The sequence below is a fragment of the Ruditapes philippinarum genome, unplaced genomic scaffold (genome assembly GCF_026571515.1).
Source record: "Ruditapes philippinarum isolate M1 unplaced genomic scaffold, ASM2657151v2 ctg1522_1_1_1_1, whole genome shotgun sequence".
In the NCBI taxonomy this organism is placed as follows: Eukaryota; Metazoa; Mollusca; class Bivalvia; order Venerida; family Veneridae; genus Ruditapes; species Ruditapes philippinarum.
This window is the reverse complement of record NW_026851755.1, coordinates 7188-79276: the sequence shown is the minus strand read 5'-3', so window position 1 is coordinate 79276 and position 72089 is coordinate 7188. Positions and strand designations below refer to the sequence as shown.

At 31.9% G+C, this 72089-nt stretch overlaps 2 protein-coding genes across 2 annotated transcripts; one reads left to right on the top strand and one right to left on the bottom strand.

Moving 5' to 3' along the window:
- Nucleotides 1-17933: 17933 nt before the first annotated feature.
- LOC132738826 (uncharacterized) lies at nucleotides 17934-59224 on the bottom strand. Its single transcript, XM_060726434.1, has 17 exons — nucleotides 59093-59224; nucleotides 54952-55107; nucleotides 54001-54742; nucleotides 49244-49396; nucleotides 47700-47891; nucleotides 44688-44906; nucleotides 39632-39838; nucleotides 38997-39206; nucleotides 37961-38095; nucleotides 37434-37562; nucleotides 33799-33942; nucleotides 31762-31905; nucleotides 29265-29402; nucleotides 26471-26608; nucleotides 20104-20262; nucleotides 19786-19819; nucleotides 17934-19438 (listed from the first exon to the last, which is right to left on the bottom strand). Exons 3-17 carry the CDS (start codon nucleotides 54050-54052, stop codon nucleotides 19246-19248), a joined length of 2247 nt encoding a protein of 748 aa, XP_060582417.1. The 5' UTR covers nucleotides 54053-54742; nucleotides 54952-55107; nucleotides 59093-59224; the 3' UTR covers nucleotides 17934-19245.
- LOC132738836 (uncharacterized) lies at nucleotides 55186-59496 on the top strand. The gene is made up of 2 exons (XM_060726442.1): nucleotides 55186-55412; nucleotides 58784-59496. The coding sequence occupies exons 1-2, from the start codon at nucleotides 55340-55342 to the stop codon at nucleotides 59494-59496; spliced, it is 786 nt and encodes a 261-aa protein (XP_060582425.1). The 5' UTR covers nucleotides 55186-55339.
- Nucleotides 59497-72089: the final 12593 nt, after the last annotated feature.

The following is a 72089-nucleotide window of genomic DNA, read 5'->3' as shown; positions in this document are numbered from 1 at the left end:
TATTGTTTAATATATCATGATTAATTATTCATAATTCTCTGTCAAATCGTAAACACAAACTGTCCGTAAATGCATAACATGTATTGATATGACTTAACTATTATGTTAATAACATGTAAACTATAACACATGCTCAAATTATGATCTTTTGTTTGGGTGACTTATATATCATATGGGCCGCGTGTTCATCTTTGTGTATTTTTGTGAATGTAGTTACGTGTAACACATGTCACTAGCATAAGGAATTTACTTACTTACTCACTAACTTACTTACATTGACTCTGTTTTCGTTGCTTTGAAATGAATATCCTCCGACAGTATTATGCCATAATATAAAATTTAGTCAAATTATATCATTAGTATGCCACTGGTAAGTAACCTTATCAACGCTGAACAATGAAACTACTTTGAATGTACTCATTTTATTGTAAAGATTACCAACCCAACTATATATGACAATATATGACCAGTTGTATCTCCTTTACGAGATAAAGTAAACGTTTGTCGGTCTTTGGTGAATAAGACAGGAATGTTTGCCCAATTTTCCGTCCGCATGACGGTTTGTTTTCAGTTTGACTTCCTGTAAAATGTACAGGAAAGAACTAAATATAAGAAGAGTTTTCATTGTTCATTTTTAAATTACAAAATAAAATCTGGGAATGCAATTGGTCATTTTAAAAAGAAATTGTAAAGGATAGTTCTTGTTATTCTAAGATAGTTCTAAACTATAATGTAAAGGAAAGTTATTGCCATTATGAAATAAAATGTAAAGGATAGTTTTAAAATTAAATGAACATAATTGCTCTTCAACTATCTAGTTAAATTGCTCACATATTTAAGTTCTGTTTTACTTGTACAATACTTCTTGCATTCAGATCTCATAACATTTTTTAATGAACAGTTTATTTTACGTAAGAACATACTGAGTTTATTTTACGCAAGATCTGAGTGTTAAATTTTGTCTAAAATAACAACTTGGTTTATGATGTTCAATAAGTGTCTGAAATATTATATGATTATTGATGTTTCAATTGATTTAATGTCTATAATGTTTATATATTTTTGCATATCAAACAAGTTTTGACAGAAAATAATTTCCTTACCGACTGCGTAGATGTTGGTGTTAAAAATTGAGCTTTTTTACTAAAACACGACAGGTTTGTTAAGAAACTCATACATCTTCAAGTGTTCCATTTTTCACGATTAATTACCCTACAAGAAAATTTCATGTCATTGTTATGTAAGCTTTGCTTACATTTCTATATGACTTTGAATGGAAAAACTAATAAATTACATATGCAAGTTAACCTGTTTTACTTCTATCAATTTTAAGATACTTCTTGTTTCTTACTGTCAGTTTTTCTTTTACTATTTGAACAATATCTGGTTTTTGTAATTGAGCTGAATGTCGACTGTTGTAAATAACATGGATGTCTTATTGTAACTTTCTATACTATAAGTTCCATGGATTAACCTCCGGCTGATAATTTACTGTCAATATTTTGTGTTGGCTTTTATATAAAACATCATTGAAACAAAACAATGGTCTTTTTTGTATTATTGTTGATTGTTTTGTCCTTTTGAAATGTATTATAAGTCGAATTATGTCATTTATAACTCAGCTTGTTTTACGAGTAACGAATAAGGAAATAATTATCACTAATTCATAATTTCCTTACTTAGGTCAAGGACTTAATTCTGTCTTCATTTTTATTTTATTGATACACCAAAGTATAATTCTGTTAAACTCTACATTCTTTATTATTCAGAAAAAATGATGATTACAAGATTGTTTTTTTATACGCAACCCAATCATATTTTACGTTTGGCCTTTCATTTCTTTATAATTTTATGAATAAGCAGCTGATTCATTTAATATATAAAAAAGAGGAAAACTTTTACATGAATCTTATATGTGTGTATGTGTCATCAAATATTTATTTATTATCAAGACAGCTGTTACAACAAAACATATAAGGAAAAATTCTGATTAGTGTTGTTAGGATGAATAACAGCAACACTAGATGTCAATTAATAATATAGTTCCTGGTGAAAAAATGTGCTCCAAACTTTTTCTCTGTAATGATTAATGATTAAAAGGTACTGGAACTATGTTCAAAATATTTTATTTTACAGTAGATTTAATACTTAACAATATAAATTACTTTGCTGTTGAAGGAACGTTTACTAGTATATTCACTCTTAAAAGTTTGCAAACAATCTGTTTCATAGAATTGATTCAAACTTTTAATTTGTTTTTGTTTTCTTTTAGTTTCTTATCAGTTACAAATTATTTCTTATTATTCATTCATCTATTTTTTTTATTTGGGTTCCTTTTCTGTTATAAATTATTTATCATTTTATTGATTGACCTGTCCGTGCTCTGTCTTGTGCCCTGTCCTGTTTTTGTTTGGTGTCCGCCTGGGCTCATTGCCACTGGTTCTTTTTGCTGGGTCGTTTGGTGGTTGCGTTTATTGAACGCCGCCTTTCATTGTTGATGATGATCGTGTTTATCATATTTTTTTCAACAATGACTTTAAACAACAATGTGAAGTTAATTGTTAGTTATTTGCTCCTAAAAACCTTAACATGATTTAATAAACAAGTAGAATGTTATATATCAGTTATTATTAATTCTTTGCCTTTGAAAAGATTTCACTACTTTCCGAATCGTCTTTAAATATAATTGTTATTTAACAATTAAAGTATCACGATATTGTTGACCACACTAAACTTTTGTATACAAGGATTGATCAAAAAGTGCATGGCCCGATATACTTCCGGTAGTCAGAGAACCAAACTTATGGTCTTGCTATCAATATAATCGCCCTCTACATCATTGCACTGTGCACACATGTGCTTCAAACTTGTTTAACCCTTCAAAATAGAACTCTCTATATAGGTCCTCAAAAACACATTGATCGCCTCCACGACACCTTCATTGCTTCCAAAAAGTCTACCACGAAGCTTGGTTTTCAGTTTCGGAAACAGGTAGAAGTCAGAGGTGGCAAAGTCCGGAGAATATGGGGGATGGGGAAGAATTTTAAAGTCAGTTGCAGCAGCCATCGCAACTTGGGATGTGTGAGCTAACGCATTGTCGTGCAGGAGCAGAACGCCTTGAGTCAGTTCGCACCGCCCCCTTTTACGCGCGATTTCTTGACGCAGACGTCTCAATTCGTCTGCATAGTACGTTCGGTTTATTGTACGACCTTGCTCAAGATAGTCAATAATGATTATCTCCTGACTATCCCAAAAAATTGAAGCCATCATTTTCCCTCTGATGGCAGCTCTTGAATTTCTTCGGAGGGGGTGAACGAGGGTGCTTCAACTGCATGCTATGTTTGCTGGATTCTGGATCGAAGTGATGGGTCCAAGTTTCATCTTAAGTTACGATCCGGTAGATAAACTCAGGTTCATCCTCGTAGCGAGACAGTAGATGTCTTGAAATGACAAGCCTGGTCCGTCAGTCAACTTTCTAGGGACCCATCTAGCGGAAACCTTTGTCATGCAATAGACATCAGTCAGAATTGCCTGAACTGAATCAAAGCTTATACCCACTTCCCTAGCAATGCTTCGCAAATCTCACCTTCTGTCGCACATTACCAGATCGTGAACAGCTACAGCAATTTCATAGTTGGCGGCCTCTTTTGGCAGCCCTCGCCGCTCATCTTCTCCAATGCTCTGTCTGCCCCTCTTAAATTCAGCAGCCCTTTTTTCACAGTGCTATAGGAAATTGACTCCTTGCCAAGTGTATCGATGAAGTCTTCATTGATTTCCTTCCATCCCTTTTTTACAGAGGTATTTAATGACGGCTCTGATTTTAACTTTCTCTATTTGGTCTAAATGACACACCCCTCAACTGATAAAAGTGTGTTTCATTTTATTTAATCTGGGTAAAACCGCGTGTTTCTCGATCAGTAATCTTCAATAAGATATCGTATGTAAATGTCAGTGTAGTGGTTAGAAGTATATAGGGCAGATAACTTTTTGATCATACTTCGTTCTTTTAACAAATCAAAATGTTGGGTTTGTGTCAAGATGTTGTCAGATAGTACCATTCTTATTTATTAGGTAGACAGCAATGTTTTGATATATGATACTTATTCATCTCTTGCATAAGTAAAATTTGGCGTACCCCTAGAATCCATTCTTGGACCTCTGCTTTTTTTTATTTATGTAAATGACATTGCAAGTGTTTAAAAAATCTTTATATACCAAGAAAAAGTTATGACATTAAACCAAAGTCATTTGGACTATGCCTGCTCTGGTATTTCTCAGAATCTGAAAAACAGGCTCCTATCTACTCAGAATAAGATGATTAAGTTTTCACTTAAACTTGATTAAAGAAGTCAGATTAATTTAGTGAACTTTCAGCAGTAAGGCTGTTTACATATTTCAAGCAGAGTCGAGCAAATTATTCTCAATCATATTTTCAAAATATATACAGATTCTGCCTCTTTTTACATACATTTCATTTCAGCTAGTTCTGTACATAATCATATTAGCAGATTCTTGCTTGAGAATTCCTTATTATGAAGGGTTAGGTAAAAAAGTCTTTTCCTACAATGGCTGCTCCAAGTGGAATAAACTACCACAATATATAAAGAATTTCACCAATCTCTTCAAGGACTTTGCCAAAAATGTAAGATCTGTTAACCACAGTGTATAAAGAGTTTTTTTTGCATGTTGTGATATCGTATTTTGCATATACAAGTCTCTTTAATAAATTCAAATGCAAAACAAACTGCTTGTGCCTCGCTAGGACATATCATTATACATCCTGGACCACAATGGAAACAAATGAATTTTCACGTTTTTGTGTAATCCTGGGTATATGAACACATGTCCTGGTACATCTTTTCATTTTAATAACAACTTGGAGGTATTTTGATATCTTTCATATTATAAAGTCTTTCAAAATGATTATTACGTTACTGTGTTTCAGTTGTTCTTCTTATCACTAGTCTTAAATTATTTTTGAGCATAATTTGTTTCATAATCAGTGTTATAAGCTTTTCTGGTCCGTCCAGCACTTTTACGTGATAAAAACTGAGTTCCACACAAGCCGGTGATAGGGGTGCGTTGGGATTTTAAACATTTTCGTTATCCCGCATGCACAGAATCCAGATATTTATTTGTAAATATGTTTTTATTTTGTCGAAGTTTCAAAATAATAATTATGTAATAGTGTTTCTTGTTCCATGAAATGCCATGTATTTAAATACTTAAATAAATTAATGCAATGTAAAAGACCGCCAAGTAACAGGCTAAATTGAACAGGGTTGCAACACTTAAATTATGTTGTCTCTGACGTTCATTAAGGGTTCTATTTTTCTTTAAAACGTCAAAATAACAAATTAGATAATTAAAATGTGGTATTATTATCACGTATTTAAATTCATAAATGATAAATAATTGAGTTAATAATGACAACTCACATTTGTAATAAAGGAAAAACAGGAAATTCGAGTCTTTCATTTTTTCTTTTACCGATTTTGCCGTGATTTAAAAGAAAATAATTGAATATAATACCAAATGAATGAATTTATTGTATGCAAAAATGCCTAGAGGAAATCAATGTGCTAATAGATTATTGACCCCTACCCCAAAAACGAAAAACAAAGAAAACAAACCGCGACATTACCGCCCCCGCCAACTAATGAACTTTAAGGAGTAATTTAAGGAGAAAAATGTATACATTATCAAAACTCTGAAAAAGAAGACCCCTCGGGAGCAAAAGAATAAAGCAAATATATCGTTTTATTTAGAATCTTATCATGGGTGATAATAGAAATTATGTCGTCCACACCTGACTTCACCCTACTCATTAAGTTTTTGCTTAAGCGGTACTTAATCCTTCCTCAAAATCTACAGAATTATATTCAACGACCCCGAAAAACAAAGAAAGTATTGAAATACTGAGAACAAGAACGCATTACCATACAAAACTTAAAATCTGGTATAGCGTCTTGAAAGGGGGGATCTTCTTTCGACGGCCTACCAATAGCTGTGAATTCAATAAATGTGTTATGCCAAATGGGCTTGTATTAATGTCTTATGTGTTATCGTAACAATTGTAAGCATAATTATTCATATCAACCATTACCTATTTTGTTAAGAAATTTGTTCAATGATATAAAATACCAATTTGAATACAAATGTAGAAATAAAGACGAATCAGTGGCAGAATTTTTTTTTAAAAAATTGTAATTTGAATGAATATTACCTTTAATGTATGGGACGCAACTCAATTGAAATTATAGATTTAATTCATAAAGAGTTAACTCGCTTTTCAACCTTGTCATTTTTCGTTTTTCGGACAAGTAAATGATACCTTTGCGAATTGTATATTTTTCATATTATCTGTACTGCTTCTTATTTTGTAAGAAATCTAATATATATTTGTATTATTTTAAGGCTGATAGGAGGATGCTTCTCCACCCCTATTATGCCAATGATAAATGGGGTTACCCTTTAACTTGGGCAGCCGAAACTGAAAAAAAAAGTCTTATGTGTTATATCATTTTAAAAACTCTATTTGTCTGTTTGGAAAAGTTTATCTTTTTATTTTGTATATATTACAATTACAATGTCTTTATTGCTACTCTAGAATGATTTGAGTAAATTGCCATATGCACATAAAACGGATTTTCATAACAAATAACAATCTAAACAAGTTAAGCACTGATGCAAAGCATCAAAGGGTGTCCAAGCAAGAAATGCAGCAAGTGAAGATGAACTAGTAGACATATGATGACAATATATTCTTAAAGACTTTTCAATGGTTAATTGGTTTTTACCAGAATTGTATATCATTTATAAATCGGTGGGCATATAAACTTTGGTAGGCATGCTAGAGATTAGAATATTACTTTTTTTCCCTACAGGAACTTGAAATTTTATCAATATTAACGATAGTGTCCAAAATATACAGGTCAATGATATCCAAAATATACTCCCAATATGGTATTAGTTTATTTATACACTATAGGCTATATAGGGGGTATTTTTGGATATTATCATTAATATTTCGGATTTGATAGAATTTCAAGTTGATGTGGTATTTTCTTTGGAACATACAAAAAAGTAGTCGAAATCAGGGTCAATTTTAGAAAAAGAGACTTGAACAGCAAATAGGTTTTATGTTATGCTACTTCTAGACCTGTTAACTGTCGCACAATGTTAAAATTAAAGCGACATATAAAGTTAGGAACTTGGTCGATTGAAATATTCACGGTAAATATGTCAGCAATCAGGGCCGTAAAAAAAAAGAAACCGGAAAGAACCTACTGAAAAGACTTTAACATATGATATAACAATTAGTAAAAATGGCATACTTAATGTTTTCTATAGATTTATGACGAATGCAAGTAATTGTTTGAAAATGTTTCCATTTCATTTCCTTCAAAATTCTCCAGTTTGTTATTAATTACCATAGCGCGACACAAATGACCGTTAGGTCATCAGACCTCTCCACAGTGTTGAATTTGATTGCTGGCGGCATCTATTTTTGGGTATCAAATTGAGTTTAATGAATCTGATTTAAAGCGTAAAACATTAAAACCAGTCTAGAAACATTGTTATGCGCATGTCCCGATTCAAAATAAGACTTTACTTAAATGAAGAATTAACATCGTCTGTAGTAGATTGTTTATTGTTTTATGAACAGCAAATTTGAAACAAGTGACAGTAAACATTTATAATGGCTACAATACTGTGAAATTTGAAAAGAAGTATTGCTTTTAGGATGGTATATCTGGCCACATTTCTTTACTCATTTCGTTGTAAATAATTGGGTCATTATATAACTGTCCAGGTCATTGGCATAGTTATTTTTAGATATGCTCAGCCAGTGAAGGTCGCGTAAAGAATAATAACCAACTGTGTACTACAAAATGATAAATAAAAAAACCCGAAGAGCGTGATTCATTGACGAAAAAGATTATTTCATTTAAATATGTTTGCAGTGCGAAATTCTCCAGCTCGCTATTCATTGTACATATCGCGACATTTCATTTTTAATGATCAAACACTCTCATACCAATCAGAATGATCGGCTATTAGGACCGATTAAAAAGCCCGAGAAGTTGCAATTGCCCTTTTCATTCCATAAGGGGCATCGTGCTTCGGCGCGGACGCCAATCAGTAAATCAGTTATAGATAATAATGAAATTTCATATAGTTAGAAACTATTATAACATTACTAGGATTTTATGCACATATTTTTCATCATGTCATGCTTAAACAACTGACGTTTAGTGAATCTACTTGTTCAGATAATCCCGAACTTCTGAATTCAAGAAACTTCCAAATTCCGAACTTTTAGGCTAGTCCCAGAGGTGTTCGTTTTTGAGAAGTTACACTGCATAACCATGTTACAAGATCACTGAATTGTAGACCAAAATTTCATAGATATTTCTTATGCCATTTTGATTGTCCGGCAGTTACCTTTTATTGGTTTCATGTTTGATAATTTCCATAATTTTCGAATTGATGGGTTAACCTATTTACATTCTAGAGGGAAAAAAGATGAAGAATTAAATCTATTTGGTCGATGGAAATCTTAATATATAGAATTAGAGAGGGTTGGAACATTACAGATTATTGGATCTAGTTTATTAATCGAAAATCATTGAAGATTTCTTTAATCGATGTCAAGTACTTTAGAAATGCTTGAAGGTCTAAGTACAGGACCTCAATCTTTGTATATGAAACAATACTTGCTCAATCTTGTACGTTTTCTGCAAAGAACAAAAATTTAACATATGTTATTCGGCTTAAAGCAGCACGCCTCAAGATTAATGCTTCTCCTCATGAAAATTTTGAAAATGAGTTTAAATGTATATTAGTGTATGGTAGGTAAAAGGAATCATTTTACTCATTATAAATGACACTTTCAACTTACGTTTTCATACAAATAGAGGTCAAAATATGCAAAAAATACATTTATTGCGTTAATAACTTATAAGAAATATAGATAAATTAAATGAAAAATTCACCATAAATCGCTCAAAACATGTAAATTATTACTTTAATCTTGAATATTGTACTTTGCCTCTAGTACATTTTTCACAAGTTTGATTTATTGATACAGTAACGCTCCTCTGTATGCATGCTGCTTTAAATTATAAAATGTCATGTCAAATGAGGTTGTCAAACAGGTAGTTGGAATGATTTTAGTCAAGACAGCACATCCTACATAGTAAAACATTAAAATATCTTATTTATCAACTTGTAATACAGTATACAAATAGCTCAATATTCATTTGGTCTGGATTCACCCCGAGCATCAAATTTCGCAATGCTTGAAAAGGCAAAGGAATTGATGAATAGTTCAAACGTGTTGTTTTAAAGTGGTACATGAAGGTGTTTATTTGCCATGTCCCAAAACAAAAGTTGAGTTTTTTTCAGAGAGAAGATCGTAATACATCCAAGACATACCTAGGAAATTATGTAATGCTCATGCTCATGATCAGCACATTGCAGTGTGCAAGTTTTAGCCGTGAGACAAATACTCCTAAAAATTTAAATCTTAGTTAATAGTTTTTATTACAAATATGTTATTCTTTATTTTACATTTTCAATTTTCGGGTTTTTGAACGTTCTTTAGGGATTATGTTTTGTTTTCTAGCTTTTCTGTCTTAATCAATTGCATTATACGAATTTTTGTAGTTTATTACAACTTAAGGGAGATAATTGTCATGTTATAATGGTTATTTGCTGTCCTAGGTAACTCCTTTTAGAAGTCAAGTGTCTATTGAAAGCTAAAGGACTCTTTTAAATGTTATGATTATTTTCATATCATAATATTTAAACGCTGAATACCGTCCTGTCCTTTCTAGAATTATTATTTAGCTTTTGCAGCGCTTTCAAAGCATTAATTTTTATCTCTGTCTTAGAAGAATTTTTACCCATGCATATATTTCAAACAATTCTTCATGGCCGGAGCAATGAGCTGGATTTATTGTTATCGTATGCTATATGTTTTTTCTGATTATCAGGATTACTTAAAGTTTTATGCAGCCATTGAACAAATAGTGCCCAACAATCTTCATAAAAGTGTATATTTTGAAAAAAAATTAGTCATTTTGTATTCCCCTCCTCTCCTTATAAAAGAATATTAAGAAAAATATTGATTTAAGTCAAAGAAAAGTCAATAACTAGCTACACAAACATGCATGCATCTTATTTTCCAATGTTAATACACCTGGTGAAACATAGATATATTTACCGAGTTACTTGTCCAGTCTGTGATTATGTATATTTAATGACTTGGCATCGGTGATTATTTTTAGAAATACATAATTGTAAATAATGATGTCATTTCATTATTTTAATACACATTCGTTTTCTAATTTATTCGTTATTGAAATTAAAATTAATAAGAATAAAAGTGTAACAGCTTGATTAAAAAATTCAAAAATCACCAGCATATGACATATACTAGTATTTAAAACAGTTAAATTGAAAGGAGAATATCAGCTTTTTAAACAATAGATGTTTTTGGTTTGGACTTTTGAATACCAAATATAAACAACATAAAAAATCTTTATTTTCTTATGAAGATAAATGTTTTGGATAAAGATTCGGACATTTTTTAAAGAATTGATTAAATTTTAATTGTTCATAGTTTAAATGGCAATCATGACCTATTTTAGAATTTGTTGTTTATATTGTCAATCGATTCATTAATTCGTTCGTATTTGCTACACATATATTTTTTGCATGTTTATGTGAAAATAATATAGTTCAATTAATATGTAATTTGATCATTTAAAAGTTTAAATCAAACAATAATACATATAAATATTGTATTGTAACAAATGATTAATGATATAAGTTCTATGTATGTATAACGTGTATTTAGTTTAACTACTATAATAGTACGATTACTAAGCCTTACAGTTTTGTTTGATACACTGATTAGCTTTCAGAATTGGCCTAAGAAAGATTAACACAGTTTGTTTATGGTATTATATATCTTTTTCAGTTTTTTTGTACAATGATACACATGCATTTCAATTTGATGAGAATTTGGCATAGATTTACTTTTCCACAGTCTACTTAAATTCACAGTATAAAGAGCATTTTAATGTTGAAATTAATCCCTTTACTTTTTTCTGAATTCACCTGAGAAGATATTTTCATCACTATGACAGCTGGCCGAATTGGCTAATTTTCTTAACTGTACATTGATTTATTTTGATTTTTACTTACATAAAGAAGAACAAAAATAAATAAGCTGAGGTTTATTTATCAATATATTGTAATTCGTCAAACAGAATGTATCTTTCTGAAAATATTTTCAAACATTCATCATAACTTCAGAAAAAACATACTTGAAATTGACGTGCAAAGTCATTTATAACTCAAAGTCATTATTTCATTATTAAATTATTCAATAAATCGTTGTTGATTAGTTCTTTATTAAATAAATTCTGCCCATAAATACCAAAGTTACAGCAACTAAGTAAAATAGGAAAAATGACCTTGATGATTAATGTCACTTCATACGTTTACAATTAGTTTTGTTTTGTATTAAATCAAATCCTTAAAATGCTTAACATAATAAAAACAAAATTCGACAATTTGACTTTAACGGTCAATATCATTTAAAGATGAATTTTATTTGAAGCATATATAGTCCAAGTATGAATCAAATCCGTGACAATATACAAACAACACTATCAAATACATTTAGGTCAAACCTTAACTTTCAAATCCATAAAAATAAGTATCACTAAGTAACAACAATTTAAATCAATTTCAGTACCTTGATAGTGAATGGCATAAAATGGTTATGGACTATAATAGACTTGTTTAACATGTCTGTTTCGCTTTTAGGGTTTTTTCCATTTCAAGTATAATTCAATTCGTATAAAACAAATATTAACTATAATTCAAGCTCAAGGTTTCCGTGGTCGTATGCTTAAAGTCGTTGGCTTTAAACAACTTGCACTTCACCGCAGTTTGTTCGAATCACTCCAAGTTACATTTTATAAGATGACATTGACTATCAATGCCATATAATAGTCAGAGTCATACATTGTATCTGAAATATTCAAGATACTAAGAGGTTTTGTTATAATTGTTGTTTGTCAAAGGTTTGTCAAAGAAAGTTTATTATCCATAAATGGATCCAAAATGATAACAATTTAAGCAAACTGCACTACATTGACACTGGCGGTCAATGTTTCATCAATGGATAATGTAACTTGTAATTTTAATAGTTAGTACAAATGTTTAAACAAATTGTTTGTATAACAGAAAAATTATGTAGAGCTGAACGATTTTCGAAGAACTGAAATATAATATCTCGGTTCGCAACTTCTTTGAAGATAATTAGATAATAATAATGTCAGATGGGATTTTGTATATGTCTATCTCAGGGTTCAGTAATCGGACGCCAGGGATCAACGTATCTATAAAGGTAAGTAAAGGTTCAGCACTTAATTAGTTTTGTGTTTGTGGTATTTTTGTTCTTTTCATCTGATCGTTGCTTGTTCGAAGGTTCTCAAGAACATGAAGCACTTAGGATATGTCGTGCGCGTTTTGTTTTTACATCAAATTATAGAAAAACGAAATCCCTTATGGAAGCCCAAAACGACAAAATTGAAAATGTTAAGTTTCTGTTCGATTGAACCTGTTCATAGGATGGTGAAGTGCAAATTACTCATAACGCCTAGTCTATGATTTCAAGACTTCATACTCTATAATATCGCCTAATTTCTTTTTCGTTTAAACACATTTGTTTTTACTTCTGGGCTATATGGTTGGTAGAGTGTATTTGTCAGTACCTTCCATGAGCAAACTCAAACTGAACCTGCAACATCTATATTTTGCCATTTTGTGCATTCTTTAAGGCTTCAATTAACATGATCAGCTAAAACTTAGAATTATACCAAGTATTGCACTGTAAATAAAATGGCTGATACTGACGATGCTGTCAAAATGTCTTATTAAAGATTCTGGTTTTCAGATTGTATTCTGCACCATGACAATTGAAAATTTTGTTTAAACAATATTTAATTTGTTATCATAAAGTTTATACAAATAATTTTATGGATCGAGTAGGAAGCTTTGAAAAGCTTTTTCTGAACTCTCTCCTTTAAGCTGCGGTCTCACTTACTCCCGGCAGAGCCCAGGACCATACCGGTAAGTTACCGGGATGATCCGGGACGATCCGGGATGAAATTATTGTTGCGGTCACACTTACCCCGGCAGTACTACGGTAGTTCCCTACTGACCACCCAGGATGCGCTCCGGATCATCCAGGCAGAGCCTAGGTGAAACTACGGTTTATGCCGGTGCTTCCCCGGTCGTTCCCGGATGACGCCGGGAGAGCCCCGGTTGACCCAGGCAAAGCCCCGGTCGATGCAGGCAGAGCCCCGGCAGAGCCCAGGACGATCCAGACAGCGCCCCGGTAGAACCCCGGTGGATTGAAAACGCCCGAAAATGTTAACATTGATACACAGTTTTTATTTAATATAATATCTATTGTTCCAGAATAGTAATTCATGATGATTTTCTGAAAAATCCTTATCCGTTACTGGATAGAAGGGAAATGGGAAGGCTTTTAATATAAACAAGTGCAATCATCGCAAATTGTCGTTATTCTTTTGAAATGATCCTGGCTTTGCCGGGGCTCTACCGGGATCAACCGTAGCTCTACCTTTATCCTCCGGGGCTCTGCCGGTATATACCGGGGCTCTACCGTAGCTCTACCGTAGCTCTACCGGCTATATCATACACCGGATCATCCCCGGTTTGTGCCGGCAGAGCTAAGGTGCTTCCTCGGTATAACCCCTGTCGTTCCCGGCAGAGCTAAGGATGAAGCCGACAAAGCTATACCTTCCCGGATCATCCCGGACCACCCCGGTGATATTAAATATTTTATTCCATCCGGGGTCGAATGCCGGATGTTCCCGGATCATCCCGGATCATCCAGGACGTTGCCGGCAGAGTTACGGATGTACCCCGGTTGTTCCCGGTCGTACCCTACCGGGGCTCTGCCGGGATGTAAGTGAGACTGTAGCTTTAGTATGGTAAAATATGTCTTGTGCTGAGTTCTGTAAACGTCGTCTTGCATTGTTGATTTTTCTTCCCTTTTTATGTCTTTGTTAAATTGCATAAAATGCCAATAAAATGAAATGCATTATTTTCAAAATTAAAACCGTAAAGAGGCACATAGTAAGTTCATGCTTTGAAAGGGAAATGTAGTTATTTGGTTGTCATTTGCAAAACCAGCTGTTTTCTTATAAGGGTACATGATACCAGACATAACCTTTCAAACGAAGCTGAACGAGTTCATCCTTAAATTGTTTTAAATGAAATATTTTAAGAACAAATTTGATCATAGAAAAGTCTTATTGAAATGAATTGTTCTTTGCTTCATGTAACAAGCGCCCATGCTCATCAGATATTATTCAGTTTATGTTAGATTTGTGTTAATTTTTTTTTCTTAAACTAGCTTATAACAAAGCGCTAAAATTGAAAATGTTGCAAGACATACAATTAAAGTTACATTAAATAAATTTCATAAAAACAGAAAAAGCGACATTTCATTAATAAATTGGGTTTCATATCGACTCCAGATCTTATTTTTGGTGTCAAGACAAACAAAATGAGTTTCATAAGCATAAAAAATGGACAACCTCATTGTGGCGAAATCGGAAGTACAATATCTGTTTGCATGAGAAACTCCGCCTTGAGATCATCCGTACATCAATATTAAATCAACAAACATGACTATATGTAGCAGTCCTAATTAAACGGTATATTTCCGCATTGTAACGGATGTTTTCATACAAATTTAATCTGTTTTATGAGATGATTACTTTTTAGTGAACCTCAGGTCTTTTGAACCGTGTAGTTAAATGGTTAAAATGTGTTTGCACAAGAAAAATCTCATATTTGTTGTGTTTCGGATAGCAACTATAACACTGTGACGTAGGGCATACACAAGCTGATTATAGTCTTCATTTGCATGTTAAAATTTGTATACGAACTTAAGTGTTACCGTATGGTTTTCCCATTAAAATCCTTATTTATGAACAATATTCGATGAGATTTACAACAATACTGTTAAACAGGTTAATGAAAATGTAGAATGTTTGATTTTTAGGCCGACGGCAAAATATTTTTACATATTTATTTAATGTAACTTTAAGTATCAAAAGTTGTATTATCACTTAAAATTCAAATAGAACTTTTATAATGAAATATTTATACAAGGGTGTTTTGCATTATTTTAAAAGGTATCTCCCCGTTAAATTAGAGAAAACGGAGTCTCTAAAAAGCGCCCAAAACGACAAAACTAAAATGTTGAACGCTCGGTTTGATTGAGCCTATTGATGGAGGAAATTTTACATTCCAGTGTACGTCCGAACCCCCTAGCTTTGGCTTAAGCAGAATTCTACATTTTTAACATGAAAATAGTGACCTTTTGAATTCATGAATTCAGATACATCCGCAGATCCGGCGGTAGTCATGGAATCTTCAATGTTGGACTTTTATGTCATTCCATGAAAAGTGGCGGGATAATAAGGGCAGAACTAAACAGAATGGATCAAAGGTTAAAAAGCCTTCATGCCACAAATATGACGTTTAAAGATAAAGTTATTAAAGCATATAACATAACCTAAGCGTGATTCAACATTATTCAAGTAGAAATATTGGAAAGTACATTTCTACAATGTTTTTTTTAATTCTTTTACTAGGTGAATAATTACAAAAACGTTTCAAAATGATTGCTTATTTAATGTTGTTTGTAAATCTTTTAAAAAAATGCAGCTGATACATAAATGTTCATTGTAGCATAAGTGAATATACAGTAACTTCCCTTTATTCGTTTTCATAAGTCACTTGGCTACTGGTAATTTTAATGTTTGTAACTTAATTAGAAACACTCCGATCCAATATTAAAATGTGAGTATTTGTTATGCATATGTGTTGTGCCGTTTCAGGTGTAACTTGGTATGATTATTAATGCCTGGTTGATTACGTCTTCAATCCATTTATTCACCTTATTTTCACCAAACCTTCTTAACAAATGACTTATCATGACACTTCTATTTGAACCTCAATAATCTTACAAGACCAACATCATCATATTTCTGCAGTTAAGATACGTAGATGTTCACGAACGTTTACTGCCAACTCTGATATAAGGGGGAGCTCAACTGACAACAGCATGACTGCTTTTAAAACAGTATTTGTGTAAGATGAGTTAGGTGTTATAATAAAAAATAAAAAAAAAAAAAAAAAAAACCCAAACAAAAACAAAACAATCAAAGAATCAAGAGCATTTCAGATTAAATATTGCATTATTCAAAAAAATTAATGGTCACCTTGTATTAGGCAAAATTCTTTGGGCAATTACTTGCTACTATGTAATAAACATGCTGCTACCTATGTGCAGACATACTGCTACCTGTGTGACGAACATACTGCGGAATTTGAAACTTAAAAAATGCCACGTATGCAACTGATATTTATATGAATGACAAACTGTTATCTGTTTGACTGACATACTGCTTCATGCTAAACTGCCGATTGACAAATAAATATATATTGCTTAAAGGGAGACACAGGCAAAATTTTCATTTCGTCATTTTGATTTTTTTTCATGCATTATTCTATAAATGTCCTCAAAATAAAAACAGTAGGCAGTCACAGGAACAAAGCTATTTTTCATTATAAAGTATTAAATAATGGTTTTCATGCGGGTCAGGTAAGAGCGTTTGGATTTAACATTATTTGTCACAGTGAACTTTGGAAACGATAAAGAACATCTAAACTGTATGACTTTTACTTGTTTTGATCATACAATATCCACAATATCTGTTATTGCAACTTCCTTGTTTTAAAAACTTTTTGGTGATCCTGTCGGCTTCTAAATTTCGTTCAATATATATAGATATATTTCCGCTTCAAACCCAAAATACATAGAATTATTACAGGAATTCATGCCGAGATTTAAAAAAATGTCATTTCAGTGTGATTTGAATTCATAAGATCATTTTAATAGTTTTGCTATTAATGTGCCCGAGAATACATTTAACATTACAATATCACTAATTAATAATTAATTCCTGTTTGTTTCGCGTTCAAAATTATTTTTGGTACGTTACTTGCATCAAATGTGCGGTAAATGCCAAAGTATAATTTGTTGTTTTTTTTTCATGTAAATAAATAAAATGTACTGTCCACGCCCCCTAACACCGGTTTTAGCAGAACATTTGAACACGAAAATTGTGAAATTTTTATTTGCGAAACATCCGCAGATGTGTTCATACGACGGCCATGGAACATTCAGTGTGACAGTAGTGCCATTCCATCAAAAGCGTTACTTATGGATTTTATGGAAACTTTATATTTTGCTAACCAGAAAAGATGTAGTGCTGTATTCTTTTATTTGGCATCCCAAATATCTATGATTTAACTTTAAAATTTAAAGTTAACTTTGTTTAAAATGTGATTGAAAGTACTCATTTCCCTTTGTATTTGCTAATTCATTCTAATATTTACTTGGATAGAAAAATTGAAAATGTACTCATCATCATGTTCTTAGTCTCTCATAACTCTTTTAGAGTGGTTTTGTACATGTATTTCTTTGTTATATTTGTTAATGTATGTACAAAAGTGAGACTTAAATAAACAAATTGACTTGACTTGTACTCAATAAAACATTTTATAATTTAGTAAAAATGATAAATCGGTATAATTATCTTCTCTCGGTGATGCTAAGATGCCAGATCTGTTTGACAGGTTAGACTCACTGTATGAACATTGTAATGATGTTAATATACTAATTGATGAATTTGAGAAGGTTGTCAGTTTTTGTAGTGAATCTCTGTTGTATGGTAAACTTCACAAAAACCATAGACTACAAAAGAGGGCATGGTTTGGTGTTGAATGTAAAACTGCCCGTGAAGTGTTTAGGTTTTTACTGCGAAAATCAGATAATGTCCAAGTTTGCATTATTTAAACATTGATAATGACAATAAGCATTCATTTAAAATATATGTAGACAAAAATATATGCATATAAAACAATTAATAGCTGATATTGATTAAAGCATTTACAACTCCAAAGAATGTTGGTAGAAAATAAATAATTTTTAAGAAACCTGTAACAGACATTCATAATATAGTAGATAAGTATTGGTACCTGATTCACTCACTTTAAACAGTTGTTTTCTGTAGGTGATATCGATTGAGGTATTGGTGAAAATTTACATGATGCAATTTGTAATGTTTGTCAGATGAATATAATATTAGGATGACATTGAGAACTTTCTTTTCTCTTTAATAGCCAAAAATCTAAGGATGAAATAAACGAAATGGTTAAGAAATAAAGTCTAACAAGGCAACTAGTGGCGCACATCTTCACATATCATTTGTGGTATAGACACTTTACTTCCTTATATTTGCAAATTATTTAATAAGATATTTAGTTATGGAACATTCCCAGAAAAATGGTGTCAATATGTAGTTATACCTGTTCATAAAAAGGCAGTTTGTTTAACCCTAATAATTATAGAGCGACATCCTTTATTGATGTCGTATGGAAAGTACACATCAAAGCTGATTGTTTATACAACACAATTGTAATCTGCTAAATCTAAGTCTGAAGTTTCTTATATTTTTGATTGCACTACAAGATTTCGTTGAATTCCGTGACATGTCACTTCTTCTTCCACAAGAAGAAAACAATTTATTAGTACATAATTCTAATCAGCGTAAAAAAGAATATCTGAAATTATTGCAACAATCTTGTGAAAAAGGTCATTTTTATGGTCTAACCTATGCATTTCATCATTATAAGGCTAGAAGATACATAAACATACCTTAACTATATTTTTTAATTCAAATTGGATAAGTTTTCATTATTTCCCATAAAATTATTAATAAAAAATTCCAATTGGAAACATATCCAGTTTGAGTTAGTACAATTCGAAACTTTTGCCAGTTACTTTTAATGAAAAAAAAACTGATCGAGTTTTAAAAAATGCTTATAGTGAAGCTTTTTCAACAAGAAATGCATAAAAAATACATATTGAACAATAATTTTCACATAAAACATAATTTTCAACGCAACGCATATAATAGTTTAAAGGACAAAGCCCTATTAAAAGACATATCATTGTCATATCAAATTTAAAGCTTTTAACAATTAATTGGATTTCAGAGTGCAGTAAACACCTTGTCAAAACACGTTATGTAACACTTTTTATAGTTATGGTCATTCAAGTTGAATAGTTTCATATGCTGCTTCGACATCTTCTGTATCAGGAGTAAGATCAGTATATTGATGAGATTCATCGTCAGAGGCATTTATGTTAACTCTCGCTAGTTCAGTTGTTGCTTCTGTTGCTGCTTCAGCTGTTACAGTTTCTGTCTTATTTGTTTTGTTTGTAATGGCATCATCATTGCCCCTAAAAATAGAATTACCACTTTTCTCACGGACCATTAAACTCTCATGAAAGCAAACTATTAGAAAAAATATTGATAAAAATGATTATTAATGCAAAGTTTAGGTTTAAGGGAAAAAAAGAAGAGCAACATCAACGGCGACAAAATTTTAGCTATTTAATGTTACTATTCAAATTTAAGATCTTTCGTATTTTTTAATATTTACATTATATAAGACCACATTTTCCTATGATCTTGTAAGCTGTTAATACCAAGGACAAATCATTCTGGATATCAGAATAAAGCTAAACATGCATATCGTTTAATAACATATCAACATATCATATGATTTAAGGAACAATAGAATTACCTTCCACTGCAACTGACATTAGTCCCATCTTTTACTTTAACATGAAATAAATAAAATGAAAAAATGAATATTGTGAAAACCCCCAAAAAGTTCATATCTATATCGCCTTTAAATTCACTTGATAAAGTCCATTGATGTACATGTATTGGTCTTCAAAAGAATTAAGAAAATAGTCTTTTGTTTTATTCCGTAAGGGATCTTTGCTCATTTGTTTAAACATGAGTTTATCTAAATAAAGTTTTGCTAAGTTTTTTGTTACTTAAATATTAGAAGCTTTTTAGATGAATAAATACATTTATCAAAAACAAAACATCTCACCGTTATGCGTCGCCTTACGCTTTAACAAGATCGTTATTACTGTAGCATACACAACAATAATGGCACAAAGGATTCCGACACATATCAACGCTATTTTCAGCTTTCGTGTTTCATTACTTCCTGTATCCGGTTTTGCGTCACTTAAAATGTTGTCTGAAACTGTAATGTTTTTACATTTTTCAATTATTGAATAAAACGATAGTTTTAATAGATTGCTGCAGTGTAAGTACTCTGTCTTTATCTCTACTTCAAACGATAAGGACATTGATTTTGTTTTACAATCTTATAGGGTAAATCAATAATTCTTTAACATTTCGTATTTCATATGTAATTTGACATACCTTTATCGACAATTAATTTACAATATTATGATGTTATTTTACGTATGAATATAAAACTTTCATTACTTTAGTTTTAGTTGATTTTACAATAATTATTATTATAATGTTTCCTGCTGGCTAACAATTTTGGACATTTCTCAAGTGTTCTAATATGATAATTTAAAACAGCTTGCAAGAAATCAAAGCGACATATTTAAGTTTTTATGTGAGTTATTTAAATATAGGTTGAGATGTTTACACTGATTTCCTTTTATATTAATTACAGTTGAGCTTTTAGTAAAAAATAACATGGTTTATCTTTTTCAGCAATCAAACATTCTGAAAATTGTAGATTGTAACTTGTGCAATATAACCATTTTTTTCAGGTAGTAACTGGTTTTGAATTGAAACAGACTTACAAATAATTTTAAGATGCATACGCGATTCAACATTGATGTTTTTTAAGTTTGATGAAATGACTTATATGATGAATTTGAAATGATTGATTGTAATAAACACAAATAAAAAACGCACATTAATAAGAAAACAGTAAAATAGAGAAAAAAGGGATTTATATATCTTTATATTATATAACAGTTCAGTTATATCATGTAGAACAAAACGAACCCCTGAAAACGTCAAAGTTGCTACAATTGTTGAAGTACCTGATTTTACTGTTTAATGGAGTCTGTTCATTGACAAAATGCAAGTTATCAGCCATTCTTCCTAGCACCGACATTTGAAATTAGAATTGTGAAAGTGGTTATAGGTTTTGAAGTCTGCATATCACACACAAATGATATGTCAATCACAGGCATCGGTGCGTGGCTTGGATACTATATATGTACATGACCACGCCCACTTATTTTTTACCAATAAAATATGTTTTTCACTAATAAAATATTGTTTCGCTCGAAATGTTTTTAAGACATCTTATTGTCAATAAAACAACAAAGGAAAGTTGTGTTTTAAAAATTTCATCCATATATACTATAAATAAAGTAAAGTTAGAAAGGTTTGCCGGCGGACCTACCACCAGGCCTTATTTTACCTCGCAAATCTTTGTTCATTGTCAACCAATTTTCACCAAATAAAGTGCAATCTACTCAGAAATGATTTCATTTACAAAACATGTACAATATTAGACAAGTTGGTTCGACAAAAGATGGAATTTTTAAGCGGAAGTGCACTGTTTGTCTAGGTCGGACATCGCTTGACCGAGCCGTAAAGGAAACGATTTTGAACATAAATCGATTTTTTTTATAATAAAAAAACTAATGTCAGTGCATGCAAACAGTTGGTTGAAACAGAAAAGGCAGCTATAATACTATCGTTTAACTCCAAATTCAATCGAAAACGTTTGTAGGTAGGCACTTTCAGTTGTTATTTGCACTAACCGACTGATTACATGTATACAAATCCTGATCCGGATATTCAAAGTACGCATTTGACAATGATTTGTATACATGCAATGACGGAAAATTTAAGAAGTTATTGCAAATAACTACTGAAAGTGGTCATGTGCATGTATACTATCAAAGCCACGTACCGACTGCCTTTGATTTCAACGGACAAATATGAAAAGCAAGCTACATATCCTCAGGGTAATTGTTAAGGTTTTTAGGATTGGAATACTGGAACTGAAACTTACCACCCAGAAAAAGTCAAAAAGAAGGATACTAAAAGACACAATATAAGTATATTGTATAAAAGCAAGAAATTTACATGCAATTTTCTCATTCGTTTTTACACACAAAACACAGTACAAGTAAATAAACTCGCCCAACACTTCCTGTTTCTTTATTTTTCAACTCTGAATAACGAAATGATCTGTCAAATACATATGTTTTGTTTTGTTTTGTTTTGGGTTTTACGTCACATCGACACAGTATAGGTCATATCGCGACGCTCCAGCTTTACTGGTGGAGGAAGACCTCAGGTGCCCTTCCGTGCATTATTTCAGGCACGAACGGGCACCTGAGTAGAACCACCGACGTTCCGTAAGCTAGCTGGATAGCTAAATACATATGTAGTCCTGTTTAAGTAGATTTGTATCGTCATTCTTGTCTTTAAACAGTTTTTGGGGAGGCTATGCCTCCCCAATGTTAATATCATTCGTCAAATCTTACTGCCGCGGTAATCAGGTCAAAGAATAGTACCTTGATCTTTTTAAGCTGACTCATCAGTCATCACAGACATTTACAATATGAAAATATTTTCATTCTTTAACTTCATATCTGCAATTTGTAAAGATAATTATTCTCTGAAAAATTCTTGATTTTTGTTTGTTTATTTTTTCAAAATCACTACTCCGTGACGTCATACTGCGGCGGTAATCAGGTTTAGTCATACGTTGAACATAAATAGTTCTGGTATGAAAACCCTTCTACATAATAACTTTATCAATAATTTTCTTTTGTTGTTATAAACCATTAATAGTCCTTAATATTTTTTTAAAGACAAATAATGGTAAACTGTCGCTTACATCAGAAACATGGATCATGCTTGCGTGATAACTAAGGAAAACTAACTTATTAGTACACCCTAGGAGGCTGTACGCGGAAAACGCTCATAAACCGCTATATCATATAGCTGTTAGTAAATATTTTGCATACATTTAACTAAAAATTCACTGATGGTGATGAACATATAGTTTGAAAACATTATATTCTTGAACCATGTATCGCCGAAAAAAACTATTTAACTACAAAACCCGTAAGGACCCTCGGACAAAATTTCAGCACAAGATTACATTTTACATTAGCAAAATAAAAAAGCAATACTTATATTTTCATCTTACATAATTCATTAATCAAACTTTTAACATAAACGTATCTTTTAAAAATATGTCTGGCAATTGACAGATCCCTTCTCTGATCTTTTTATTTGTATAGGAATACATTTAAACATGTGCTCTTTTGTTTAGGAATATTTTGTAGTGAAAGTCTTAATATATCCATTAATCTCATTATTAGAATTAGACAGGTCAGGGATTTATACAACCAGTTGTTTAGTTAACTACACTCATTTTAATCCCAATAGAAACATTCAAATATTTGGTGTAAAAAACATGACCAAAGTACCTAGTAGTCGTTTACCCGGTGGTGATCCCATTAAACTGATTATAGATTCGAATTGATTAGAAAACACAAATAGAAACATGTGTTTAGGTACAACAAAAATCGGAAGTAAAGTGAACAGTTAAATGACAGAAATATGTAGTCAAATATGTTTTAACAAGGAAATAATTATTTCAGAGAAAGACGCAAAGATCAGTCTTCAATCAAATGAATGACCCCGTATTGTGTAATTAGAAAGTTTATTAAATTCTAGGGAAACGCATCATAATTTGATAGTCCATGTGTAATAAAATTCAAATTTTCTATACAGATTATGAGATACATAAAAAATATTAAAGAATAAGAAGCTTTAAAAAAACGCATATATATACCTATGACTTACAGTCGAGCATCGGGAATTCATCAACATAATTATCTTACGAAACTTTAATTTGAAAACGATATTTGCGCGCTGAAGTGATTAATGTTTATTTAAATAAATCAAATAAAAAGAACTTATATGTTTGTGTTCTAAAAATAATCGGCGGCATAAGAGGACGTCTTTTTCAAGCAGAATCTTCCTGGTAGCCCATTCTTCGTTCGTTGGTGGTAGAGGAGACGAAAATACTGTCAAGGCATCAACTTCCTGACTGACGACGACAAAAACGGCATTCATTAGCGCCAAACCTCCAGAGTAAGTCACGACAGGTCAACCAATCACCTCTTGTACTTGAGATGACTTGATCTTGACCTGCCGTGTGCCTTCTCCGCGACGTGCACGCCTCTGGAGGGATTTGGAGAAGTTTCAACAAAAACTTCCAAAACACGCTATTTATAACACCATTCATAGCACTGACGCTTCGATGTTCTCATCTATTTGCTGGAAATGGTCGACTCTTCGCAGATTTATGCATGCATCATGTTATCTCGGGCAATAAGTCGAAGTGTCAAATCCTGATAACTAATGACACCGTGTGCGGACTGTAGTAACAATGCACTGCTGCAATTTTGGTTGGCTGCTATGCTATTCTGTTCTTTGAAATATATCATGCTAGGCTGTGTTTATACCAAAGTGTTTGGTACAGTGTATATTTTGTTTCGATAAAGAGATTGAATTATTTGTTTTCTTCAAGTGTGATGTCTTATCTATGCAATGAAACGAACTTCTGCATGTTTATTGTTGTTCGTTTTCAACTTTAAGCGTAGCGTTTATGCACGTTACATGCCAGATTGCCTTTTGATTGAACATAATTTATTTTGAGCGGACAAAATTATTCCATAACATTTTAACCCATTACTGCATGAGCATTTTGTAAAAAATAGCTGTTTTCATTGAATAGTCTCCCGTTACAAGTTCAAATTGGTATAAAACTATAAAAAAACTGCTTCAATACTAATCAAACTTGGCACAAATTTTGCTGGACCATTGTCTTTGTAACAACGTGCTCAGTCTTAAATTTCTTGTTACCATGGCAACGAGGGGACATCTCAAAATTGCCAAAAATCACTATTTTGCGTTGATTTTTTTCCGTCAAAATTGATTTCAAAGTGCTGCAACTTCTCAATGGATTCAGATAGAGTCAAAGGCTTTTCAGCATTGGTTACACGTTACCTTTTGAGTGACCTGGGATCATTTTCAGCCTATCACAAGTCCAAAATTTTCTTGGCGATTGATGGGACTCCGCCCCCCTTCAATACCCCAAAACAGAAAGGGGGCACCACCCTTCTGGCATTCCCCGATATTCCATTTTGATGGGGGCGGCGCCGAAAAAGTGATAACTTTTGTATCAACATTTCTCAAACAAAAACATGTGTTTAGGGCCCAAACAGGACATTTTTTCACTATTTGAGGCCTAAAAGAGGGGGTTGGGTGGATCGAAAGTGCGTTGTTTCGCGTATATATGAGATTAAGGGTTAATAGAACACCAAATTTGCAATTTAGTTGACAATTCTTCTGACATCCTACACCATATTTTTCAGCTAGGCACTCTATGGTTACATTGAAACAGATATAAATTTAGTTCCCTAAATGCTTTTAGTTTCAATAATTTCTAAATCTGCAACATGAAACAATTGACAACGTGCATGTACTTGTATTTTCCATAGTGCTGAAATAAAAGTCACTTTATCAATATTGCATCAAAAACCTTATAGTAAAGACCGCCAAACTGCGCTGAGCAAAAATAGTCTTAATTTAAAAGAAACTGTTGTCTCATTTGTCAATTTTAGTGTTCAGACTTACAATCTTAATATCAAGGTCTCTTTTGGTCATATTGTATGAATATGATCTCACAATATGTATTATATATTTCAAATTCTACTCTAAAAAGATGTTATAATATTTAGTCTGATGGAGCATTGAGAATTCTTTCAAGATTTTAAATAAAAGTTGTCCTCTGTGATTACGTGTATTTTTAGAATTTGTTCTCATGTCTATGAATGTTACATACTGAGAAATATAAAATAAAACTTGAAGCAATTAAACAGATAATAAAAACAAACTGTGGTATAGATTTGTATTGACTTGATTACCAGTGTCTCAATAGTTTGGACAAATAAAAAAAAAGAATTGTGACGGAAACTGGTGGTTAAAATAGTGGATACGCAAACTGGTCTTAATTGTTGATCATGTTTCTATTGACATAAAGGTTCCGTTTTTTAAGGTTTGTCTTAAATATGGAATTGTTTTAAGTTTGTCTTAAATGTAGAATGGTCTTAATTCCGTGGTTGTCTTTAAAGGTTTCCTTCTTTATGTATAAACTTAAATAATATTTCATTAGAAATGTACCGATGACATCGAAATTTTAATCAAAACATTTGCAAATTTAAAATGTTAAAAATGAAAAACAAATAAAAGCAATGAAGATTCTAACGCCTTTTAAAAGTAATCAATGAATTACAATGATATATAAGGAAAGAAGTAAATAAATAAATAAAATATAATAAAAATCAGCATATAATATATTTTACACTATCTCATATACGTACTTTCTCCACAAGTATTTCCTTTATAGCCAGGCTTGTATCCGTTTGTACAATTACCAGTCACATGATCACACGTATTATTGTTACAATTAGAAGAACAATCCTCCTTACATTCTTCACCAAACGTCCCGTCACGACATTCTAGAAAATACAATATGTTACGCTGATTAACATTTCTCGGCATAATATCTTTTAGAATAAGAAGAAACGATCATCACCGCTGTAATTCATTTATTATAGAAGCTATAAGCTGCTTCTGATGTGCCTTAGGCGGACAATAAATTAAATTATAAAATTCCTTATATGGATACACAATGAGTAAGAAAAATAAAGTCATTTATTTTTTTTGTGTGAATTTCATTTGTCAAATTTGAAATGATGAAAATAAAGACATACTTACATATTTTGTAATATAAATAGAACAACTAATATCCAAAAGATAATAAGATAAAAGATAATAAGGATTATATATTAGGATTAGGAAATAAATCGATTTAAAGAAATACCACATTACAACATTGTATAATTTATGTGTGGAAACACGTAGGGCACAAAATGGGCGCAATTTAACGAAACTATTGCCATTTGTTACAAGCGTAACACTAAGTAACACCTACGTAACGCATGTGAATTCAGTAACATTTGTAACAAGTTTGTTGCTTGAATTTCTTATCTGTGAAATTTTCATTTCACTCAAAACTCTCGTAACATTTGTAACAATGCTGTAACAACTATGTAACAACCTTGTAACAACTATGTAACCATATTAATTCCGATTTTTGGTCATTTTCAAGACTTGTTCTGTAACATTTGTAACAACCTGTAACATTTGTAACAATTATCTGTGAAATTTTCATTTCACTCCAAATTCTTGTAACATTTGTAACAATGCTGTAACAATGCTGTAACAACCTTGTAACATCTATGTAACCTTATTAATTCCGTTTTCTGACCATTTTTAATTATTGTGCTGTAACACTTGTAACAACCTGTAACATTTGTAACAATTATCTGTGAAATTTTCATTTCATTCTCAACCTTCGTAACATTTGTAACAATGCTGTAACAACTATGTAACAACCTTGTTACAACTATGTAACCTTATTAATTCCGATTTTTGGTCATTTTCAAGGCTTGTTCTGTAACATTTGTAACAACCTGTAACATTTGTAACAATTATCTGTGAAATTTTCATTTCACTCCAAATTCTTGTAACATTTGTAACAATGCTGTAACAATGCTGTAACAACCTTGTAACATCTATGTAACCTTATTAATTCCGTTTTCTGACCATTTTTAATTATTGTGCTGTAACACTTGTAACAACCTGTAACATTTGTAACAATTATCTGTGAAATTTTCATTTCATTCTCAACCTTCGTAACATTTGTAACAATGCTGTAACAACTATGTAACAACCTTGTAACAACTATGTAACCTTATTAATTCCGATTTTTGGTCATTTAAGGCTTGTTCTGTAACATTTGTAACAACCTGTAACATTTGTAACAATTATCTGTGAAATTTTCATTTCACTCCAAATTCTTGTAACATTTGTAACAATGCTGTAATAATGCTGTAACAACCTTGTAACATCTATGTAACCTTATTAATTCCGTTTTCTGACCATTTCTAATTATTGTGCTGTAACACTTGTAACAACATGTAACATTTGTAACAATTATCTGTGAAATTTTCATTTCATTCTCAACCTTCGTAACATTTGTAACAATGCTGTAACAACTATGTAACAATGCTGTAACAACTTGGAGTGAAATGAAAATTTCACAGATAATTGTCACAAATGTTACAGGATGTTACAAATGTTACAGAACAAGCCTTGAAAATGACCAAAAAATCGGAATTAATAAGGTTACATAGATGTTACAAGGTCGCTACGTAGTTGTTACAGCATTGTTTCTAAACAAAAGTAGAAAAAAATCAGTATTTAGAAAATTTACAATGAAGAACTATGTTGAAAAAGCAAATAAATCATCTAATGGATGAACATCGTGTTGGAAATAAAAGTTTTTTTGATATACGTGTAAAAATATACAAACACAAATTATTTAGATAATTTTCATAAGAATTTAAACATATTTGCCAAATCAGCAGAAATGTTTGTCAACTTATTTTTGATAAAGAAGTGTATAGTACAAAATCATTCTGCTTTCAATGCACATCCTCTCATCTTGATTTCCTTTGTGTATTTTGAAATATAAAATACTGTGTAAATAATTACATCATGCAAATTTTGAATATAATTGGATGAATTGTTACAAAATAATTACAATTGAAATATTCTTTTTCAGATTCGCAAATAAATAACGTCTTTTATGTATTTAAATGATCAGTTTGTAGACATTACAAATTATGATATTTTAGAAGATACTGAATATTAAGTAAAGGTTCATTACTGGATTGTAAAGTAGAAATATATTATTAATTGCACGCTTTGTCTATGATTCTAGTTCAATTGTGTAGAAACCCATAAGCTTAAAGACCTACGTTTGAATCCATTCCTCGAACCAACCAGTACTGAGCAATGTATAGTGTCTTGCTCAAGGAAACACGGGCTTGCTTACGACGGGTTGTAAACATTGAGGTTAGCGATCATTAAATTATAGTCCGACGAGTTAAATACTCGGCCTTGCCTTAACAATTTTAACAATCCTTTTCCTGATTTGTCGAAATAGAAATTGAACATACTTCTCAAATCAATATACTAAAGATTGACATCTAAAACGAAATTTCTCAACTGATATCGTAAATAATTAAACCAAATGTAAAGACATACCACTTTCACACTTATCTCCTTGATAACCTCGCTTGCATCCATCACGACAAATGCCATTCACATGATCACAAGCATCATTTTTGCAAGTGGAAGCACAACTCTCTTTACATCCTGCACCAAACTTTCTAGAAGGACATGCTATAAGGTATAGAACAATTCAAAACAATTAAACGGTAACTCTTTCTATTTTCAGATAGGAAAGTGTTATAATCCTCTAATTGGTCTCACAATTTCATATGAAGGAGAAACAAAACAACAAGAACTACAAGAACAACAAGAGCACCGCTAGGCGGAGCATTATATGCCCGAAAGTGTTTTTTAGTTTAGGATGAAGCATTTGTAAGACAAGGGAATAAGCTGTTCATCCTATAAAAATTTTACAGCTGTAGGTTGATTAATACTTAAGTTATTTAGCAGAAACTGTTTACAGTTTTATGGACAATCATCCTAAGAAGTTTTAAATATTGTGTGCCGAATGGAACTTAAGTTATGCTCCGGAAACTGTTTTCAATTTTAAGATAATAGTGACCTTTGACCTTGTGACCCAAAAATCAATAGGGGTCTTCTATTCAATATGCAAAATCATCCTATGAAGTTTGAATATTGTCGGCCAAATGGAACTTAAGTTATGCTCTATAAAGTGTTTTCAGTATTAAGGTAATAGTGACCTTGACCTTTGACCTTGTGACCCTAAAATCAATAGGGTTCTTTTACCCAATATGGACAATCATCCTATGAAGTTTGAATATTGTGAGCCAATTGAACTTAAGTTATGCTCTGGAAACTGTTTTTAGTTTTAAGGTAATAGTGACCTTGACCTTTGACCTTGTGTCCCCAAAATCAATAGGGGTCCTTTACCCAATATGGACAATAATCCTATAAAGTTTTAATATTGTGGGTCAAATGGAACTTATGTTATGCTCCGAAAACTGTTTTCAGTTTGAAGGTAATAGCGACCTTGACCTTTGACCCCAAAATCAAGGGAGGTCTTCTACTCAATATGGACAATTATGCTATGAAAGTTGAAAATTGCGGGCCAAATGGAACTAAAGTAATGCTCCGGAAACCAAATTGCTAACGGACGGTCGGACGTACGAACGGACGGACGGACGGACAGACAGACAGACGCCATGGGGTATAACATGATATGCCCTTTCGGGCATATCAAATGAAGAAACTCAGAAAGTGGGATGGTGACTTCCATTTTTATCCCCTTTAATTTTATTTAAGTTTTAATATTTTATCATGCACAGTTTAAGAATAATTCATGCACTAGTTTTTTCCATTATTACCTATATACTTAAATGCAGTAAAAAATGTTAAAAATAGCAATCTTTAAAGAAAAATGAATGAAATAATGAATAATGTCTGTTTTGCAAAGACGTAAATTCAAGTTCAAATATAACTTGTCAAACAATAAAGTTGGCAGAGACATTTTCAAAATGATATAATTTACAGGTCAGTCTTCTGTCATGTTGTAATCTTTTATTGATTTCCTTTCAGGATATAATGAATATTTTTTCAACAATTATAGCATGCAATGTTTATGTCAATACAGTAAACAACTGATCACTCATTTAGATAAATTCTATGTTGATTTATATTTTTAATTTGCAATATATTAATACATATGCACATTGTATTATTAAATATTGATATGATAATATATTATTTATCTATGATGATGAGGTGAATATATAAGACTATGAACCTGGCTAGCCTGATATTCTCCGAGGCCGAAGGCTCTGATATTCACCGAAATCTTCATGTAATAACGTATATAACCATCGATATTCTTTATTTGTTGTTTTATTTTTCGATGAAGTTTGATGTCTTTTTTCATGCAAACTAAGTTTAAATAAGCGGACAGAAAGCGAATAGTTGTTTTGTTGTTTTCCTTTTTTCGGCATTTAATCATACTTTTAATCAGTATGTCTCCAGATACTTGCTAATGTCATAGAAAAATAAATGAAATTTATCAAAAAAGAAACAAAACATTTCTGAAAACAAAGAAAGAAATTTACACATTGCAAACTACACATTCATTCTACGAAAATTTACAATATGCTTAAACGGCCATCATACTACGCCAGTGAAGCAGTAAGAGTATCGTGATATATATCGCAAAATCAGCCATTTACTGCATATAGCATGTAAATTACTTCTTGAATTATCTATATATTTACTTTTCTTATAAAACATTTTTACATTCACGATAAAGTTTTACCATACTGGAGCATTAAAGGTGTTTTCCATTCATTCTTTATGTTTTATCAAGCACAATGGATAAAATGGCCGTAACAAGATAACATATTTGATACTTTATAAGCCTTTGAATGCTGTTATGTTAATTGTACAACGCTGACCTTACATTGTATGGTCATGTAAACAAGTAAAGTAAAATATTAAACAAAATGCTCACAAAAAAGATAAATCATTTTAAGTACTCTAATTTAAGTACGCTCATTCTATTAATCAATCAATCAATCAAATTTACCATTGACACAACGCAGTCCAGTCCAACCTGACTGACAACCCATTTCACAATATCCAGTAGTAGTATTACAGTTTCTGTTTCCCCCCGCACAATGCTCACTACACTTTTCTGTACAGTTTCTACCATAAAAACCAGCATCACAGGCTAAATTCATCAAAATATTACTATTGCATATTTTACACATATATATTTATTACATGCTTTTTCAATATGAAAACATATTTTAATTATTTTACAGTTAAGCTATTTAGTATAATTTTCAAAGTTGCCGGACTATTTGTTAATGCGGATGACAAGCATGTGTCATAGATAAATGGACAAATGTAAAGAAACGCATATCGTCTTGAGTAACAAATGAATGGTTACGAGAAACACATAGATGTATCCACATGTTAAAAAGTGAAACCAAATTTAAGAAATATTATAGATTGTTTTCAATATGAAAATGTTTGATGGCGTCATGAAGGAAATCGCATGATGTTACGAAGAAATATTCGGTCAAATAATATTCATTGTATTGTGTTGGGTTTTACGTGGCACCAACACAGTTTAGGGTATGTGGCGACTTTCCAGCTTTATTTAAGGAAGACCTCAGGTGCCCTTCCATGCATTAACATAATGACACAAAACTACCAAAAACCATGGAATAAATTAAAATTGTGTTTGTTTTGCATGTAAAATCAGGCTACGCCGCTAAAGAAAATATTGCAGCTAGTGTTCACTCTGTGAAATATATTTCAATCTTTAGCTGAGCTGTATCTTTAAAACATTTTGCCGTGTCTGGTCTTCAAGAATATTGACGATGTAGACGAGTTCGATAGTTTTCCTAATATTATCTTTTACCTTGTATTTTTAAAGGAACAGCTGAGAGTCGATAGTTTTTGACCAATATTTTTTTTACCATGGCCCCCCACAGAAATATTGATATATCCGTATTATGCATGTCAATCAGGCGTTGTCATTAAATTTTCAATTCTCATTGTAAGAATTATAGTTCTTAATTGTAAATTTATTTTATTTATAATCACAGAATTTCATAGTTTAATTTGTCCGATAGTATTTACTATTAAAGACATTGTTTGACTCTTTCAATTTAACATAGCTTCACTATTTCCGCCAACGTTACGTCTTATTTTGTTTCCCGTAAAAAGACGTCATTTAATTGTTTTACGGTGACGTCATTAACCGTTACTTTGATTTGTTGTTTTGCCTTGGGCGGACGTCCTTAAAATTGTTGATGTATTTTGTTTATTGATGTTATACCAATGGAAAGTAGATCATAATCGGTAAGCTAGATATTTATTATGTATGAATCTCAATAGTAAATTCAATATTGTTTAAACGATGATGAACTTTACAATATTTGCCGTGAATTAAATTATAAACGGAATTATTTGCGGAAATATAAAATAACAATATTATTTTAATAGACTTAAGTCTATAATTGTAAAGGTGATATCGTATATTTATGATTTGTATTGACATTATTATTTTAGACAATTTATTGTATTTTATTTTAAATGCGTTGTAATCAGTATTTAGTTTGTTTATTTATTCTTTTCAGAGAATCGCATTGTTGTATCACATTGATATATTATTCCATGAATGAGAATAAAGAAAAGTGTTGAAATCTGCGCATTCTTGACTATTTTTAACGTAAAACATCTACACTCATACTTTACAATTAGCAAAGGAACAGAACGATTTTTAAGTAAACTGAATATTTACTACAGTATGTTATAACTTGGTTTCTAACATGCATGTGGTGTGCGTTTTGTAAGTCATGAAGAAATAACCGTGCACTGCAAACACAATGTGCTATAAAAGTCAAATAAATTAAGTTTATAAACGATTTAAAATGTTTTAATGAATCAGATTTTGCGATATTTCTTTTCGTGTGTATATAAGTACATCAGTGAATTAAGTCTCTACAGGCGTTTTGTAATAAACCAGTATATACAAATAAACCACACTCATCTGAACTTAAACAATATTAACTGGAAGTTAAATCGCTTAAATATTGAAACGAAATATTGCCTTGGTCACACAATGGTGCCTTCCATCCATCCATGCATCCATATGTGCAGTTTCCGTCAACATTGTTGCAGTATTCATTCCTGTGTTTACAATGGTCACTGCACTTCTTCAAACAGTTATGACCATAAAAGCCAGGATCACAAGCTGTGTAATAAATAAAATTGTATTTGTTTGTCGAATGTTTGAAAGAGCTAATGCAGTGTAATCTTTAATAAACATTATAACTAACAGTAAAGAACAAAATCTCACCAAAAAGTTATAACAATAATTTAAAAATGATTAAAATGTTTACACACTTTGGACTTGTCTGTTCAGCAGCACAACCTGACTGAGATATCCTATCTATACATATACATCAATATTAAAGATAAATGCTACATTTTTTCTTTAAATTATGGATCCAACTTATAGTTCATATACTGCTAATTAAAATGCACCGATGTGAACAAGTGAGATTAATAGATTAATAACCATTAGTAAAACTCTTTTGTCAAATTGTTTTGATAGATGTACTCATAATGTTTTTGATATTGTTATGTGTGCAGCATATTTACGTATTATGTTCTTGCTTTGTATTTGGAGTGCTTTTTCATTATTTGCTAATTATATTTACATTTGGAAGATTCTAGAGCATTGGGGACACTTTAAGATATATGGCATTATCACGGAAATAGACAAAATTAGTAGTCGGAGCCAATTTATCTAAAAAGAGGCAACTCTTACTTTACAGTAAAAATTAGTACAAAAATATTTCAATTAAAAAAACTGTTATAAATGTCACATACTACATTAAAGTTGATTTTGAATATCCAAAAGTATTCTAGCAAGAATAATCAAGTAATGCAAAATTGGATCAGATATAATGTAACAATGTTACAACGTTTATACTGATAATGAGCATAAAAATATGCAAAAACTAAGGTTGGTGAATTAACATGAGGGAATGTTTTCCATATATATATATATATATACAAACCACCTCTGCTGCTAAGCTTTCACCGACAGGGTTTGTACGCCTTCAAGAACTGTTGAATTTTACGTACGCAATTGGTTTACATTCAGCAATGCGATACATGTATTTCACTGTTGGCAAAATGACCAGAAAGTTTGTGCCTTCTTTAGAAAACCCCAAATGACTAAGTGTATAACCACGGAACTTTTCAAGGTTTACTATCGATAATTCCGTTGTATAACCAAAAGCTTGTAAATTTGTCCCATTTTTATGTTGAAATAAATATTCTGTGTATCCTAGCATCTCTATTTACCTCCATTGCGAGATATTTTGAGTCATAGCTTTTATCTTCAGCGAACCCCCTTTTCTGCAATGTACTTAATCAGTGACAGCTCTAAAATGTGTGTATACATGCTGTCAATAGCTGTTACTGAGACTTGATGTCTTTCTGATCAAAAGTAGAGACACGAAATACTTAACAGAATATTTATTAAGTTTTGTAAGTGATGGCTTTCTTAGAGATAAAAAAAACATGGTATACATAAATTGATAATCAACATACATACCTTTGGACTAGTTTAAATATTATTATTGAAAAACAGAATGGCAAAAATGGGCAAATATATCTATACGGTATGGTAAAAATAAAAAAGTTATGTACGAAAGGGTACATACAACTTTGGTTTTAATTGCACTATTGTTGAAAGTTTTTCATTGTCAAGTCATACGCTAGAATTTATTAAGGTTACTAATGTTATAGAAATTGTTACTACTAGGAAAGACAACAGCCAGATTTTGATCTGTATTAGAATTGGGTGGTATCAAAATCTCTATGAAATTTGAAGTGGTAAGGTAGAGGCTTAACTGTCAATGTTACTCATTCCTATGTAAATTTGAATCCCCTCAGTAAAATTTATTTGTCTTTAAAAAGAGCATGTTGAATATAGTCATATCAATAATTTTTACTTCCTTGAAAAATATTTAACCTCAAACAACCCCATTAAAAGTTAGATTGAGACAGAAAGTAACCTGATGTTTTCTTTTTTTTCTCTAGGAAATGTGGTATCTACGACGACGTTTCAAAACTTATAGGCCTATAATCATTTAAAGTCCCTGATGTTGATTGAATAAAGGCATAGAATGGCAATCATGCAAGTGAATTATGTTTGGTGAATAACCAAACAGCTAAAAGGTTAGGTAAAGAGAAACTACGCCGGTGCGTGTTCTTGTTTCCTTGCTCAAGTCGCTGACGGCAAATATAGGAAATGAGAGGATAAATACGTTTATTACCAATGATGTAATTGGCGGGAACATGGGCGGAGCTTATTTTACCTCGCAAAACGTGTACAGCTGAGCTTTCTTAAGGGATTCTGTTTTTTTCTCTATTTTATGTTCACATCAGTGTTATTTGTGGCGTGTGGCGGTCGTAAAAATCCTTGAAGATCGTTCAACACGACATAATTGTTGTGCATACATGTTATGCGGCATTTTTTGTTTCTTCTATTTGGCCTTTTTCAACTTGGGTGGTTCCAGTATTCCTACTTGAATACTGTTTAATAACCCTTAGGATATGTTGCCTGCTTTTTAAATTGTCTTTTGATGTCTTATCTGTGATATGCAGGCTTCATAACCTCAGAACTCCTTTCAATATTCCATTTAACTAGTTCCGCCTATTGTTTTCTCGTTTAGGGCACACCCATTGTTTTACTTGGGGACCATATGCCGCATGTCATGGAATGGCACTTACGTGTCATTTTGAAGGTTCCATCATAACCGTCATATGAACACATCTGCGGATGTTTCAAAATTCTAAATTGTACCAGTTCGTGTTAAATGCTGAATTCTGCTTAAGCCGGTGCTAGGGGGCGTGGACGGTAACTTGCACTTTCCAGTACCGTCCATGAACAGGCTCAATCAAACCGAGCCTGAAATATTTTCAATCTTGCCGTGTTGGGCTTTCTTTAGGGATTCTGTTTTTCTCTATTATTTGACAATGTAAAGCTAAGAAAGTAATTTCTGTTTTGTCGACGTATACACGAACAATGAGTATTACACATGTTATGATGAACACTTGGTATTGCTACTCTCGGAAAACCATTTGATGTTTTGTCGTTTAACAAAATGCATATTGTTGAAATACATGTCGGCAAACTCAATCCAAGAATGCAACATTTGAGTTTACATACAGAAATATACAATTGTATTTTGTCTGTAAACAAACTGTTCAACTCAGATCAACATGTCTGGATTTTGGCAACGAATAGCCTCCATAGAAAACAGATATTAAAGCGTATTATTGTTACAACCTAATAACAAATTGAATACTGAAGTATAGGACAATGGTTATTCAGAAATATATTCAGGCACTCAAATAAGTTATGTATATAATTCATGTTCGTTCTTTTTGTAATTTAAACAAAATTCTGATTTTCAATTACACTATTATCTACATGGAAAAAGTGTCAAGAAATAAACAATGCCACACCATTTTAATCATAATTGAATTTAGGTTAAGAAATTTAGGTTAAGAAATTGAGTGATTTAGTGAGAAGAATGACTATACCACATGCACATACGCCCCCAACTGTGACCCAAAACCTTTTACGAATAAGATCTTTTTTAAAATACATTATGCTTATGCCAATACTATCAAAGGCTTGTCACAAATAAAAAAAATACTAACTGTTTTTGCAGTACGTTCCCTCCCATCCGGGTTTACAACCTTTAGTACATTCTCCGGATTTTGGAATGCAGTCACCTCCAAAACAATTTTCTCCACACTCAAAGGTGCAGTCATCATCTGTTTTGCAGGCTATTCAATATAAACTATCATAGTGAATTTTATATTGCAATGTTTTTCTATTATAACATAAGTTCAAACATCTAAGATATATAGAAACATTCATTTTGTATCAAACCCTATTTACGCCTAAATAAAATATTAAATGACAATAAATGAATACACGAACGTCAAAAATTAAACCATACATAAATGAAACAAATATGTATACAATTTTGCTTGGAACCGATTGCATGCATTTATAACTTTTAAGTCAAGGATAACACTCCAATGAATGTATTCGGTTTTACATAAAATAAATGCTGAATTTATATAACAAATGTTGCTTCAGCTCAGCGGAAAGAGTTGACAATTTTTATTTGATTATAACTTAACTGTTCTCACATCTCATTTAATTTAGTTTTACTTACGCATATTGCATTGATAACCTCTTTCCTTTTTGTCACAACTTATTGCACAATTTCCGGAAATTCTATCCCACATTGTGGCATGTTTACACTGACATTTTTTCTCGCAATTATACCCACATTGATTTACTCGGCAATCTGTCGTACAGCGAAACAGAATGAGATATGCTGATTAAATATAGTGTGCATATTCTTTACCTAAATTCATTATCTTAACTAAGACAGATAAATCTTCCTTCTGAGTTGTTTAATAAAAGTTCAAAACATATGCCCCTTACTGCTGACGGTTCGAATCCCTTCAGCGGACTTTAAATCAAAACACATTTACGTGGCTTACTTCAGATCGTGGTTTTAAGAAGGTGTCCGCTTGTGCCTGAAATAAAATTTGATAGACAGACCGGTTATTCTTCTCAGAAGCCCGTTTTTGTATAGAATGCTTGAATGAATACCTGAACTATAATTCAACCATCAAAGCTGTAATGTCGCCATATGACCTTTAGAGGGCCAATGTGACTTAACCAGCCATCCCATAGAAAAGCAAAGAAACAACCATATTTGATTTTTTATAACATACCCGTGCTGTCTTAACGACTCTGAAGAAATGGTTTTACATTGCTTCATGACTTCATTTTCGTAACTTAAACATGATGAGCTAAATCTAAGCATTACAATATAAGCGCATTAATGAAAAACGTTCTTACTTTGGATACGTAACAAAAAGTATAATATATACATGAGGCTTCATTACTCAAATTATTGAATTCCTTAAATAATATAATGTGAAGCTTGGCAGAGGCTCACACAATGTAATTCTATTTAGCTCGTTCAGTATTGAACCTTCACTAATTCAATATCTTCTATATTTAAACAACTTCAAAAGAAATATGAATACTATGAAATATGAATGGCCACTGAATGAATTTAGAATTACTGTTTACTTTAGCTATATTCGCAAATAAAAATGCATTTTTATACAAAGTAAGATGATTTAAAGTAATATACTGCATCTTAAAAGTAAATACATTTTAAAATCCGTTACCTCCAAAAACAAATACTTCACAGACTGTTAGGTTACGTTTTCCTTCTACAGATATTGTCACAAACTTGCCCGCTGAATTCATTGTAAAACTTTGTGTGTGTGTGTTATGAGAAACTCCTTTTTTCCCGTACGGTCCTTCTTTTCCGATTTTTGTATCATTTGTATTTGTAATATGCACCACATATGGTATTTGATTGTGATTATTGGTATCTGAAATTGTACAGTTAACTCCATGAAGTAAACATTACTAACTATGTATTTGTTAGTACCTAAAACTTTCATTTCCTATTTGTAATTTTCTATATGTAAATTGTATTCAACAGTACTTAATCCCATACCTATGTCGCTTTGGCGACTCCGTAAAGATATATTGCATGGCCGTGATTATTGACTTGTGTAGCTTACTGATACAATTAATCAGTAATAGAAATCGTGAAAAAATAAAATGTTATTAGAAAGTTCACCAGCAAAGATTTACTTTGAAAATATTATTGAAACAACTGTAATTAGCAAAGACAGGTCATTTTTTATGTCATACATGTAAGACTATTTGAACAAGAAAGGGTCAGAAATATGACATACTTTAATCCTATAATATCATTTTCAATTATTCACTATTTTTTCTTTATCTATACCTATGATTTTTATGTTCCAGATCCTTATATTGTAATCTAGATACATTTGCCACCAAGGTTTTTCTTCTTCGTCGGTTAAACTACAAAAATAGATATCTTTAGTTGATGCATACCCATCAACAGCGAAGCTAGATTTGCAAAAATGTGTTCCGCATCCTTCGAATTTTGATGATTGTGCAGAAGTTCGCTTAAATGCTAAATTTCTTCCTGAAAAAAATATAATGACAGTATTAAATAATTCTGGTAATGCTTAAGAAATTCTTTATTATATTACGAAATATGCGTTAATGAATTTAAGTTTAGCAAGTTAATAAATCAAATAATTTAAATCGATTTAGCGTCTATGGTAACCAGAGAACTTGTAATCTATATCAAGAAAGAATTGTATAAATAAATAGCTATATATGAATCCAGTAAAATAATCTATTATGTTTGTTGTCAATTTATAAAGCAAGCTGAATAAGAAGTCTTTGGTGATATTTACGATCTTTACTCAACCAGTTGAATGAAGTGTTAGGAAATAATGCGCGGCGGCATTGAAATTCTTTTCAATTAACAATTTCTGTTGAAAGCCAAACGGTTCTAACTATCCCATGAACAAATTAGTAATAAGTACAGTCGCACAAAGGTGACATGTGTGTGTTTTTATTTATCTCGTGCGCACGAGATAGTATGTCGTGACCACGAGATACTATGTCGTGGTCACGAGTTACTAAGTCTTGGCCACGTGAAAGCTATGTCGTGGCCACGAGATACTATGTCGTGGTCACGAGTTAGTAAGTCTTGGCCACGTGACAGCTCAGTCGTGGCCACGAGATACTATGTCGTGGCCACGAGTTACTAAGTCTTGGGCACGTGATAGCTAAGTCGTGGCCACGAGATACTATGTCGTGGCCACGTGTTACTAAGTCGTGGCCATGACTTAGCTATCTCGTGGCCACGACTTAGTAACTCGTGGCTACGAGATAAATAACCAATCACATTACACCATTTATATAAATTTTCCTAATCACCTAACATGTGATATAGTACAAGGATGCCCCTACTTCTAAATTATTCGTCAGACAAGGATTTTACCTTATACTAGTAGGCTATCTCCTGTCCATGGGCAATGTCCCTTCCAAATAAAATAAACCAGGATTTCTTCCTTCTCATGTTATCGTATAAACAACGTTAACAGGCCGAAGTACATACAAACTGAATAATTCGATCACAAAATTGTCCCAAGAAAGGGCTATAGTTAAAATAATATCTGATGGGCCTTGAAAGGTGACTTTCAAATATGATCCTAAAGACAAGTTCAAAGTGAATAACTTCAGTATTTTCAAAGATTAATGTTGCATGCAAAAGTAATATATATATATATATATAGTGCATTCTGATTGGTTAATTATCTCGTGGCCACGACTTAGTTAACTCGTGGCCACGACTTAGTTATGTCGTGGCCACAACATAGTATCTCGTGGCCTCGACAAAGTATCTCGTGGTCGCGACTTAGCTATCATCTCGTTGCGACGACTTAGTTACTCGTGGCCACGACATAGTATCTCGTGGCCACGACTTATCTATCTCGTGGCCATGACTTAGTAACTCGTTGCCACGACATATTATCTCGTGCGCACGAGATAAATAAAAACACACACATGTCACCTTTGTGCCACCGTAAATAAGGGATGTTTATTGCTTATGCTAATATTCTGCTAAAAAACATGCACAGTTTCTCTTTAGTTGTAAAAAAACTTTAAGTTACCAATATTTTGTTTGAATGTAAAAAATTAGGTTGCCTTTAACGACTGTCAACACTATTTTACGGTTTTATCTGATCTTTTTATGCTAGCGTATTAGTGCATTTATCAAGTTAGTACATACATTTATTTCAATCTGTAAATAAACTATTTCCTCTTTACATTTAGACGTCAAGTTGGTATGTTATAAGATAGTTTATGATAATGTAATAATTTTCATTATTTTTTTTGCTTTGCTAAAAGGAGAGAATATTGTTGTATAAGAGAGAGTTATATGGTTTTGTTGAATTCCTTTGAATTATGTGGCGTTTATCTTAATAATCTGAACTTTATTGTGATTTAGGCACATTGATTGTCTTTTATCAGGTTGACTTTTGTCTTGTTTAAGATTTTATATTACTGGTGTTTTTATTGTGAAGGTATTTGTAACTATCGATAGGTTTGAATTTAAGTTGTTGCATGCCGTAGATTTAAGGTTTTGGTTGAATTTAGATAATTTATTCTTCATCTTAGAGGATTTAAATCATTTCGTGTTCATAATTTGTACAATGTGTTTATACTCTAAGTATTTGTTTTAATTTCTTTGATCATAAATTGTTTAGAGCTTATCAGACATAAATTATTGTTTAAAGCTACTCTCCCACACAAAATAGATCTAAAAACATCAACATATTGTTTACAGTAATTAAATTTGCATACAAGTCAAATATGCAGTTTCCACGAGATAATTGTGACATAAAGGTTGTTATGGGTCACTTGACACAGATATTGTCCAACAACATTGACCTGACACTCTAGCATTTAACCCTGTAGTCGGTTTATTCCGTAATGCCCCGGTCATATATTCACGGATAATGCCACAGAAGAGCTACGGTCTTATCTTTCACGGATTACTACGGAAATGTGAAATTCTGTAGTCCGCTACGGTTCCAGTACGGACACACAACGGTATGAGTACGGAGTCCGACGGATTTACCACCAAAAGCCCCTTGTTACGGACCGACACAGTTTGATACGGAGCGCAACGAATCAGGACGGACGCACTACGGATACACTACGTTCTGCTACGGTATAAGCACGGGTTAGTACGAATAAGTACGGTCTAGTCCACCATCTCCTTTGTCTTCTCTTACCTGATTAGATATGGACTAGTAATCATTAATAAAAAATGGTGATCAATACTGCTTCTCTTTTGATTTTAAAATTTGCTGTTCATTTTACAATTACATTAATTATCGTGAATGTTTATGTTTCAAAAATATGTAAAAAGCTTGTTAATTAATCTTATTATCACTCAAGGGCCAGCGTCCGAGGCTTATGAGACACTTCGTTTTATGTACAAATTTACTCCAATTTTACGATCCAATGTTTATAAAATATGTAACATTAAATGTTATTCTATTACTTATGAATTGTAGTACGATATTAATATATTTTTACCTCTATGCATGTCATCAAGTAGCTCGACCACTGCCTCCGCAGCCTGAGCCATTTCAAGCAATATAAAGTTGCAGCCAGTAAATGGCAAATGTTCAAGCAAATATGTCTGTTTTTAACAAGAAGGTAGTTAAGTATTTATAACCTTGAAAAAGTAAATGTTATTACCCCGGTCACATATTCACGAAATAAGCCCACAGAAAAGCCACGGATTAATTCCAGCATCGTCCGTAGCTACCCGTACTGGTCAGTAGCTCTACGTAATGTAACCGTAATCAATCGTAGTAGTCCTTGTATATCCGTAGCAATCCTTGACAATTTTTAAACATGCACACAAATTTGCTACGGAAAAAATCAACAGTAACGTATCCCTGCTAGTCCGTATTAAACCGTACTGATACGTACTGGTCCGTAAGAAAACCGTACTAGTCCGTACTGATTCGTAGTCCACCAACCTGTCAAGGATTTCCACGGTTTGGTACGGAGAACTACGTATTTGTACGGTTACCCTACCTATAAGGTACGGTTTTTATACGGATTAATACGGCATTGTCACGGAAAGCCACGATCGTAATACGTTGTACTACGGAGAGGAAGGGATTAGCATGGTCTTATACGGTTTATTGCGTTGCAACACGAAACGGTACGGAATGGTACGATTATTTACGGTTACAATACGGAGAACTACTGACCAGTACGGGTAGCTTCGGACGATGCCTGGATTAATCCGTGGCTCTTCCTTGGGCGTATTCCGTGAATATGTGAGTTACGATATACTTGAAAATCGATATGCATGTAAATATCCAATTGTTAAAATGCTGTAAATTTAAAAATCCCTCAAAGTGCAGTTGGTAAAGGGGTTTTAGCAGAAGGATGGAATCGTAACCTGGTAGGTTCGATTCCTATTTCAGCGATTTATTTTTTTATTTTAACTTTAAAATTTCCATTCTCTTAAAACTATTGCAAACCTTTTTGTTGTGTATACTATCTATGTTGTATTTTTTTAAATATCTGCATTTATAACGTGAATGTGCAAAAGCATATACGATTGCATAATGTCACAAAGAGAATCGTTGAAAGATACTGTAATGAAATAAAAATGTAATTGTGTATCAAACACCACTTAAAATTTATTATAAAATCATGTGTATATTAACACCCCTATTATCACAACCGTTAACATGTAGCGAGTATGGTATAATTTACAATATAAATGTCAATTTTAAACTGTATCTTCTTTTCTTCTTCTTTATTTTCTTTTTATAGACATAATTTTCTTTGATATATTGTGCAGCAGTCGACTGCAGGATAAAAATCTTACCAAACGCACAACTTTTCTACCTGCAACCAACGTATCAACTTGCAACCAGTTTAATTCAATATTAACAAAATGAAAAATTGCAAGGATTTAAAATTACAGCATGATAAGCATTGCAAAACCTTTAGTTAGATGTTGTTTCAACGGAAGGACATGTTTCATGTGGTTCCATATTTTTTGTTTTACATTAAAAGCTATTATATGTTGCTTTTTTGTTTTAATTTAAATAATAATTGAAGATGTTTGTTAACCATTTTAAATATGGGAATATTAAAAAATAAAAATAGTGACAGCTAAACAAATATAAGCTAGTTATTAAAATGAGAAATATTACATTTATAATAGTCAGACAGTGCTTCTCTGCCTAAAATTCTCGATGAGCTAGTGAAATCTAGTTTCAACTAATTGCCAAGATTGAATAAGATCAAAGCTTGTTATTCTCCCGACAAGGACTTATGTTTTTTTGTTTCTCATTTACATACATAATTATGTAATGTTTATTTGGTCAATGTGAAGATATCAATATCAAGAATTTTTTATATAGATTAAAAATTACCTCCATTTACTCTCACATCACAAAGTTCTAGTACGTTTTGTGATTGTGCAAGTTCAATTTTCACAACATTTCCAATGACAGGCTTTTTACATAAAACAATAAACGTTGATGATTTTGGAATATCGTGACCTTGTCTAAAACACGCTCGTTCATCAATAGTATCATAGCTGCGAGGCAATCGAGAATAACCTACAAAAACTGTAAATTTCTTGAAATAAACTGAAATAAAATAGAGAAAAAATTATGTAAGAGTTTACTTATATATGAAGGCATGCAACTTTTGATCATGGTATTTTTTACTTTTAATGGAAATAAATATGTTTGATAATATTACCTGTACATATTCTTCTATCTTAAATGTACGTATCATATGCTCAAATACGACATGACAGTAAAGGATTTAAACTCACTTAAGAAATAGTGATCATTTAGTAGAAAAATATTGCTTTTTCCGCCGATTCTTACATTTTCATTTATTATCGCATTTAAATCGATGTAAGCGGAAGAATTAGACGTCTTAAAGTATATTGTGGGGGTTAAAAAGCAAGATTTTAGCATTTAATCATTGAATTGCTTTGTCCAATATATACCGGAATACGGTATTTAATGTGGTGCTTCAACATTTGTTTAAGTAGCACACAATATGATCACTGGAAAAATCGAAAACATGGTAAAAAATCACATGCTGTTGATTATAGATGTCAATGTCGCCATTTTTGTAAACATGTTTTTCATTCAGCATGCTTTGTAAAAAAGATGTAATTTTTACAGCAAGTGTGTGTGTGTGTGTGTTGGTGGGTGGGTAGGATGGGTGGGGGGACGTACAAACTTTTTCAACAAAATGTGTTTTTTTTTTTAAGATTGTGTAGTTTGGGAACAAAATTAGAAAAAAATGTTGCTTTTACGACATTGGCGGCAGAGACTTGCAATTTAGTGTGGAGTGCTTCCGCAGTAAACTAGCTGTATTACACTAGAGAAAGACCTGGAATGACGTACATGGTGTTACGTCAATTATGTTATGGTTGAATTATATCTAGTTCAAGGTATACGATAGGGTCTATTACTGGTATTTGACCTCAATGTGATAATACCGGGTACCCTACTAAAGCAAGTTTTACCGGAACAGAAAAGTAAAATATTTATAGCTGGCAGTAGAATTTATGTTAAGGTCAGTAATTGAAGTTACACGACTTGTGAAATATGTATACAGTATAAAAAGTAAGGAAGGGCCATATTTAATGCAGGATAAAAGGAATTCAAACTTCCTTTGACCTTGCATAGTTACATGTTGTGGCGATCTTACATGAAAATTTTATGTACACGAGGTCACAAAAATGCACTGTTAGTATATTATGAACAAAAGTTCGTAGAACACGAAATATCCCCCTTCATACATTCTGTTAGTATCCTTTGACCAACTGATCTTAAAATCAAAAGGGGTCATCTGTGAATGATGATCAACTTCCCTACCAACTTTAATGATCATAGGACAAAACATACTGGAGCTATCATCCAAAATGACCTTACCATTTTGGGCCACTTGACCTTGACCTTCTTATCTCAAAATCAAACGGGTTCATATACCAGTGATGATTAAATGTTTCTAAGCAATGTTTTAGCATTTTGAGTCACTGTGACCTTAATCTTTGACCTACTAAAGGAAGATAGATGTCTGACCTAATGTATAAACATTATGCAAATAAATGAAGATTAAATCATCTTAGCGATTTAAAAAAAAATCAACCAAAACAAATTTAGTTTTCATAAAATACGTCTAAAAACTGCAAAGCCAATTTAAAAGCTTTAATTTCCTCTCGCTCACAGTCGTCCGCATAAATCACTTTCGTATTGTTCTCTGTGAGCGAAAGGAAGATCTCTTAACTTGTTTACAGCATAGAAATTATGCAAGTAATTTGATATTAAAACCATCATAATCATTATTTTGGAAAAGAAGTATTTTACACATTTATGAAAAATACGTCTACAAACTGAAAAATTATTATAAATTTCAAATAAAATACTATTTTTAATATTTTATAAGTCACTTTCGTATTTTGTCAGTGCGAGAGAAAGGAAGACGCTGAACTTGAATATAAAAATCATGCAAATAAATGGGGTCTAAATGATCATAATGATTATTTTTGACAATAAATATTATTAATTTCTGATAATAAACGTCTACAAACTAAAAAATTAGCATAAGTTCTAATTTTCAAAGCTTTTTTTTATATATAAGTCACTATCGTATTTTTCAATGTGAGCGAAGGGAATATCTAAGAACTTGCGTATAGAAATTATGCAAATAGATGGCTATTAAATCAATATTATGATTTTTTTATAATAAATATAATTAGTTTCTAATATATTAAATGACAATTCTTGCGAGACTCATTCAGACGAATTTAGGCCAAAACAAAATGATTTTGTGGTTCCAGTAACCTGACCAACCCTGTATTTCCACACCTAACCTAGAACATTTTATTGCAAAAACGGAGTATCCTATATTGTATATATCTGACATACAGTTACTTTTTTTATAAAATACTTATTAAGAAAAATAAAATGTTTTTTACGACCTACCTACCCTATTATTTTTCAGCATGTTACCAGAACCTCAAGATCAATTTGTTTTGGCCTTATGATGTCAAACACACAGGCCAATTTTTCCTCATGGAATTTTTATCTTATTTATACCATATCTAACGCCGGCCTCGAGGCCGGCGTGTAATGATAAACTGGTTATAATTCAAGGTCTCAAATACTTTTATTTCTCTTGATAACTATAGCTTTTTGTAAATGATGGTAGTAACTTGAATGACTGATACAACACGTTAGTAATTTTAAAAGGTTCAATTCCATTTGTTAGAAAGTATTTATGTACACAAGCGCAAATTCATTGGAAGATAGTATATAATTTTATGAAATAAGCTTATGCCATTAGTTTTCCTTTTCGTAATTTTCAAAGTTCTTACTTAAAACAATAAATACATTTATTTAATTAAGTTGCCTTACCCAAAGACTTAACCTTAGTGCTAATCTGTATTTCATGAATCGTTTCGTTAATAGATAACACAACGCTCCAGAACAGTTGCTCCGTCCTATTATTCTTAAACTCCCGGTAACACGTGTCTATCTTGCCGTCAGTTGCCAAATTACTATAACTGTTATTCGAGTGTTTTGAAAACTTATGATCTATGATATCCCCTGATATAAAATGCATGTTTTCACATAACATACACATATATTAATCACATAAAAATTGAAATATACACACGTATTTTAAAGTCCAAAAAATTAGTGTGACATTATTTTCAAATCGTGTATGCAAGTTAATGCTGCTTTCACAAAAAGATGGCCACTAGGTCAAAATCAATGTCATTCAATTGTGCAAGAGGCCCGAATATCAAGGCTGAATATAAAAAGGTAAATAAAGAAGTTCACTAGATAAACGTCGAGGTCAGTTGATACAAAATGATACTGCTTATACACAGAATTTCAGAACTGTATATCAAGAACAGAAAAAAGGTCACTAGATCAAAATCTGAGTCAATTATATCAGAGTTCAATACCACATCAGAAACTGTGCACATGGTTCGAATTTCATAACGTTGCATTAAACTGTAAAACAGATAGGTCAATAATAAGAACGGAAGATATGAATCTAAAACTATAACTCATGGTTCAAAGTTCAAATTTCAAAGCTGCATTTTGTAATGGCAACAATAGGTCATCTGTTGAAGAGCTAGGTCAGCTAGTAACAGAATTTAATTTTACATCGAAACTGTATACATTGCCTAAATTTCATAGCTGCACATTAAGAAAAAGAAAAAGTTTAGGTCAGCTGATTCTAAATTTAAACTTCAAAAATGATACAATTGTTATTGCTGTTTTACAAAAATACAATAAAGTAGGTTACTATGTCAAATTTAGGACAGCTTGAATTCTTCATATAAAATTGTCTACAGTGACCAAATTTTATTGCACCCAACAAACATGTCTCTAGGTCAAAATGCAGGTAAGCTGAGTTCAATTTTACATATAAAAAATTGCACAATGTTGAAATTCGGAATAGCTGTTTATAAAAAAACTTAAAGACGGTTACTTAAACATGTTTTGTTCTTCAAGAAGTAAAATGATGATCATGATTAAATATTTCAAACATCTATAAAAGATAATAAATACAATTGCAAAGAAATAATCCTGTTTAAAAAGTAGTTTTTTCCTCATTGTAAGCGATATTTTTCATATTATCACTGCATATGCAATGATTAAACATCCAATTAAACATTGCAATTTTATCCAGATGGAATGAAAAAGAAGTGATCTTTATATCATTAGAAATCGAATTATTTACATCGCCTTTGCAAACAGTTTAAATACACGTTTTTACAAATATTGAATTTAAAATAAAACACGATAAACACTTAAGGAAAGAAAACAATCAAAACATATACGTTATTTAAGACTGTTACACTATTTTTAGATATGTTTCATGATTTCTATATTTAATATGAATATGGTAATAAAATATGTTTGAAATTATAATGCAAACTTACTGTACTGACAACCGGGTCCATACCATCCACGTGCACATCCATTTGAACATTCACCGGTAGTTTCGTTACATTCTGTATTCTGTTCGCAATGACACATAAAACGGCAATTATCACCAAAACTGTGAACACCATTCTTCTCATTGCATTTTGCCTCTGTTGAAATGAAAGACTATTTATGAATCCAAAAAGAGGCTATAGAAGTTCCTATTTCTAAGATAAATGAGCCTATAGATTAATTTTAATTGTTCCTCAATTTTTCATATCAGTCTTTTAACATTACAATTTTATCTTAAGTAGTAGCTTTACAAAAAAATAAAAAGTGTGCTTCCAAGGACGCGAAAAGCTGATAAGATTATAACAACAAGTTACACAGATACAATATATCCTTTCTTTTAAATGAAAAAAAAAATGATATATTGCTATATCGTATGGTTTAACAATTGTGTACTTATGTTAAAATTATTTATCTTAGAAAGTTTTCAAGGTGAAAGAAGCTTATCACTTATTCAATAACACCCTTCGCTCCGAAATATGTATGTTGTTTTAGAGCCTTATTTTTAATCGGCATGAGTATTCAAAACTAAAGGGTATGTAAAGTTTTTTTATTCAATACTAAGAAAAAGTATATGGTCAATCATAGTTTCTTTAAAAAATAAGATCACAGTTCTGTTTGGTTTGCAAGGAACACACTAATCATGTAAATTTAGTTCAATATGAGTTTTAAAATCTTAGATTGTAAATATATACATATACATTAAAACAACACGTTTCTTACAAAGCAATATCAACTTTTATCCTGTTTACTATATGTATTTGATTGAAATTTTAGAAAAGTACAAGAAACAGTTAATCAGCCCAACGTGCAAACTTTTAGATACTTTATCGTTGGGTCTGTAAATAATATACATTTAAAATCATGTTGTACAGAGGTAGGGACACAAGTTACGCCGTCATGTCATGACGTGATTCTATGAAATTCTCACTCCAAATCAAAGCTAGAATACCATTTTATTCTTGATCGATTGCTTGTACGCCTTGATTAACGATTCATTTGCAATCCAAGAATGTATATAATTTAAGGACATAACTTTTATTGTAATGATTCGTAATTTTGAAGATACTTTACATACTATCGTCTAGTTAACAATGCCGCTATGAGTATAAGGTGGTTTTCCGCTCGAAATTGTCTGCAAAACTCAATATCTCGTGATATTTGCAAACGATACACATTCATGCATATTCACATCGTCCTCCCTTGTTACCTAATTATAATTTTTAGTTCTCATTTAATGAGATTTGAAGAGACACGCATAACTTTGTGACACACCGGTTCCCGTGAACATCAAATTATGTCGTTTTGATTTCTTTTTATTTTGTATCTGCTTTATTAAAGCATGCCTGATGTAAGATCAAGCTGATGTATGATGTCAAAATTTTGTATGAGTGACAAAAACACTACATATACACTCGTCAACGATTCGCTGAAAATCATGCTTGATGTTTGTAGTTTATTTATTGAAAATCTACTTTGAAATAAGGAACGTCTTGTCGACAAAAATTGTTCATGTTTTGACTTAGAAATTAAAAATAGAAAATGTCGCAATTTGCGTACAATTAGCCATTTTGGTAATATGTGTTGACGGTACATACATAATGTTTCTGAAAAATACAAATAGTGCATTATATTTTTCTGAACGGAACTTAAAGGCGTCCTTTTGGGACATCCCTGGTATATTTTAAGCTCTGATTATACAAAGTATTATTGGCGTCCGGACCGAAGCGCGACGCCCCTTACGGAATGAAATCAGATTTAGTGAAAGGGCAAGTGCAACTTTTCGGGCCTTTTCGTCAGTCATAATAGCCGATCATTCCGATTGGTATGAGGGTGTTTGATTATCAAAAATGAAAGTTCGCGATATGTACAATGAATAGCGAACTGGAGAATTTCGTAATGCAAACATATTCAATGAATAACAAACTGGGGAATTTAGCAGGAAATGAAATACAAACATATTCAAACAATTAATTACAATCTTTATAAATATATAAAAAAAAACATTAAGTATGCTACTTTTACGAATTGTTATATCATTTTGAAATTGTCTTTTCGCAAATGTTGATTTGCTGAATATTGTGACATTTTAAAAACAGAAACTTTCGTCTGCAATTTTAACATGAGTTATTATGGGTTTCATTAATAGGAATGGAAACACACGGGTGGGTCAGACGAGGTTTTTCAAGTAATTCATTAAAATAGTAGATTGACCCCCTCCAATAAACCAATTAACAGAGTTAATAAGTTCATTTTGACTACTATTTTTAAAAACCACATGAACTTGAAATTCGATCAAATAATCAATGATAATGATGATATCCAAAAATACTCTATATATTGTATAAATAAACTTATACCATATGGGGGGGTATATTTTGGATATTATAAACCTGTATATTTTATCGTTGCGACATATAACGGCGCCACAAAGTCAACCCGGCCCTAAGTCAACCCGGCGTCAAGTGAATCCGGTCCCAAATTAGTCAATCCGGCCCCAATGCAATCTGATATCTGGTCAACCCGGCCCTATGTTTATTGTTAGTTATTTGCCACTATTTTTTCTTCATTAACTTTTTCTACTCAAGAAATAATGTGAATACTTATTATTGCAAGATAAATAAAAGATTATTGATATCTAGAATCACATTAGCCGTTGTCATCAAAACTAGTAAACTAATGTGCTTTATTGTTTAATTAACAACGTATTTAAAGGAAAGGTGATATTTTTAAAACAAATCTTTGAAAACATTCTCTTGTGCTGTTTATCTTGATAATTATTCACATTATTTCCTGAATAGAAAAAAGATAGAAAGATAATAAGAAAAAAATGAAAAGGAAGTGCTATAATAATAATATAAAAACATTTCTCTCTTCTCTCGATTTCGGGTCCTTACCTGTAGACACAGTTTTAATAAGGGCTGAGTGATGCGGACAGCTCTTATTAGAGGTACATATAACACATAGAGTAAGCACGGATGTAATATAAATCCGTGGAGTAAGTCCTAAAATATTTCCTCAGTTAGTTATAAAAAAATATAAATTTTTCTCTTTATTTACTTGTATAGTAACGTTACCAAAATAAACATTATAAGTTAAAGCATTTTCATAGTTAGGAAAATATATTTTCGAATTTACATCAAATAAAGACATTTAGGAAAATATATTTTCGAATTTACATCAAATAAAGACAAGAAATAGACCAAGGGTTTCTCACAATTAATATTTATTTGTTTATTGATTGCTCCTACTTATTTGTTCATCACGTATGAATAAATGCATACGTTCACACATAATTATTGGTGTTAATATAATCATTCATTTTATCTAATATGTATAAAAGCCTTTACTGGTGAAATTGAATTACCGACAAATTATAGCCTAATTATGTTTTCAATAACTTTATTATATAGTTCATAATCCTCATTTGGTATTTGTAAAATTTAATATGAAATTATTTATACATTTTTTGGAAAATCTTTTTTGAATTTGTGTAATAAATATATCATTTATAGACAAAAGGGAAAATGAAAGAAGCAAAATATCGTCTAAAACATAACAATTTAATGTAATTAGATATTTTCTGAAAATCAATTATGGCCGGATTGACTGATTTTGGGGCCGGGTTAACCGATTTTGGGTCCGCATTGACCAAATAAAAATAATGTGGGCCCGGATTGACCAATTTTGGGGCCTGGTTGACTAGTTTTTGAGCCGGATTTACTTGAGGCCGGGTTAACTTGGTTGACTGTAATTCTTTTTACGTGCTAGTCACAAATGTTATGAGAAAATCATGAATCATCAAGCCATTCTTTAAATGTTATGCCGTTTTACTATTTGTTATTCGTTAGCAACAAATTAAGGAAATTTGCTGTCTTATCCATTAGATTGTTCCATTCAATAACCGAAGCGACCGATATCGATTTTTGATTTCATTGCTATTTTCCAAAAGAAGCAAAAGGGAAGCATATATATTTGGAAAACTATCAAAACTTTCAAGAAAAAGTAGGACAAAGACTATCCGAAAATCTTTCCTCCAGAAGGCATAAATATTGATATTTGAAGCATCCATCATTCACAGATGATTGAACAGCTCTGTATTTTCTAAATGACTTCGTTCTTTTCCTTTTAAAGGCACTACTATGTGCTTTACTTAGTCGACATTTTTTTATCAATGTTTTTTTTCCATATATTATCTGTAATTTTTAAATATTATACGTATGTCCATGCATTGTCTTTTTAAAACACTTTATAAATAACATACTAAAAGAATATTTCAAAGAGTATTTCAATTTCAAAACGCAGAAAAAGCCTATAATCTATGCTGGCTGATTTGTGCCATGTTGTAATTTCGCTCCGAGGAGCGCCAGAAAAAAAACCCTCTTAAATTTTAAGATGGCAAACATCAGTCACCATAACAATCCAAAATGAAGATAAGTCTTCCGTCTGGCAGAAATTTGATACATAATTAACTATTTAATACCTAGGACCCTAACAAGTTCCAGTCCTTTGGTAACTACAAATCTCCCCGCCCGCTGCATCAAAATCTCATGAAAAATCACTCCATTAATGAATGGTACAAGAATAAAAAACACACATAAGTGTTGAAAGTATTATCATATCTTGACTTTTTGGCACTAACGAATGCAAAAGAAATGACTAGGAATAGTATTTAAGAAGAAAAAAAACAGCAAATAATAGTTACCGATTGTTGGTAAAATAAGAAATAAAGTTAGCAACACACAAATATTATCCATTCGGTTAAATTTCAGTTAATCCATTAAAAGATCTTGTCATACTATAACAAAATTAAAGAGAAAACGACAAATATATGTTTAAGTGTTTTCCTTATGAGCAAAAAGGAAGTATATTTCTCACTAACCAGATAGAAAAATCCCTAAAGGTTACTAAAAATAGCGGTGTTGGAAAATCTTATCTCACATGGGCTGATCTCACACTCCACGTGAGAACTTCTTTTCGTATTCCTACGCACCAACACAAGGGGAGTAATATATCATAACTTAATAATGTAAACAAATAGGAGTTACTTCCCTTGTCATGATAGAAAGAACGCCAAACAAATAAAATGGAAAAAATAAATTTTCGTGTTGGTGACACAGTAAACTGCGGTTTAAATGGTGGAAAGGGCAAAATAGTTGATATTATACATCCACTTGGTACCTATGCTATGTATAAGGTACAACTATTCAATGATGGTCAAATTTTGACACTGGCAAAACATGAACTGGTAAAAGGTTTTTCTGATGATTTAATGACGTTGAATTCTGACATGTACAGTCAATTTATTATTCCAAACAATGGCAATTCAAATGCAACCATCCAGCCTGAATCTACATGCATTGATGGCTTGTTTGAATCTTCAATTCTAGACACTCTTGACAGCTCTGAACTGGACAACCTTTTGTTTGACATTTCTTCACCTCCCCCTGAAAAAATAAATAAAACTTCTTTACTTAACCAGATTCCAAGCACAACTTCTACTACAGAAACAGGATCTAAAATGCCAATTATTTCCAAAACACTTCAAAGTAACAGGTTTGCACCTCCTGTTGAAATTGAGGACTATATTAAAGAGAATGAAAATAAACAAACAAGAAGAAAAACATTATCACATCAAAGACTCATTGAATCATACCTTGTTGATAAAAATGAAAATCGCAAAATTCATGAAATCCCTGCTAATGAGCTCAATCTGTATCTTTGTCAGTTCATTGTCAGTGTACGCCAAAAGAATGGGGATGAATATGAACCAGTCACACTACGTAGTCTGATCAGCAGTTTTGAAAAATATCTGAAAAGTACGGAATAAGTTTAGTTAATGGGTATGAATTTGGAAAGCTTCGTGAAGTATTAAAGTGTAAACAAAAAGACTTAAAAAACAAGGCCGTGGCAATAAACCAAAAGCAGCAGACACAATCAATGATGACGAAATAGAACTTCTGTACACCTCAGGACAGTTGGGTACTTCTTCCCCAGCTGCACTTATCAACACTCTATGGCTGAACAACACTCTACATTTTGGAATGAGAGGTGGTGGCAGTGAACACAGACAGCTATGTTGGGGTGATATTACCCTTTGCTTTGACAGTGATCTTGGTATGTCAAGTCAATATTTTATTTATCAGGGCTGGGAATCAAAACTGCGTCGTATCCTACAAAATGTAAACAAACGCCGCCATCTTGGAACGAAAAATGTATGTTTTTGTTTAAATAACTCTTTTTGTTGGAAATGACTGAAAACCAGAATATATGTTTAACACGCTACACTATTTCCCTTCGTTCGGTAATATGTTGCTTAGTCAACTATTTTGTAAAACAAAAGTTATAGCGAACTTGCAAAACTCGAAGCGGAGCAAATTTTTATGAAATTGTGTGGATACGACGCAGTCATATCTGCTTTATCTATCTTTTCTCCTTCAAATCAATTAATATTTGTTTTCAGAGTTTACTATAACTTCGAAACATAATTTTGCACATTTACTAAATTTCCATTTAAAAGAGATGTTTATTTTCCAAGAAAAAATAATGATTTTTACGAAATGATACGACGCAGTTGAAAATAAAATATGATACGACGCAGTTGTATTTTCGTTGCAGGCTGCATATTGGTTTTAAACTATTTAAATTATGTGCTAGGTATGCTAATAACGTCCAACAACATTTCTTTGTTTACAACTTAAGTCAAAAGCAGAGGTCACTCATTGGTTCCATAAAAAGGGAAATGTAATACAATTCTATTAAGGCTGCATTTAAGTACCTATCATATTAAGCATCTACAAATTCCGAAAAACTGTATCAAATGCAATATACATTGTGCAATAAACACGTGATCGCACACCCTTATAACAACGTGTTTCCAGTGTTGCCTTAGCATGCTTCTAAAATTGTTCCCTGTGAGTTCGAAATAGAGTGATTACTCTTTTTGATACAAAATTCAATATTCCAGTGTAACCTCTCCTGAACCCTGTACTAGTATTAATCAGGAATGACCTTTTTTTTAAAAAAAAAAAGAGAGAAAGAATTACAAATTTTGAAAAGGTCTCTTGCTATCGGAAGACAGCTATGCGCAAATTGCATGCCTACCTTTGTTACTTGTAATAAGCAATAATTTCCGTCAATTCCGTTATTACTTATGTTTTTTACGTGCCGATTTTATTGTATTCATTTTCTTAATAATCGGTGAGAACAGATGACCTTTATAATTTGAAACTGAAACATTAAATTTTTAAAATTATATTATAAATGGTTAAGCTACAATTTATTTTTGCAAGTTGAAGTAGGTTATGCGTTCCGTTTAGTCATTTTATGTTCAGCGCCGCGGAACTTTACCTCTGATTTTGTCGTATTGCATTTCTTTATCGCCGATGAGGAAGGGTCTACGGAATGTATTTTCTATATTTGCACTTAAGTATCATTCTTCTCCATTAAAAAACTTTAAATTTTCAAAATCGAGTTACATATGATACAACTACAGATTATTTTGTAAAGAAGGTGTCCGTTTTGCAAAGGTATTTTACGCTGTGCACCGATAAATTTAATACAGATGTAGGCAGACATGATCTTTCAACGGTATTAAAGAAGTTTTCACAATATTGAACAGAAAATTAAGGTCAGATTATCGCATCGAATTTTCAACAGACTAGAGCTCTACATGGCATCTTAACATACCTTCATACTAAAATGTGATTTTATTTGATAATGAATTGCCTGAAAACTTTAACAAAGGTTTTCAGAAAATGACTTCACAGAGGATTACCCCCTGTTTACATTGAAAATTTCTCTGCTAGTCATACCGAAATAAGAAATTTAAATGTTATTCTCTTTATAATTAATTCAAATATTTATAATCTTATAACTTCACGCCAGAAGTTATTAAAAAGCTGCTTATTTGTACAGCTGACGTTAACAAATTTTGTTGAAAAAACAAATCAGACAGGTGTGTCCGACCGTGGCCGAGCTGTTTATGTTTACTGAATTCAAATAACTTGACCTGAACTGCTATGAATTCAAAAACCACCAGGGACTTTTTATTCTTTCGTGTGGAAAACCTATGAAGCTAGTTTCAAAATGTCGATGGTTCTCTGCAGGTGCAACATTTTGCCTGAAATAATGCACAAAGGCGCACCTGAGGTCCTCGCCCCTAATAAAGCTAATGTGTAGAGTGAAAGTTTGAAAACAAACCACAAAAAAGCAGTCATTACCCAGAACATGCAGAACCACAGTTAACTTAGAGCGTAGCTAGCCAACACGAATTCAAGTTAATAGATTTCTATATTTTTTTGCGAAAAGAATTAGGGATGATATTGAACCTACAGGAAAATATAAAAAAATATTTCAGATATTATGATCAATTAGGTAACATGTTTAACTGAAAAGTAGCTTCCGCAATGTAAACTTTCAAATTAAATGTTATATTGGACATGACACAATGTATTCTAAATAATCAAAAGCAACAGAACATTGCTATACACTGCAAATGATCTGTTTTTTTTATCTAGCGCAAGTGATTATTCCATAAAATAGAAATATTTTGCCAAAATTATCTCTGTTGAAAAAACTGCCAAAAATACAACTGCGTCGTATCATATTTTATTTTCAACTGCGTCGTATCATTTCGTAAAAATCATTATTTTCTAAGAAAATAAACATCTCTTTTTAATGAAATTTTAGTAAATGATGCAAAATTATATTTCGAAGTTTATGGTGAACTCTGAAACAAATATATAATTGATTTAAAGGAAAAAACGATAGATAAAGCAATATGAACTGCGTCGTATCCACACATTTTCATAAAAATTCTGCCCCGCTTCGAGATGCAAGTTCGCTATAACTTTTGTTTTACAAAATAGTTGTGCAAGCAACATATACCGAACGAAGCGGAAAATAGTGTAACGTGTTAATACATACATCTGGTTTTCAGTCATTTCCAACAAAAAAAGTTATAAACAAAAACATACGTTTTTCGTTCCAAGATGGCGGCGTTTGTTTACATTTTGTAGGATACGACGCAGTTTTGATTCCCAGCCCTGTTTATTATTGGAATGTTATATATACATATTATATCGCTATAAGCAGGAATATTTTTATATATATCATATTCATAATAGAATAGAAAATATTCGCTATGTACCTAGCTATTAACCAACATACATGTATATGTATAAATTACAGTTTAAATTTATTACCAGGTGTTATTAAATAATTTAAAACAAAACATTATTTACTTGGAAGACAGGTTAATCATAGATTAAGCCATTGCCAGTAACAGCATTTTATTTAATATTAGCATCCTGATATTTTAATCACTCTTTTAAAGAGAAAAATATCATGTAATTGAATAAAAATGATAACAATTACTATTATATTTTATATTGGATACAATGAAGATTTGCATTAGCATGTAGCTAATCATATAACAAAACACTAATTACTATATATGTTAACAAAATCTTTTATGGAATTTACAGGCAAGGAGTATTTACAATTTAATGAAAGACAGACGAAAACTCGCACTGGTGAAGACATTCACAGTATTCGAAAGACACATCCGAGAATGTATGCTACAAATATTGTAGGCCGCTGCCCAATTGAAGTCTACAAAAAATATGCTGAAAAAAGACCTTCAACTATGAAGAGCAATGAAAGTCCTTTTTATCTATCTATAGTGACAAATAATGACAATCCTACATACAATGAAAGATGGTTTCTTTCACAACCAATAGGAGTTAACAAATTAAACCGACTGCTTAAAAGTATGGCAGAGAAAGCAAACCTACCTGATCTCCAATTCAAGCCCCTCTCAAACACAAGTGTCAGAAAACACTTGCGTCAGAAACTTCTGGACAGCAATGTGCCAGATACCCATGCTGTACATGTCACTGGACACAAAAATCCACAATCTCTAAACAATTACAGGACTCTTTCCAACAGGCAACAGCATTCTATGTCTAGGATTCTATCTACCACTCGGCCAGACAAGGAGAACATCACTAGACCCAATGAAATTACTCATGTACAACAGATTTCTCAAACATGTAGTCAGTCCCTTGAAGTTGAAAGCTCCATGAATATTGATACAAACTTGGCCATGCGTTCTGTATTCAGTCACTCAAACATATACGGTGGAACATTCAATATTAATCTTCACATAGAACAACCCAAACGCCAACGTCTTGAATAAAACTAACAAAATATTAATCAACTGTTGCATGTTGTTGACAGTCACCACGTGTTACTAAAAATAGTTTTTTTTTTAAAATTTGACTTCATTTCATCCGTTCATCGCATTATTCATCTAATAACCACATTAACGAACTCTCTCCATTTATTTCATCTTTTTGTGTGTAATCATTAATTGTTCACCGTGTTATTTCTTGTTATTTAAATTGAATAGTTACCATTTTTTTTCACTTTTAATAAGTTACTAAAAATAGCACTTTCGAATTTATCACATTTCATCGCATTTTCCATAGAACAAATCCATGACACATACTTTTCATTGTAGATTTTCATGTTTCAGCAATCATTTTATTGTTTTGTGATTAATTTATCGCAGATTAAATCCATCTGAATGGTGTATTTACCCATTTTCACGCACAGTTGCATGCACTCTTCGTGTTGAATTTTTGTGTATTGAGAACGAGGCTGTAAAACGGCCAATAATGTGATTGCGCATAAAAAAGTAGTTACCACTTAAAATTGTTTTTTCTTATATTTTTAGACCAGGTTAGTGAGAAAAATAATCAATCATTGTGCTAGATAGAGGATAGGGAAATCCCAACCCTCGGGCAATCGGTTCCATCGGGAACTCGCCAAGGCTCGTTCCCGATGGAACTGATCACCCTCGGGTTGGGATTTCCCTATCCTCTATCTAGCCCAATGATAGATTCTATTAATCAACAATAGCTTGCATCATAAAATTAGAAGAAAAAAAGTAAACTAATCAAAGATCAACGAGACTTATGACCAGTTAGAAGTAATGTCTGTCATATAGAGGAAGTCAAAATAGAATTGAAATTGGTTTTAAAAAGTTTCACGCCTCAAGATAAGTGTACAACATGTGTGTACATACGTATATTTTTTTTAAAGTTAGAAAAACATGGTAGGTTATAAGAAATGCATACTTATTAACAACCCATGTAACGATTTGTATGTTTTCTGTACATTTTGACTGAATATACTGTTTTACCACCATACTACCATTATGACCGCATATTTTAAAGATATACTTATCTCATCTTTAAGTAAAATATTTTTATTGCAGAAATTAATCTTAGTACATGAAATTCTTACTAATGATGTCTAATTTGAATAAAAGAATGCACAAACTGTGTATTGGAAATTGCATTTCCAATAATTAATAGAAAAAAAATTGGTCATTTCTTAAAAAAAAACGGCCAGTTGTTTTTAACTACACTATGTATGCATACTGTGTATACACAAAACATGTTAATACAGCGCGCAGTAATATAGATGCGTCTTGTTTTGCACGTGATTTTTGGCGCTACAATGTGACGTCACGTAAACAACGTGAATTAAAGATATTAGTGTTCGGATTTATTTTCTTAGTTAGACCATTTTCTATCCTTCTAGATAGTAGTCAAAACGAAATTCAACAAAAAGTTGATTTGTACTTATCAGATTTTTCAAACGAAATGGCGAAAGAAGTCCCTTAAAATAAATATGAGGTTTGACTCTGCCCACTTTCATATTTATATTTCATAGTTATTTTTAAAAAAATATGAAATATATTTGACTGATATTAGGAGGATATTTTTCTCGTTTGAGTGAAATATGGAATATATTTTCACGAAACATGATAAAATGCCACATATTTTCACAAGCCGGGACGGCGAATGAAAATATGTGGCATTTAACATGAGAAACGAAACAATAACCTTTTTATTTATATCATATATGTCAAATTCCTCATTCCTTTCCCTTTCCGACTTTTCTCACTCATTATCATGTGTGCACTATAATGTGCAAAGTTTTCTAAAGAAAAAAGATATCGTGGAAGGTGAACTTGATCCGTTTGATATTATCTCAATAACAGAAACCTGGCTGTCCGCCGCTGTTGATACAGATTGCTTATATTTTCATAATTATTCTCCCCCTTTCCGAAATGACAGAGGTACGGACAATCATGGAGGTATTTTGGTTTATGTTAAAAACACTATCCCTGCAATTCGAAGATACGACCTAGAGATTCAAGGTGTGGAATGTATTTGGTTGGAGATTTTTCTTAAAAATAAGAAACTTCTTTTTGGTACTTTCTATCGTCCTCCGAATTCTTCCCTTCTGTGCTCTCTCAGATAGAAATGTCAATCGGTCTCGCTTTTGACACAACTATATCTGATATAGTTATAACTGGAGATTTCAACTTAGACATGCAAAAAACATACATCGGCAGCAAAATCAATAGCATTGCAACACAATACAATTTGACTCAAGTTTATACAACAACCAACACATTATACTGTTTCTTCAAAACTCCCTTATAGATCTATTTTTAGTCTCGATGAATTGCAGAGTTTCTGTATCTGGCGTCGCTGACCCCTTTCTTGATCAAGTCTGTAGATATCACTGCCCTATTTTCTGTATTCTTGACTCCTCCAAACCATCTTCGCAAAATTTCAAAAGAAAAGTATGGCTATATGATAAAGGTGATTATGTAGGTTTGAGAAGGGAGATTTCTTCTTTCCAATGGGATACAATTCATAATGATGACATAGACATCTATACACAGCAATTAACAGACACAATCAATCTCATTGCAGCTAAATATATACCTAACAAAATAGTCACAATACGCCAATCATCACCACCATGGATGCATAATGAATTAAGGAAACAAATCAGAAAACGTAAACGCGCATATGATAAAGCACAAAAAACACAAACTCCACATCACTGGCAACTTTACAGACAGATCAGAAATAAAACAACCACGTTACTCAGACAAGCAAAGCAGCAACAAACACAGAAACTTGCAGACAAACTTAAAAATGAAAATTTATCACCTTCAGATTTCTTGAAAATTCTAAAACAACATATATCAACTTCGACAAGAAATAAGGGTATACAAATATTAGAGGATAATGGAAACATTTTAACTTCCGAATATGATAAAGCCAACCTTCTTAATAAATTCTTTCATTCACAGACATTACTAAATGATTCCAATAAAATAATTCCCAACATGCATTTTACATTCAAATAAACCACAGTTAGAAAAAATAGTTATCACACAGCAGGAAGTAATAGATACATTAAAGTCATTAACATTAGGAAAGGCAGCAGGTCCCGACATGATCAACAACAGAATACTTAAAGAACTATCTCAAGAATTGGCACATCCACTTTCTCTTTTTAATAAATCAATAGAAACTGGTAAGGTCCCATCTCAATGGAAACTGGCAAATGTCTGTGCTATTTTTAAGAAGAACGATCCCACTATTGCCTCTAATTAAAGGCCGATCTCTTTACAAAGTACAATCAGCAAAGTGCTAGAACGTATTATTCACAAACACGTCTTTAATTTCTTCATATCTAATAACTGCATAACACCTTTGCAATCTGGATTTATAAAGAACGATTCAACAACCAATCAACTAGTTTCTATCTATCACACATTTTGCCAAGCTCAAGACGAAGGAAAAGAAGTCCGTGCTATCTTTTGCGATATTTCCAAAGCATTTGACCGCGTCTGGCACCGTGGTCTCATTCATAAACTTAAAGTAAATGGCTTATCTGGTGTTCTTCTTAACTGGTTTCAGGATTATCTTTCTGGACGCTCTCAGCGTGTTGTACTTTCCGGTACGTATTCCGAAGTCCTACCAATATGTTCCGGTGTTCCACAGGGTTCTATTCTTGGTCCTCTGCTGTTTCTTGTATATATTAATGACATTGTTGAGGATATAAATTCAACCATTCGACTCTTTGCTGATGATACTAGTCTCTACATTATTGTCGATGAGCCACACGCATCTGCTAATATCTTAAATTCTGACCTCTGTAAAGTTTCGAAATGGCTAATGACTGGCTTGTCGATTTCAACCCAGCAAAAACTGAGTCTCTTCTTCTTATTTCTCGTAAGGTAAACAAACCGTTTCATCCACCACTATATAATGAACAATGTCCCAATCCAAGAAGTAAAATGTCATAAGCATTTGGGTGTAACCTTTTCAAGTGACGGATCTTGGCATGAGCATGTGGAAAATATAAAAACTAAATCTTGGCAGAGAATAAGTATCATGAGAGGTCTCAAATTTGTGCTTGATCGAAAATCCTTGGAGATCATTTACACTGCCTTTATAAGACCCTTACTTGAATATTCGGATGTTGTCTGGGACAATTAGTCTCATCACGACGAACAAGAACTCGAAAAAATCCAACTTGAAGCTCTTCGTATTATCTCTGGTTGTACTAAACTTGTGTCTATCCAAAATCTGTATGAAGAAACCTGCTTCCAACCTCTTAAGGAACGACGAAAGAAGCACAGATTAACTCTTTTCTATAAAATGTCAAATAACCTATCACCCTCTTTTCTTACAACATTAGTTCCAAACCATGTCGGAAGTACCACAGCCTACAACCTAAGAAATGCAGACAACCTAAGAAACTTTCAATGTAATACTCGCCTATTTTCTTCTTCATTTGTTCCTCAAACAGTTACTGATTGGAACCTTTTATCTCTTGAAGAGCGAAATGCACCGACTCTTAACAATTTTAAATCCAAACTTCACAAGGATATAAGGAAGGTTCCAGTTCATTTTTACTATGGAGATAGAAAAATTACAAATCCACCACACACGCCTTAGAAATCACTGCAGTTCATTAAACGAGCACCTATTCTCAAAAAACATCACAAATAGTCCCCTTTGCACATGTGGTGAAATCGAAACTACATATCACTACTTTTTTAAATGTTTACTATTTGAAACTCAAAGAACACAGCTAATTGACAATATCAATGCACTTGAAAATGCAACCCCTACACTTTCTCTTGTCTTATATGGTGAAAGTGACAACCCACAAATTAACAAATTTGTCTTTGAATATGTTCACTATTATATTCAACAGACAAAGAGATTCTCATAAAGAGGCCCACTCAATCCAATACCGTAAGCAACCTTAAACTCTCTCTCTCTCTCTCTCTCTTTCTCTCTCTCTCTCTCTCTCTCTCTCTCTTTCTCTCTTTCTCTCTCTCTCTCTCTCTCTCTCTCTCTCTAACTTATTCTATACCGATTTTATTATTCCCCCCTTTTTTTTCTTTTTTTTTTTCATAAAATAAAAAAAACTATTTGCTAAATTTTCTTTTAATGTATATCAATGTCTTAATGTTTATCTTAATTTATTTAGTTTCATTTTCATATTTTTTGTACTTGGATTATTATTGAACTCTTAGAATTAGAAGCATACAATATTTTGTTTATATATGAATGTTATCATTAATAACTACTGTTTCATTTTAAGGAAAGAGTTTCTAAAAAAGCTTCTAGCTTTCTACTCAATCCTTTTTGCATTTTATTGTAATATATTGTGTGTATATATATATATAATTGCTGAAATAAAATATTGTTTAAACCAACCTTTTTATTTAATTTCATTAATGGTTACGAACCCCCTTGCTTGCTGCAATTGTCAACGCGCAGTAATATATCATTTATAGATGCGTCTTGTTTTGCACGCGATATTTGGCGCTAAATTGTGACGTCATGTAAACAACTCTTTAAACGTCTGTACAGCGTTAATGACTGAATTAAAGATATTGGTGCTCGGATTTATTCTCTTAGTTAGACCATTTTCTATCATTCTAGATAGTTTTCAAAACAAAACTCAACAAATGTTGTTTTGCCTTTATCACATTTTTCAAACAAAATGGCGTAAAGAAGTCCCTTAAAATAAACATGAGTTTTGACTCCGCCCACTTTCATATTTATATTTCATATTTATTTTTAAAAATATGAAATATATTTGACTGATATAGCACCATATTATATGGGTAAAATTAAATAAAGCACCATATTTCATGGGTAAAATTAAATAATTTCAAATAATACATCTTTAAACATTACATGTAATATTATATGCTTTATATATTTGTAAGTATATAAAGTGTTCTGTAATTATAGATAAAAACTTCTTTTTGATGACATGAAAAATGATTATGTAGATGGAACAGTTGTTAAATTTTCATAAAAGCAGCATGGACTGAAGGAGGCCTGCCTGTTAAATGTAAATAAGGCGACTGCAGTGATAAAATTAAAGGGCTTATAATTCAAAAACGTAGGTCGATGATGCAACGTTTCTCATTTAAATGTTAAAACGAAAGAAATGGTGGATTTTTAATTGCAATTTACTGTAACATTAAAAAGGGGCAATGCCATTTTAAAGCATTATTGTTTCCAGTTTTTTTTCTTTTTATTTTATTATATGGTTAAAGTGACTTTATGGGATTAATGGGATTTTTTTGTCAAATTGAGTGCAATTAGTCACGTATTTCATGACTATTACAGTTGTGATTGGACAAATAATTGATTATGAAAACAGATTAGGATCGAATATTAAAGCTATCTTAATTATAAAGAAGACCGCACGTCTGTTTTAAAACGGTAACGTTACCGATAAAATCGGAACGATATTTTTACAAATACAAGTTGGCCAAGCGGATTATTGATTTATTGCAAAGGCAAATAAAGAAATGAAAGCCATTAAATTATTTTGACCTTTACCTGCGCACACACCATTAACACTTTGAAAAAAATCGTCCTGGCAATATAACTGTATGAAAACAGTAGCAAACGTCCTTGATGAAAAGGTATTGTACTATGAATTAAAACTATGAAAAAAAATCGTTTTTGCCATAATGAAACACAAAGTTAACAAATAACCATAGGACATTTCAAAATGACGGACACTTGTATTTGTCAAAAATAAGTGCGTTTCTTTTTTAAATCATACGAAAAGAGTGAATGTTTAAAGCTAAGGAAAGGCACTATGACTAAAATTAAAATGTTACAAACGAGGTCTAGTTATCAGAAATTGATACCAACAAATATTCGTGATTAAACGTGTTCAATCAGAATGTATGTAAAAGGCTATATTGAAGTGACGAAAAGAGTAAAAACATACGGAAACATACGGAAACTATATGAGAATGTGTATTTAAGAACGGAGTTAGGGGCGTTGGTGTTGGGGTGGGGGCTCGGGTATTAAAGAAATAAAGGCTGATGGGTTTTCACGTTTTTGCAGTATATTCACTTCCATGACAATTCAAACATTAAATTCTGTACGAAGGCATGAAGTTATCGACAGACAAACAGTATAAAGACAAATTTAAAAGATTTAATCTTTTGAAATGTCTATCAATAGTATTTTCCTCGTACAAAAGATATTAAAGATGTGAATGAGGTTAGATAAATTACTGTTTATATTATGGTATTTATAACATTAGCTACTTGACTAAAACTTCAGCTTCTGATAATGTCAATTATGTTTGAAAGTATGTACTTGTGATATTTATAAGCCTGTACTTAACCCAGCTGATGGATGTGCACGAGAATCGCCGATGTTTGAATTAATTGTCATTACGACATGTAAAATATATCTATTTTGATTATTTGGTTAAAGGACTTTCATTATAGTAAAGCAAGAACATTTTATGCGCAATGACCTGAAAACAAACATTCAATAAAAAAAACGTTAATTCGAAACTCCAGAACTTCAAAATTATCAAAATTATTTGAAGACACTTCTCAAGATGTTTATTTTTCATATAAACAAATTATATTTGACTGTAGACCTTTCATTACTCATTTGTTTTATAAATAGGCAGCTGATTCAAACAGGAAAAAATTCCAGCAGACAACAACATATATAAGGAAAAGTATGATTATTGTCTAGCAACTTTAACACAAAACAACTGAAACAACAGGTGTTTAATATTTGTAAACTTCCTTGTGAAAACAAAGTAGCTAAACTTTAATTTCTTTTTAATTTTTTTTTATTTCGAGCAGTACCTTCAACAGCTGCAAAATGACCTCTCGCATTCTTCTCTTAAAACAAGTAAACTTTAATTTTTATAGATGACTGTTTGCTTTTTTTATAAATGAGCCGTGTCACGACAAAACCAACATAATGGTTTTGCGACCAGCATGGATCCAGACCAGCTTGCGCATCCGCGCAGTCTGATCAGGATCCATGCTGTTCGCTATCAGATTCTCTACTTGTTATAGGGTTTGTAAGCGAACAGCATGGATCCTGATCAGACTGCGCAGATGCGCAGGCTGGTCTGGATCCATGCTGGTCGCAAACCCATTATGTTGGTTTTGTCATGACGTGGCTCAAATCTTGATTACTTCATGACATGGTATTACTTACTGACGTGATTGGCGCCTGCGTTTTTTAAGACTGGACTTTTATTTTGCTTTTTTGAAAAAGCACTTTGCTTCAGCTATCATCTTTTAAGTGGTTTTGCTAATTAGCTGAATTGATTTTCTTACAGTAGGAAAACTTAATTTTTTTAAAAATGGAAACAATCTCTTGTAAAGTGTTGTCAACCTTTCTATTTTCGGCAAATGTTTTGAGTATAATTATTTTATTCGTGACCAGTTATCTTTACTGTCGACAGATTAACTGTTGAATCAAAACAAAGCGTTGTGTTATTACATTAACACTGTATAACCGTTTTGACATTCCTGGATGAAGATTTCATTTTCATTCATTTGCGGCTTGGCATTTAAATTTAACGCGTTGGCGTAGTAACAATTTCTTAAGGGAGACATTGAAGGCCCATAATTATCGCCGTTTGAACACATTCGTGAATGTTTCAAAATTCCACTATTAGATCTGCATGTTTAAATGTTGAATTCTGCTTAAGCCAGTGCTTTGGAAGGGGGTGGGGAGGGAGTAGACGACAGTGTGCAATTACCATTACCGTCCATGAACCGTCTCAGTCAAAATGAACCTGGAATATTTTTTTACGTTCTTTGGGATTTTCGTTTGTTTTTTAATGTTTATTTTCTTGTCACATTAAAGTTCATTGTGCCGTGTGGAGGCCGTAATGTGTCGTCCGGTACAGTCAGTAAAATAATGTTATATTTTCAAACCTTGTAGGTCGTTCAGTACGACATATGCGTTAAGTGTCTTTAACTATAGACTATAGTGGGTGGTTCAAGTATTCCTACTTCAGAGAATCCGAGAAGGGGTCTGCGTAATGTAAACGCCTCTCTTCCTTGTTGACTTCTTGATTTTAATATTCTTATTCTAAAACTAAATAATCAGCTGAACATAATAGAAAAGAAAATGAAAAAAGAGAAAATAAGTTAAATTATACAATTTCACAGTAATGGTAACAGCTTATCTTTTTGTATGAAAACCACTTTCATTTAAGTTGTTTTTCACAAGAAGCTGAATTTGGAATTTCACAGAATAATTCAATATCAAATACTTATTTTCAGGACTATTGTATGATAATCAGCTATGTTACTTTACAGACTATGACAACATACGGGCATTACTGATGAAAAATCTAGCATGACTGTTATTGTGCGCAGTTAAGAGCTGTTTTAAGTACATACTTAAAGAAATTTAAGTAAAAAGGGAAGAAGTGACATTGGGTTTACAAAGACAGAGGAGGTTATTCAAACAAACGCACGCAGTTTGATTAAATGATTAAAAAATGCAATTAAAACAATTTAATGGAAAAGGTTTTCCGGTTAAGGTGAAATCTTTTAAAATGACAAAGACAGAATCATAACTGAAACACATTGATGAACGAATAAGGAGTGACATACGTTCTGATTTATTTTCCCCTTCAAGTGAGTGTTTGGCTCTTTCAAGGCTAACCTAAAACTAGATAACCAAACCTTAAACTGTGACTAGCAAAACATCATTACTTTTTAGTAATTAAAACCTTATATCACACAAGGTGCACAATTTGTTAAGAATGCATTTTATTTTATAGTTGCTTAGTATTGTCCCCTTTTTGTTGACTCATTTGAGCAATGCAAAATCAATGTTTACAATAGAATTATTTTGAAATAAAAACAGAGCAACAAAATAATTTAAAATCAAATAAATAATAATAATAATAGGTATCGGTATGCTTAATTCTTAGCTATCTGCTGCTAAAAATGATCTAAAACAATAAATAAAGAAGCTTGCTATCAGGAGAAGATAACTAAAAGAAAGGATGTTGACCCCTAGTTTTTTTTTTCATAATGTGATTCCCTCTACTTTATCAAAAATCTGGACAAAGGGTGTTTACTCAGGAGCAGTAAGAACAAAAACAAATAAATGATACTCGTCTGTGAATGAAATATAATAGTACATTATTTCTCTGTCTTTTCGGCTTAAACGTTATTTCATCCTCAACATCAAAATTGTAATAAACGATTCTAAAGGACTTGAAATGATAAAAAAGCGTTGAGATGAAGTACAGCAGCTACCACATAACACTGTTGTAGGAGATTCATCCACAGGAACTTTTGGTTTATACATAATTTATTTTAGAGACACACTTTTGAATCCGTTCCTGGAACCAACCAGTACTGAGCAATGTGTGTTAAGTTTCTTGCTCAAGGAAACAACGACTTGCCCCTGACGGGGTTTGAACCCATGCATCTAGCGATCATTAGATTACTAGTCCGACGCGTTAACCACTCGGCCATGCCGCCACTACTTACTGAACCTTAATTGCCTTTATAAGATAAAGTCTGTCTCCCGAAAAGGCTGCTAAATTTTAACTAACTCATTCAATGTTCCAGTGCTTAAAAATCGATATACTCTTACCAGATTTAACAGCTGACTTGTCATGGAAATTTGCAACGTGTTTAAATCAACAACACAACATAGGACCAATTTTATTTATATTTTATATGAGATAAAATAAATGTAAGCCAGTCTTTGATGGAAAAGGACAATTGTATTTGCCCTTGTTTTCTACAGCATTTTTTTGTTTTACTATCTGACAAAATGACTGTCTAGATATCTTCTTTTATAAATTATGTTTTCATACATTGATGAGTACAATACCGAATTCACAAGTGTTTTTTTTAAATTTTGACATAACTTGCAATAAAAATTTGATAATGGATTAAAAGACGAAAACGAGGCTAGATAGGGATATTGTCGGAGTCTGGAAATAAAAAACAAGCTATTTATGGTGTAATGTGGATGTGAAATGGACATTTAGAAATTGAAATCGATGCTAAATAAAAACAAGGTTGGATACATTTATGATTTCACTCGGAACATCATGTGCTGCAAATGCGGAAGGTGTATTGTTTATAATTTGTAAGGTGTGAAATAATAACAGCCATGTTTTCTTCATTTTTTTGCATTCTATACTAACAATAACAATACCATAGATTTAGCTACTACAGACAATGAACTGTCAATAATATGTATTGATTTAAAAAAATAATATTGAAACAAAGCACAAGCCTAATCACATTAGTTTTGTTTATTCTTTTTCCATTTTTAAAAATAAAAATAATTCTTAAATTTTAAAACAAATTTTTTTAATTTGTTTTAAAGGGGAAAACAAAAAAAAGGAAAAAGATAAGCAATTATTTTGTTTAAGTTCTTTGGTTTATTTTAAAGGAACCTTTTAAATATTAATAAAAGAGGCGTTTTTTAAACTTTCAAAATAAAAAAGTTTTGAAAAACTTTCCGAAAAATAAATTTTCAGAAATTTTTTTCATGACAAAAAGATATCCTTTAAAATTAATTTAAACATAAAAGGGGAAAATTTTATTTTTGCCTTTTAGGCTCAAAAACCCGGGAAAACAAAACAGGTGTCCCTTTTTAAAAATAAACTTTAAATCTATTTTTTTTATTAAAGAAAAAGTTGAATTTTTCTATATATTTTCCAAAAGATTAAACTTATTTTTAATTTTTGTGATTGAATTGGAATTTTAAAAAATAGTTAAATCTTGGAAAAAATGTTAAGGAAAATTATAAATCTTCCTAAAATGCAAAAAGACTGTCCCAACATTTTTAATTGTACATTACAGGTAAATTCTGAAAGATATTTACAGAAATGTCCATGGGCAACATGAATTACGAATTTGTATATATCAGTCAAGCGTAGTTAATTATAAAATTTAAGGGAATTCTTTCAATATGTTAACATTTTTGCCTTTCACCTGTTTGCTTATTAAATACCCTTGTATTGGCATAATGTCACTTTAAATTAGCCAATAAACTTCTTAAATAAAAAAGACTAAAATTGTTACAAAAGGTTTATATGTAAAATAATTTTTAGTTCGAGCAATGTAGTTGAACAAATAAAATATATTTTTATTACTTGAAAAATATTTTTACTGGGCTGAATTTGTTTTTAATTGAAATTAAAAACGCATTTTTCGTGCAAACAGTCGCAAATCGTGTAAGTTCTCCGGTAGTCAAACTATGATAGTGTAAACGTCAGTAATATGAGTGTGTGTGACTCTTGAGAATGGAAACTTGAAGTTTTTTCCTTAAAAATTTAGGCGTTCAGGAATAAAGTTGAGTGTGTTCAAAGAGCAGAGACACGTCTTTACACTAGCCTCCTTCTAGCAAATAACACATTTAATTTTCCTCATTTTTATACGCCCGTTTGAAAAACGGGTCGTACATATAATATACCCTTCCCTGACAGACGGACGGGCGGGCGGCGTCCAATTTTTGTCCGGACATCCTACACGTATTGAGTAATTTTAATGAAACTTCATAGAAATGTTCACTACTATAAGAAGTTGTGTTGCGCACATAAACCAGGTTTCG

Bases quoted from the DNA above. Each gene is read 5' to 3' on its own strand.
- LOC132738826 (XM_060726434.1), bottom strand. From the start codon at position 54,052: ATGGATAATATTTGTGTGTTGCTAACTTTATTTCTTATTTTACCAACA. The intron at 49,397-54,000 runs GTAACTATTATT...TCATTTCAACAG, and splicing joins TCTTATTTTACCAACAATCG to AGGCAAAATGCAATGAGAAG. The intron at 31,906-33,798 runs GCAATATTTCGT...TGATGAATTTAG, and splicing joins GGCACCATTGTGTGACCAAG to CCTGTGATGCTGGTTTTTAT.
- LOC132738836 (XM_060726442.1), top strand. From the start codon at position 55,340: ATGAGAGGTGGTGGCAGTGAACACAGACAGCTATGTTGGGGTGATATT. The intron at 55,413-58,783 runs GTATGTCAAGTC...TGGAATTTACAG, and splicing joins TTGCTTTGACAGTGATCTTG to GCAAGGAGTATTTACAATTT.